General features: G+C 38.5%; 6 protein-coding genes and 1 non-coding gene across 10 annotated transcripts; 3 read left to right on the top strand and 4 right to left on the bottom strand.

The window, feature by feature from the left end:
• Positions 1-6,860: 6,860 nt before the first annotated feature.
• LOC122031698 (60S ribosome subunit biogenesis protein NIP7 homolog) lies at positions 6,861-9,376 on the top strand. Its single transcript, XM_042590794.1, has 2 exons — positions 6,861-7,476; positions 9,151-9,376. Exon 1 carries the CDS (start codon positions 6,898-6,900, stop codon positions 7,462-7,464), a length of 567 nt encoding a protein of 188 aa, XP_042446728.1. The 5' UTR covers positions 6,861-6,897; the 3' UTR covers positions 7,465-7,476; positions 9,151-9,376.
• A 2,400-nt stretch (positions 9,377-11,776) lies between these two features.
• LOC122031678 (heptahelical transmembrane protein ADIPOR2-like) lies at positions 11,777-13,937 on the top strand. Its single transcript, XM_042590781.1, has 4 exons — positions 11,777-12,136; positions 12,214-12,312; positions 12,394-12,451; positions 13,038-13,937. The coding sequence occupies exons 1-4, from the start codon at positions 11,877-11,879 to the stop codon at positions 13,707-13,709; spliced, it is 1,089 nt and encodes a 362-aa protein (XP_042446715.1). The 5' UTR covers positions 11,777-11,876; the 3' UTR covers positions 13,710-13,937.
• A 167-nt stretch (positions 13,938-14,104) lies between these two features.
• Positions 14,105-16,423, bottom strand: LOC122031689 (dynein light chain 1, cytoplasmic-like). The gene is made up of 3 exons (XM_042590790.1): positions 16,199-16,423; positions 15,975-16,080; positions 14,105-14,429 (listed from the first exon to the last, which is right to left on the bottom strand). Exons 1-3 carry the CDS (start codon positions 16,352-16,354, stop codon positions 14,347-14,349), a joined length of 345 nt encoding a protein of 114 aa, XP_042446724.1. The 5' UTR covers positions 16,355-16,423; the 3' UTR covers positions 14,105-14,346.
• A 20,914-nt stretch (positions 16,424-37,337) lies between these two features.
• Positions 37,338-37,499, bottom strand: LOC122039411. The gene has a single exon (XR_006128224.1). It is a non-coding gene; the product is annotated as a U1 spliceosomal RNA (small nuclear RNA).
• A 4,386-nt stretch (positions 37,500-41,885) lies between these two features.
• On the bottom strand, positions 41,886-42,659 carry LOC122009739. Its single transcript, XM_042566023.1, has 4 exons — positions 42,570-42,659; positions 42,456-42,511; positions 42,151-42,376; positions 41,886-42,072 (listed from the first exon to the last, which is right to left on the bottom strand). Exons 1-4 carry the CDS (start codon positions 42,646-42,648, stop codon positions 41,933-41,935), a joined length of 501 nt encoding a protein of 166 aa, XP_042421957.1. The 5' UTR covers positions 42,649-42,659; the 3' UTR covers positions 41,886-41,932.
• Positions 42,660-43,471: 812 nt separating this feature from the next.
• On the top strand, positions 43,472-49,088 carry LOC122031670 (RNA polymerase II-associated protein 3-like). Its single transcript, XM_042590768.1, has 11 exons — positions 43,472-43,921; positions 44,066-44,164; positions 45,161-45,301; positions 45,432-45,556; positions 46,170-46,291; positions 46,399-46,481; positions 47,272-47,430; positions 48,128-48,328; positions 48,422-48,516; positions 48,600-48,697; positions 48,816-49,088. The coding sequence occupies exons 1-11, from the start codon at positions 43,880-43,882 to the stop codon at positions 48,950-48,952; spliced, it is 1,302 nt and encodes a 433-aa protein (XP_042446702.1). The 5' UTR covers positions 43,472-43,879; the 3' UTR covers positions 48,953-49,088.
• Positions 49,089-53,492: 4,404 nt separating this feature from the next.
• On the bottom strand, positions 53,493-68,075 carry LOC122031657 (FIP1[V]-like protein). Of its 4 annotated transcripts, none has more exons than XR_006125813.1 (10): positions 67,416-68,075; positions 66,408-66,571; positions 65,977-66,103; positions 65,825-65,890; positions 65,616-65,732; positions 65,397-65,498; positions 65,161-65,261; positions 62,188-63,964; positions 56,513-57,232; positions 53,493-53,987 (listed from the first exon to the last, which is right to left on the bottom strand). XR_006125813.1 is itself a non-coding variant. In XM_042590753.1 (9 exons), exons 1-9 carry the CDS (start codon positions 67,890-67,892, stop codon positions 56,651-56,653), a joined length of 3,519 nt encoding a protein of 1,172 aa, XP_042446687.1. In that variant the 5' UTR covers positions 67,893-68,075; the 3' UTR covers positions 56,385-56,650. The 4 variants fall into 4 exon arrangements, 1 of the variants encoding a protein (XP_042446687.1); XR_006125807.1 differs by having other exon boundaries at positions 53,494-53,987; positions 65,825-65,896; XR_006125808.1 differs by having other exon boundaries at positions 53,494-53,987; positions 65,397-65,492; positions 65,825-65,896.
• Positions 68,076-70,481: the final 2,406 nt, after the last annotated feature.

Here is a 70,481-nt window from a genome sequence, read left to right as displayed (position 1 = left end):
GGCTCGACCATATCGGTGGTAGCTTGGTAGATGAGCTCCCGGGCATGTTATGGGCGATTCGCACTACCCCTAAGAAGGGAACGGGGGTCACGCCTTTCCACTTGGTATACGGGGGGAGGTTGTCGTTCCGTGGAGGTCGGAGTAGATCTGATCGGGTACAACAGTACGACGCGAGTAATGCCGAGCGGAGACAGCTAGAGCTGGACATGGTAGACGAGGCGCGAGCCAAAGCAGCCGTCCGACTAATGGCGTACCGGCAAAGAATGAATCAGAATTACAACAAGCGAGTGATTCCCAGGGCATTCCAAGTCGGCGACTTTGTATGGAAGAAGGTGAAGCTGGTCGGAGATGTGAGCAAGCTGGAGGCACCTTGGGTTGGGCCCTTCAAGGTCATCGTGAAGCTCCAATCGGGCGTCTATTACCTCGAAGATAAAGATGGACGGCGGCTAGAACGACCATGGAGCGCTAAACATCTCCAGCCATACCGATTCGGATGAAAGGTGTGCCCATGTAATTCGTTATATGTACTTTCCTTTCCTTGACTCCCTTTGAATGCAGGAATGATATCAAAAAGAAAAAAAATATGCCGAACGGCTAAGCTCCATGAAGGCCGTCAAGCGGCGACATAAACTCTAGAGTCGAACCGGCGACTATAAACCCCCGGCCTGAAGACCGTCGAGCGGCGACGTTAAACACTAGAGTCGAACCGGCGACTATAAACCCCCCGGCCTGAAGACCATCGAGCGACGACGTTAAACTCTAGAGTCGAACCGGTGACTATAAACCCCCCGGCCTAAAGACCGTCGAGCGGCGACGTTAAACTCTAGAGTCGAACCGGTGACTATAAACCCCTATGCTTGAAAACCGTCGAGCGGCGACGTTAAACTCCAGAGTCGAACCGACGACTGTAAACCCCCAGCTCGTAGACCACCGAGCGACAACCATACGGTTCAGCCTTGGCATCGCGTAATCCTAATGGAACTTACAGAAGAGTGATGGTCTTGTACTCGACTACCGAGCGGTTGCTCGAAGATCGGGAGGCAAAGATTCGCACCAGTCAGATAGCTCGCTCACACACGACAATTGGATGAGCAGCCAAGGAAAGGCCAAAGAAGGTTCATTGATCAAAATTAGCCGAACGGCTGGTACACAAAGTGAAATAGGCCGAACGACCAATACATATCTACGACTTCACTCTAAATAATTAAAAATCTCGTCCGGAATCGTGGTCAGAAGATCAGCATGATTGCGAACGGGAATAGTGAAATCTTCAGGAAGCCGGCCTTTTTTCTTCAGATAGTCAGCCGTGGCGAAGATGACCAACTCGAACGCATGGACGAGCCGAGCGCAAGCTTTTTCAACAAATTTCTCCGAGCGGATGTAATTCTGCTGCATGACCGTGACTCGACTAGGTTCGGCCTCCTGATATTCTTTGAAGGTGGCTCGGGAGGCCTCCAGTGCGTCTTGAAAGGTCTTCAGATCACTCTGAAGAGCGGCCACCTCCGTCGAACGACCATTTTTCTCCGCAGTGAGCAGGTCGGTCAACTCGTTGACTTTCAGCTCAAGCGCCCGGGCCTCAGCATTCTTCGTCTCCAGGTCGGTGATGGCCTGATTCTTCCTGTTGGTGGCCAAAGTGATCTTCTTGTCGTATGTTTTGACCTAGATCTCGAGCCGGTCCACCATAGTTTACAAGCCCGAGGATTTGTGCCGCTCGACCTCTAGCAGTTTATTAGTCTTATCCAGGTCGACCTTCAGCTCGGCGTATGAAGGGCCTTGAAGGGGAGCCCCACTAGAAACCTTGAGCTTTTTGAACTCCTCTTCAAGGAAAGCCAAGCGGTGGCATACCGCTATAGTTTCCCCCCAATGCTGCAACCCGGTCAAAAGAAAAATAGTTAGTACCGAACGGAGGAGAAGAAACGAAGGATTGTAATAAAAGTTACCCCGGTGGTTTGTTGCAAATAGCTGTTGCCGAGCAGCCCAAGGGGCATCACACCCACGCGCGCTCGGGCGTCCTCCCAGACTTTCGCAAGGGGTCCTCGGACGGTTATTAAGTGTTCGGGGCTCGTCGGTTGTTCAGCCGCCTGCATATATTCCTCTGTCGGTAGGTGGAGCAGGGCTTTGATAGTCCTGCGTCGGCCCGGAGTAGACTGTGCGGGCGCAGAAGGGGCAGAAGATTGTTCGACCGGCTCAGAGCGAATAAGAGATCGCTTGATTACCCTTGGATCCGGAGGGAGCGAGCTGAGAGGCCGAGCAGCGATGGGGTCGGAAGGTCAATCTCCTTGAGATAGGGTCCGGTTAGAAGACAGCGCTTCCACAGTTGCTGGAGCCAATAGAGGAGGATCGTCCATCTGCTCGGACACATGAACAGCTGAGGTGGCCGAGCGGGTGGGTGTGACCGTTTGGCAGTGTTTACGCCCAACCAACGGGAGTTCGTCATCAGTAGACTCGGCTTCCTCGGGCCGAGTGGTCGGTTGCGTTGTCGATGGAGCGGTCTCCTCGGCTGCATCAGTAGCGACCGTCCGAGCGGCAGACGCATCGCCCGCCGTCTGCACCTCTTCACTCTCGCCTTCATGCGAGCCGATCGGAGTGATGCCTAGTGTCTCCGCCTCCTGCGCTGCAGCCGCGTCTATCTCAACAGCCTTGCGTTTTAGCATGCCGAACACCACCGATTTCATCATAGTCTCGGCTGCAAAAAAGAGAAAAGAAATCAGTTAGACTCAAGGAAAAGGAGAGAAAGTTATTTCTTACCAGGACCGTTCGGAAGCCGCGTTCGGATCGGGCTTAAACCGAATAGATACATCATCCCTTCGAGCAGCAGCTTATGGATGTCCAGCTTCAGCCCGGCCAGCAGGTTACCCGCGTGTAGAAAATGTTGGTGCGGTTAGCACTAACGATTTAACCCAGGTTTTGATGAATGACAAATCAGGTTAAGTTAGTTTGTTTTTGTCTGACACTTTGATCGAGTATGCAGGAGAAGTCTAGACAGGTCGACGGGCTGACCGGATGTCTGGCACGAAGTCCAGCTAGGTCGACGGGCTGACCGGATAGCTGGCGAGAAGTCCAAGTGGGTCGACGGGCTGACCGGACGCCTGGCACGAAATCCAGCTAGGTCGACGGGCTGACCGGATAGCTGGCGAGAAGTCCAAGCGGGTCGACGGGCTGACCGGACGCTTGGCGAGAAGTCCAAGCGGGTCGACGGACTGACCGGACGCTTGGCGAGAAGTCCAGACGGGTCGACGGGCTGACCGGACGTCTGGCAGGTAAGTGAGGTAAGTCACTGGAGGGGAGTGATCATGAGGACGCTGCTCCTGGAAGGGAACATTAGGCGTCGATCCGGCTTAGATCCATTTCGAAGTCTAAGTCGAGATCGTGACTAGATTCCGGCCTCGGAAAGACGGAATCTAAGTCATACTATTTTGCTAATTCATACTCACTTTGCTTTTGCTAACACGTGTTGCAGATAAATTTACCTCCGGACTAACGCTTGTCTTGGCAGACTGATTCTCGGAAAACAGGTCCGCGCCCGAGGAAATTTCATCCCGATCGCCGCCACGTGGAGCTCTGGTTAGACTTGCCACATCTCACGGGCGCCTGAAGACATCCAGGGCGCCCGAGCCTCATATAAAAGAAGGGTCGAGGAGAGCTTGAAAACAACAAATAAGAAATCTCTCACTTCTGCGACGCGAACAAAGCTCCGACACTACGCTCCTTTCTTGTCTTTATTGTCGGTTTTTGCTTTTCATTTTCATTAGCATTCATTGTACTATTTTTTGTAATCATTATTTCGAACTGCTAGTGAATTGCCCAACGAAAGTACTCACGGAGTACGGGCCTTCGAGTAGGAGTCGTCACAGGCTCCGAACGAAGTAAAAAACACTGTGTCTATTTTACTTTTCCGTTGCGCTTATACTCGATATTTTCGAATCGATATTCACCCCCCCTCTATCGAATCTAACGGTCCTACAGAAAAGCGGGCTCGGTCCTGTACCTTTTCAGGTCGGGGGGAGTCGACAGCGAAGTTTGCCATTGGGTTCGGAAGGGTGGCGGCTCGGGAAAACTCAAAAAGAAGAAATGATCCTTCCAATGTTTGTTGGAGGTAGACATTTTATCAAAGAAAACTAAGCTGATCCGAGCTTGAAACAAGAAGGTGTTCAGCTTAGACTGCTTGGGATAATAAAAATAATAAAAAAATTTGAAGCTTAAGGGGAATGTTGTGCACTCGGAAGAGCACAACTACGCGCGCACAGCAGCCTAAAGGAGTTGGGCACGAGCTGGCCGAGCGGAATACGAAAGTAGTTGCAAACTTCTACGATGAATGGGTGGATTGGAAACCTAAGGCCACCTACAAATTGGTCGCGGAAGAAGGTAACAATGCCGGCCGGCGGGTCATGAGGCCGGTCGGATGACTCGGCCAGAGTGAGTTTGTGGTCAGCAGGGATGTCATATGCATTGATCAGTTTAAAGGCATCCCCCGAATCAAACCAACTCTCCATGGTTTGATACCAAAGGTCGGGTGAGGGGGCAGACGAACTGGCCATAATCTGAGAATGAAAACACAAAAGTTTTATCGAAAAGGTTGACAGAAAGAGCAACGATAGAGGAGATGCCGAGGAAAACAAAGGGAAGTAAACACGAACATAAGAGAGGGTCAGAAAACTTACAAAAGAACCTAGAGGGAGATAAAAGATCGTCGGAGCACTGAGGCCAGGGAAGTTGAAGAAGCACGCGGAGGCAAGGAAGATGGAATAGGAGTCGGCGCCGGTGCTTTATAAACCTGGGGCTCGGTCAACCTTAGCCGTCCGATCCAGGTCATTTGAATCAAAGTTGGCATCTGACCATCGAATTTAAACCGCCGCCTATCCCATCGGAGCTGACGCCCTCGTCGTACGATGACGGCGGCGGCGCCACATGGAGGCAAGTTAGGGGGCGACATTTAATGAACGCCATTACTCGGGCGTGGGCGCGTGCTCAATCTTAATGGCAAGGATTGGCACGAATTCCGAGGAGATCCGGTAGACGTCAGCATTAATCGTCCTCGGATCGGCAATGCAATCAACGACAAGCAAAACTGTCGAAGGCCTAGCAGGTAGGCCGCGGGGCGACTGCATGGAGCCCCCACAGTGCCCGAACGGAGAAGCACTCACTTCAGTAGCCGAACGACCGGTACAGCACCAAACTAGCAGTCCAGTCAGTCGGACTTTCAGCCTCCTTCGACTAGACTTGAGGGGAAGGCACGTGATCTGGTAGTAAGAGTGGAGTCCCATGCGGGATAGCGGTCAATGACACGTAGAGGTCAAAGCCAAGATAGTCAACCTAAAGGTGTGGCCGATCGGAAGGATACCTTGCTGATCGACCACGACCGCGCCCAATGCGGCGCAGAAACAGTTCGGTCGCGGGCCGGATTTCCGACGCTCATGAGTCCGCCTAGGAAAGTTGAGGCGTCGGGTGGCCTGTTCGCTCGGACGAGTTGCGAATCAACGAAGATACTCCCGTTCGAGTATGTGGTCGAGCGGCCTTCCCGCTCGGACCAATACACGTCCCCTCCCGGACGACAGTGGGTCCCTGCATATCTCTCGGTCAAGCTAGTAACAGACAAAAGGAGCAGAAGAGGACGAAGGGGACAGCCGGTGATATCCTTCTCGGGACAGCCGGGGATAGCGGTCAATGACACGTGGAGGTCAAAGCCAAGATAATCAACCTAAAGGCGTGTCCGATCGGAAGGCTACCTGGCTGATCAGCCACGACCGCGCCCGATGCGGCGCAGAAACAGCTCGGTCGCGGACCGGGTTTCCGACGCTCATGAGTCCGCCTAGGAAAGTTGAGGCGCTGGGCGGCCTATTCGCTCGGACGAGTTGCGAATCAACGCAGACACTCCCGTCCGAGTATGTGGCCGAGCGGCCTTCCCGCTCGGACCAATACATGTCCCCTCCCGGTCGGTAGTGGGTCCCTGCATATCTCCCGGTCAGGCTAGTAACAGACAAAAGGAGCAGAAGAGAACGAAGGGGACAACCGGTGATATCCTTCTCAAGACATGTGTCACTGACGAACAACATGGTTGGCGGTCGGACCGGACAGAGAATCGTACAATAGATGTTTCCACTGTCATGTCAGAGATATGCTCGGACGGTTGAGGTATGGCGTCAGACGCACTTTTCTGACACGATCATTTCTAGGTATGCTTTTAAGAGCGTGCACGCCTCGAAGAGCGTGCACGCGCCTCCTAAGGGCCCCCAACCTTCGACGAAGGTATGGATTCTCATCTACTGTAGCTTTTGGCCTCGTTACTCTGTCTCGATTTCTTCTCGTCTGACTTGAGCGTCGGAGGGTCGTTGTCGGAATTCCCCTCCCGGCTCGATTTTGCTGCAGGTTCACCGGAGTCCACGTCAGCTCAGAGTCTACGCAGAGTCAGCAGAGAGCACCACGCTCTCAACATCCATCGACTCAACTCTCGGACAAAATCATATATCATTCAGAACTTCCTATATTATATAAGTTTGTTTGACTAAAATTAAATTAAAATTAATTAATGAATCTATAGGGTTCTGAATAATATGAAACTATACTCGTACTCTCAAATATTATTTTTATACCCAATCACATTGAGACCAATAATCTTTTAACATGAATCAAAATTTTTAATTCATTGCTTACCAGTATAATAATATCTTGAATTGATTACTATCTGTAGCAATTGATTGGGAGGGGAAAAATGAAATTGGATATAATTTTAAAATATACCTGATTTTGATAGTAAAGAACTTCGCCTAATTTGTCCTTTAAAAAGATATGTAACTTATTAGGCTTGAAAATACCCTTCAAACCAAACCCAACCCGGTTCACGCCTACCTTATAAAAGCCTTTGTTCTTAATCCCTAATCGCCAAAACGACACAAAAAAATGCGAACTTTGGACGAGAAGGAGACGGCGGCCGTCTTCGAGAAGCTTTTCAAGTTCACCGGTCCAAACCTCAAGCTCATCGTCGAGCGCCCTGCCGTCGAGGGTCCTGCGGGCGACGATCCTGGCCGCTACTGCTTCCGCCTCCACAAAAACCGCGTCTTCTACGCCTCCGAATCGCTCGTCCGCCGTGCAGTCAGCGTCTCCCGCGAGCGCCTCGTATCCCTCGGCACCTGCATCGGCAAGTTCACCAAGACCGGCTCCTTCCGTCTCACCGTCCAATCCCTTGACCTCCTAGCCTCCCACGCCCGCCGCAAGATCTGGCTTAAGCCCACCTCCGAGATGTCTTTCCTCTACGGGAACCCCGTCCTTAAGTCCGGTCTTGCCCGCATCACCGAGGGCGTAAACCCCGGCGACGGCGTTGTTGTTTTCTCCATGTCAGACCTGCCCCTTGGCTTCGGCGTCGCGGCTCGTTCCACCCAGGATTGCCGCAAGGCTCATGCCGATGCTATTATAGTCAACCGCCAGGCAGACGCCGGGGAGTACCTCCGGAATGAGGATGACCTCTGATCAACGATAAAGGTGACTTATTTTCCTTTCCAACATCTTCCTTTGGATTGACTACATGATTTCTATGTGAATTAATTCTTCATTTCATATCCTATTGGTTATTATCATTCAATGTTTTTTTTGTTGATTGGCTAAGATTTTGGAAATATCCTAGCTTAATTGAATGCTTTACAATAACTTGCTCATCTATAGTTCTATACTATCCTTGGTCTAATTTGGCACTTAGAATAGACAAATCCTATTACCCTGCAAACCGACCTTTTAGATGAAGTGACAATTTCAAAGTTAAAATCAATAAGTCTCAACTATAGGATGTACCTGAATAATTTGTGCTTTATTCCTCTTCTTAGAAGAGAGAATTTTCAACTCCTAGGCATACAATGCCCCTTTAGTTGGTTTTTAATATGCAAAAGGTTGTTTTTGAGGCAAGCTCTCTGTGTTGAAGACATAAGAATCTCTGTCTTCGGGTCGGAGGTAATGCCTTTAATTATCCCTTTATGTTTGATATGTGGACTTCAGTTCTCAGTTCTATGGCATATTAACCACTTTAACTTCACTTAAAATGACTCCTGTTGGTTGTCTACTTGTCTTTCAACATGTTCATACAAATCTTAATTGATGTTAATTTATTATAACCTCTCTCACACCCATATAAGTTACAAGTAATAGCTTTGCTCTCCTAGTAACTCTAGTAATCAGCTAGAAGTATCTTCATACCTTCTCTCTGAATTTCTCTTCATGTATACAGTAGGGCATGTTTGGTGGGTAATCGAAAGAACAAGCGCCTATTCTGACTGTTGTATTCTCTTTTCAATCCATCTTTTTCGGAGGAAATTTTTTTTGGGTGTTTTTCTTCTTAAGAGAACTATTTTATGTTATTGAATACTAGGACTGACATCCTAATATCCTAAGAAGCTATGTGCTTTTGAGAAAATAAAAACGGGAGATTGTTAACGAGAATGATTATTCACACTATGATACCATATTTTTCGTGAGCTTTTCTGATAGATCCACCTGAAAGTAACAAAATGTTTCTAGTTTCTACTAATATACACACTATAATATCTATTCTTTGGAAGTTTGTTTTTTCTTCTAATTTTCACCACACAATTTGTTGACGCAATTTATTTAGTATGCAATCTTTTGTGAAATTGGAGGCTCTTTGGTTTTCTTTTGGCTATTGAACATGTGAAATATCTGCAAATAGTTATACTAGTGGTTGTCATCTGGAACTGCTGCACAATTGATTGTCTCCATTGAATGGTTATACAGTTCATTGCTAGCACTCATACATAATTGAGCAGTTACGGTAGTGTTTTAAACCTCAACATCGCCGTGAGGCTTGCACTTTACGATTGCCAGATAACTTATCTGGTTATGAACAGATGGGTATAATCTCTCTAAATCCACACCATATCGAACAGCCGCATCTCTGTTCTCCGTATACTGTTTCTTTTTTTTTTAGGATTTTGTTTAACTCTTGTTCCTTTATCTTGAAACTAAGTTGTCAGCTTGGATCTTGAGAATGCATTGTAGTTGTTTAAAGTATTCTTTTCGAGGTAACATCTGATTTGTTGTCCTGTGCTCTACTCTTGTTTTTTTTGTTTGCTATCTTTGGCAATCTTTTTCGCATAGACCGTAAAGGTAACAGTGTAACACAATGGTACTTGATTTGAACTCTTGCAGGTAGTGAAGCGGTATGCCGATGAACTATATTCTGTCTCTTGTGCCGACCAACTTAGTTTACTTAGCTATGGTCAACAAATCAAGAACTTTTTTTCCTTCAAACTTTTACAAATTGTTCTTGTATTTTGCCAGGGAACTTTGATTGCCAAACAGTTAGCCATTGTATTAATAGGTTGAGGTATTAAGTTTTGTTAATGCTCATTATGTTCATGTTTTGCCAGCTTAATTGCATTTGCTCACGATTTAATTTTCTAAATTATTATTATTATTATTATTATTATTATTGCATCGGAAGTGGATAAATTGGATTAATATAAACGCTTTTTTTTTCTCTTTTAAAAAAGATATAAAGAAAACGTTCGTACACGAACAAAACTAAACTGCCCAACACTTTTGTGTTCCAAATCATGGGATATATAGCTTTAATAGAATCCATTTGCCTTTAATTTATATATATAAATATATATCTTATTATTTTATTAAAAATCTCTTCCTTTATCTTACTATTTTATTAAAAAATCTCCCTCCTTTACTAACTAATTTTGGTGAAGCCTAAAATGAATTTACGTTCCTGTCCTTTTTTCTATTCACACTAAAAATAATTTCAAGGTTTATTAGTAATTTTCTTTGATTGTTTTATATAAAAAATATAGTTCTCTTTAGTCCACATCTTAGAATTGACAACACTATGATCAAAGAAGCTTCTATAAATATTTTAGGCAGACGATATTAAAAAATATACTTTTCTTAGTTTCTTTTATTAAGATAAGTATAATATTAAATTAAAATAATTTTTTGCATAGGGAAACCCATTACAATAGTTTATTGTTGGGATTCTCTAACGTGACACTAGAAAATCCAAATAATTCGGATTTTCAAAGACCCAAATAATTTATATATTATTATATTACACACGCAACACGTGTACGATCACACTAGTCAATATTAAAAATCTCTTCCTTTACTAAATAATTTTGATGAAGTCTAAAATGAATTTATGTTAATATCTTTTTTATTATTCACACTAAAAGTAATTTCAAGATTTAGTAATAATATCACAAGTAAAATAATCAGTGATCTAAATAATTTCATGACATATTATTATGAATTTTTCTGTTTTATATAAAAAATATAGATATCTTAGAATTGACAATAGATCAAAGAAACTTCTATAAATGTTTTAGACCAATAATGGTAAAAAATATACTTTTCTTGGTTTCTTTTACTAAGATAAGTATAATATTAAATTAAATTAATTTTTTTTCATCGAGAAACTGTAATGGTGACACTAGAAAATCTAAACAATTCGAATTTTCAAAGACCCAAATAATTCAAATTTTCAAAAGTTAGATATTTTACGCTAATGACTCTATTTTAGTATTTTAATACTAAAATACTTTAATTAATATAATTTCATTATAAAGGATCAATGTAATTTCAATGTATTATATTACACACGCGTCGCGTGTGCATGATCACTAGTGTATATATATATATATATATATAGAGAGAGAGAGAGAGAGAAATTAAAAGATGCTTATTATTCTTTTAGGGTATTTTTTTTAAAAGAGTTAAAATAACACTATTTTTTTTTGTAAATAATTTTATTTCTTGTAATAATTATACTTTTTATATTAAAAAAATTACTATTTAACTTTACTTAAAATTGTTTTAATTTTATCCAAATTTAGTAGTTATACATTGGGTAAAACTTAGGAAGACAATTCTGTTTTCTAAACCATTCCACTTTGTAGTCTCACTCTTATTTATAATTATGGAATTGCCCTTTAATCTTGTTTAATTATATTATTTTTCATCTAATTTTTAAACACAAATATATTACCGTAGTTATGAAATTATAGTTGTTACATTATAACAGCAATTTGCTACAGTATTAATATTAGATGAATAAATTAATTTTGTGTTATAACAGTTATACTATAATTTTATAATTGTTACAACATAAATTTCTATCAACATTAAATATAGTAAGTATGTATTATAACAATTACAAAATCATAACTACTACAATACATTCAATCAGCTTAAGATTTAGGCTAAATAATAGTATCAAAGGATAGTTAGATAATTATACACGATTGAAAAATACTATGGGACATTGTTTTCATTAAAAATTAAAGTGAGATGATTTGAAAAAAAAAAAAATCTTCTTCTTTTATGTTTGCTCTATAAGGACAGATTGCGAGAGACACATTATGTTTACTCTATAAGGATAAATTATGAAGGACGCTTAAGGTAAGTATTAACAAATGTGATTATATTCACATCAAACGTCTCTCGTAATTTATCTTTAAGTTATGTAGTATTAGCTATATACTCTAATAATTTTTAAAATGATTTGAATAAAATTAAATTGATTTTAATTAAAGCAACTATTTTAATTGTTATAAAAAAAATCAGTGTCCTTTAGTGGAAATGATAATTGAAAGCTTCTTTTTATTTATATATTTATTTATTTATTTGAAAGATCAAAAACTTTACTTTTAAGAATGGACCTTGGTGTAATATTTTCAAATTTGAGTGGATAAGACTGAATAGTTAGAGCCCTCGTGTATCAGCGAGCAACTTCTTCTTCAATTATTAATCAAGGAAGGGCTTCTTTGTCACTGCTCCAATTAAAGTTGTACCATTTTGTCTTTTTCTCCTTTGCCTTTTGGCCCCAACCCATCACGATTTCATCGCCTTCGCCTGGTCCCAGCGGAGTCATGGAGGCGCCGGCGCCGGAACGTGGGCGGCGGAGGAGCACGCGGTGGATCCCCATCCCCACTACGCCGGCTGTTGCTGGGGGAAAGCCCATCGTCGGGCGAGACGCCGGTCGTGACCTCCGGCTCCTGCGCTACGACGAGCTGCCGGATTTTCTCAAGGACAACGAGTTCATCCTCGACCACTACCGGTCGGAGTGGCCGATCCGGGACGCTCTACTCAGCGCCTTCGCCTGGCACAACGAGACGCTCAACGTTTGGACGTACCCCCTCGATTCATAGCTTTGATCCACTCCGGTTATGGATCGGATGATTCGTTTTTCTTCTCGCTCTTCTACAGGCATTTGGGAGGGTTCTTCCTCTTCTTGCTACTGGCGTTGACGGAGTTGGTGGTGATGGTCGACAAGGTCACTCATGCGGTCCTTCCGGAGCTCTCAGGGTTGGCATTTCCTTGTCTCCTTCATACCCCTTACTGTTTTCTGGTACCTTTCCCCCCCTAAAGATCTCTCTTTCATTGCAGTTTGATGATTAGATTCTTCGGCTCCTCCAAGAACAATGTACCAGAAAACATCTTTTCGGTAGGTAATATACAATATATCAGTGAAATTGTTACTTGTTCGTGTAATTTCATATGCTTCATGCTTGCTATCTTGCTCCATCATTCACAACTGTTCTATAGTGCTTCAATTACCTCACAGAAAGGGGGGAAAAGAAACAATTTGCCATCAGTTTTCCATGATCTAATTCTAGTACGTTTAGTTGTAGCTGTAAACTAACTCCACATTATTGTTCCTTTGCTCAGATAGGATTAAACATATTGAAATTCTCAAGCAAGAAAGTTTTTCTGTTGTCTTCTTCAGTGGGGTTTGTACTTATACCATGTGGTTGAAAAATCTAGGAAGAATATCTTGGTGGCTTCGATTCTAAATGACCTTAACCCTATCTAGTTACATTGTGTAAAAGCTAAATTTAGTTTTCTATCTTGGTCCTCAATGTTAAATCTCTAGCCTCGAAGTCAATAGTAATATGAATCTGGATTCTTTTACGATTTTCATTAATTCATGCGAAACTGAAATCCAACACCCTGATTGTATTAGTATAGTCTAAAGTCTTAGAAGGCTTCTTCTTGTTGCAATACTAAAATGATCACTGTCTTCTTCTCAGAATTCTTCAGCATTACAATTGTCATGGTCGAGAACTAGCTTCCCCAGTGAGCGTTCAATACCAAGATGGCCAATGCTCGTTTTCTTGGTTGGATGTATGGGCTGCCTCATCATCAGTGCCATCTCCCATCTCCTTGCGTGTCATTCTCGTCACTTCAGTCTCTTCTTTTGGAGGCTTGATTACGCCGGCATCTCCCTCATGATCGTCTCTTCCTTTGTTCCACCTATCTACTATATCTTTCTCTGCCAACCAATAGCCCAGCTTACCTACCTTTCAACCATTTCCACAGTAGGCCTTCTTGCAATTTTCACTCTCCTATATCCTGCCTTCTCTACCCCACACTTTCGCCCCTTTCGAGCCACCCTTTTCCTTGCCATGGGCTTCTTCGGAGTTGTGCCGGCTGTCCATGCTATATGGTTGAACTGGGAGCATCACGAAGCCCATATGGTGTTGGGGCTAGAGGTGTTCATGGGCGTAGCTTATGCTGCCGGTGCATTGGTGTATGCAAGCAGAATTCCTGAGAAGTGGCGTCCAGGAGAATTTGATCTTGTTGGACATAGCCATCAGATATTCCATGTCCTTGTGCTCCTTGGAGCACTCATACACTATGTTGCTACCATTGTGCTTCTCAAGTGGTTGGAGAGATCGACGACATTTTGCGGTGCGTCTTGAAGATATCATCTCATGAACTTACTATTTATTGAGAGTTTATGAAAGAACTCAGCAAGATCCAATCTCAAGATCTATCTGTGGCTCTGTGTTTAGGATATCGCAATTTCACTTCTATTGTATGTTGTTGGAACTCTAGGTGATGCGGGATATAAATAGTATATCTTGAGGTAGCAACCAAATTCCTTGTAGTCTAAACTTTCGAAATGCTCTACAGAGTCTTTTATCTCCTATGGTTGATTCTCTAATGATCATGACTAGTGGTTCAGTTACATTGCAGACTAATATAGAGTATACTTAGTGTACAATGAGCATGGAAGGAGAACACATGATGCTGCACTCGACTGAAGTTCATCAAGATAATAGTATTATCAAAATTCAGCGAATATGTTAGGCGATACTTGGAATGGAGCAAGCACTCCCCGCATTATTTTGCATAGCACGGTGCTAAAAGGATACATACTCCAGTTAATATTTTGGCAATACTTCGATAATACACATGACCAATATACATATTCGCACTGGTTTATTAGTTACAGCAGCTGAAAGTACACGACCAGGCGGCCAAAGGGAGAGAAATGCTGAGGACATGCTTCGTCGAATTAGATGTATCGATTAACAGCAAGCATCCATGCTCCACTCAACCAGATTTGAATAGCAGTACCGCCTTTGAGTCAACATAAAAATAAAGGAAATGATTGGTCTCGTGAGTTACATAAGATCCTGCAATGCAAATGCCACATTAGAAAGAACACTCGCGTTCATGATTTCAAGGATATAATTAGTTTAGGGGCCAGGAAACAAACTTTGACAAGTAAATAATCTTATAACAAAAAAAACATCTTATGTATATATATCTTTAGACCAGCTATTGCAGTCCATTCAAGGTAGCTGAATTGGCCTTTATTTAGTGATTTGGCATTTAACATGTTGGTAGCATGATACCCCTGAGTTGCGCATTTTGAGCAGGGAAACCTTATCAACATTGATAAAAGCAGCATAAACATAATGTTTGTGAACAAAATTGATACTATTGTAGCAAATAATATAAATTTTGTTCACAAAATTTATGTTTATGCTGCTTTTATCCTAGACTGGATAAGAGCTGGGTTATATTTGTTCGATATAAACAAAATATGCACTTGAACATTAGTAAACTCAACTCAATTACATTCACAAAGAAAGTTCACGAAGAGCTCATGAACAAAGAAATTCACAAACTTACTTTAGGTTCGATTACGTTTAGACTTCTGTGATCTTTAATTCAAATCTATAAACAATATATACTATTTGTATCTCCTATTTTTGTTATTCTATACATTTTGGACTTTCAACATATCTAAGGGCAACCATGTTGCTAATTCAGCTAGGCAAAAGTATAAGCTCTGCTTGTGCTATAGATAAGCTTGAACAAGGTCATAAAAAAAATAAACAAGCTCAAACAATATCACTCTTGGCTTGGCTCGTTTATAACTTTAGATACCATCACTCATATGTCTAAATAAACGCAACAAATTCTATGATCTACAGTAGACACCATTTCCAGCTGTTCAAACCTCGAAATTGGCTATCAACCCTAGATCTTGCTCAGTGCCTTAATACTTATTTGGAACCATCATTTACATCTATTGTCCCTCTAAAAACTAAAAATTAAGCCATGCCTCTCGATCTCGTGCTGTTAAAATCATTTATTCCAACTATTTGATATTGGTTCACTATATGGATATTGTTCCTCCATCCAACTCTATGCCAAGTTATGTTAATCAGAGTTCTCTTGAGTTTGCTCTTTATATTTTTGAACTTTAACAGATTCAATCTTACCACAAATCAATTGATTGTCTTCAATATGTCCAATTTAGCATCACAATAATGGTTCCAAATTGTTTAGTCAATACAGTCTAACTGAACACCCACTGTAACCTAATCAGTAACTTCGAGCTGTCAGAACATAGCAACAGGCCATGATTGAGTAGAATCAGAAACAAAATTCAACAAAACCCCCACTTATGAGCATGAACAATGAGTTTGTTTCGTTTCCTGTCTACATGAGGAAGGAGAAAAAAAGAGTACGTAGTTGAGCTATTTAGGCCGGAAACCTAGCAATCTACGGATGTATAAACCAAATCCCCAAACGAAATCACTGTTGGACCACAAAAACAGGATAACTCCTCAAGAACTTCAATTTTGTTGTTTTTTTAATCAAGCACGAAATCGATTGTTGAAATCGAATCGGAGAAGTGCAGAGATGAAAACAAAAAAGTGGGTTACCGAAGTTGCGACCCACAATGCAGTGCCAAGTCTGTCCGTACTTGCTATCGAACTCCTTCTTGATATACTCCGCGATGTCCTTCTCCAGCCTGTGCTTCTCGAACGCCTGATTTCACACACCACCACAAAACCGACGACGAGATCAGCGCCGGAGGCGAAGTCCGGCCCGAATCAAGGAAATAGAACCGAAGTTACAGATGTTGCAGGGAGAGGAGGGGGCGTACGGTGCGGGCACAGTCGATCGCGTCGTTGCGCATCTTCTCGCTCATGTCGATGCTCTTCAAGACGATCTTGGGCGAAGCCTGCGTTTCCGCAGCGGCCGACGCCGGCGGAGGCGGCGATTTCGCTCCGCCGCCGGACTTGCCTCCTTCATCCGCCATGGTTGTGCAAATGGAGACAGGAGGAGACAGGAAAAGGGCTGAGGAATTGCGGTCTCGCAGCCACGTGATGGCCAGATGTGCCGGTAGGTGATAACAAGAATTAGGAGGGTGAATTAGTAAATTTGTCTTTTTTTTTATTGTATGATTTTGAATTTAACATACGATTAAATCAATTAATCATGATTAATCAAAATTTTCTATCGGCCATGCAAATAAATTTGATACTCACAAATTGGACAAATATCCTATGCATAGGCTTAAGCATCTCCAATATAAGATTTATAAAATTTAAATAAAAATTTTTTAATCATTATAGAAGTGAAGTATGAGGTTTATAGTTTAAGAATAGTAATGAAAGTACAAATCTATTCTTTTATCTTGAATTTGATGCAATGTGTATAAAGTCTATGAATTGAATCATAAGAAAATTTATTTAAAATTTTAATCATTGAAAATATTTTAATAAATTTTCATATTATTGATGTGACATATTAAGATCATTTAGAACTCTAATCATTAAAGATACCTTTATATTCTAATGTTGAACTTGACATCTCGATTTAACTTAACGATAGCAATTCATGATTATCATTAATTACTTACATTTTAAATCTATTCATAATGGTAAAAAAAAACATTATTTTCTATATAAAAAAAAAGTTTGCTCAAGGACGACATGGACAATTGATAAAGATGAAAGTTGAGTTTCAAGTGGGTTTAGCTGGAAGAACCTGGTCCCCGCCTTCTCTTCAAGTTCATTTTAGCAAGCCATTTAGATGAATTCACAAGTTAAACTTTAGGGGCTAAATAAATATCGAATGCTATATGAGATTTAAATGAATAAATATTTATTTTAATAACTTAAAATCCTACTCATGTGCTTATAACTTTTCCTCTGCAAAACATTAAAATTTAATGAAATGGTAGGGGATCCCCTCACTCACAAATTATGTCTATCTCATTTAAATTAAAAATTATTTGAATTAATTAAATAAATTTTAAATTAAAAACCTAACAACCTAACGCGGCCCCTCATCGCTCCCAGTCTCCCCTCACCTACATGAATGCATTGTCCATCCTCCCCTCACCTACGCGAATGCATTGTCACCGCCGTTGCTAGCCACCGGCCGATGCAAGCCATCCGTAAACTGTCGACGACGCCTCCTCACGCGTCCCTCCGCTGTCGCTGTCGGCCGCCGCCATCGCCGAGGTCATTGGTCGTTACTGCTCCCTTCCCTGTGCTGTCGTCGTAGCTACCAGTTGTCGCCTGAAGCAAGTCTTTCGCAAGCCACCTGCATTGCCTCGCACACTCTGGCCTGTCCCCTCTAGTATTGTTGCCCACCCACCGCCGACTACAACGCTGTCCGTGAAATTCTAAATTGTATGTAAAATCGTTTCTAATGTATAATCATATCGATTTCATCTATTCTGACCGAATCTCAATAATCATTGATCATGTCCGGAATTTAAGTCAAATAAAGACCGAGTGAGCTGTTGCTGGCGTTGACGGAGGGGCGATTGGGACACCTTTTTCGAATGCGCTTCCGAAATTGGACTCCCACATGGTACTGACGGGTTATGATGCTTGATGATCCTGTCCGGAATTTGAGTCAGATGAAGGTCGGGTGAGCTGTTGTTAGTGTTAACGGAGGGGCGACTGGGACACCTTTTTCGAATGCGCTACTGAAAATGGACTCCCACGTGGTACTGAAGGGCGATGATGCTTGAGCCGGTGGTACTCGGGCTCTGCGCACACTCAGACAAGCACACGAGCGTTAGAGGCTCGAAACTAGGGAAAAAGTCCCCGGAGCAGACCCTCCGACGCTCAAGTCAGGTACTTTTTTCCCAGAAGAGCAGTGTATGAAGGAAGCAGAAAGAAAATAGAAGACAAGTGGGAATGTGCGAGAGAGCATACCTGCGAAAGGGAGAGGACCTCGCCTTTTATATGACAATGCGTACCTTTTGGAGCCTGACTGATATCAGAGAATGTCGGGTGTCAGGACTTGTCAGGTGCTGGAGGACACAAGACATCCTCCTATTGGTTGAAGGAATGTTCCATTTGCAGGTGATTGCGGACCATTGGAATATTCCCTGACACGCAGCAGTTATTCTTCTGACAGGCGGTTAGGATTCCCTTACCTTGTTGTCCTATAACGCCTCCTGTCTTGACCGGGTATGAATAGAGCAACTCAGGATGATCAGTCGGGTATACCATCTGGCCAAAACTATGGAGGTCGGGAGATGTGGAGAGATTATCCAAGAGCCGACCAAGAGTTGACTGCTCAGGAGTTAGCTCGCTGAGTGCACTTGGCTCTGGTACAATCATGTCGTGAAAGCTCGACCAATCAGATCCTGGCCAGGTATTCCCCGGACTACCTACCCCGATGTCCCCAACCTAGGGTTTCGATCTGTGAGAACCCGAACGAGAATCAGGTAGTTGATGTCGTCACCAGGTCTTACTTCCTCTTTCCATACCTGTTGACTGTCACGCCCCCTTGACTTCTGACTGCCACATCCTCTTGACTTCTGACTGTCACATCCCCTTGACTTCAAACTGACACGCCATCTTGACTTCTGACTGTCACGTCCCCTTGACTCCAGACTGCCAAGTCTTATCGGACCCCACCATCACGCACCGTATCACTTAAGCTGACAATACCTAGGCTCTGCGCACACTCAGACAGGCACACGGGCATTAGAGGCTAGAAATCAGGGAAAAAGTCTCTGAAGCAGGCCATTCGACGCTCAAGTCAAGTACTTTTTTTCCCAAAAGAACAGTGTATGAAGCAAAAAAGAAAGTAGAAGACAAGTGTGAATGTGCGAGAGAGCGTACTTGCGAAAGGGAGAGGACCTCCCCTTTTATATGATAGTGCATACCTTTAGGAGCCTGACTGATGTCAGAGAATGTCAAGTTTCAAGACTTGTCGGGTGCTGGAGGACACATGACATCCTCCTATAGGCTGAAGGAAGGTTCCATTTGTAGGTGATTGCGGGCCGTTGGAATATTTCCTAACATGCAACAATTATTCTTCTGACAGGCGATTACAATTCCCTGACCTTGTTGTCCTGTAGAGCCTGTTGTCTTGACCGAGTATGAATAGAGTAGCTTGGGATAATCAGTCGGGTATACCATCTGGCTAAAATTATGGGGGTTGGGAGCTATGGAGAGATCATCCAAGAGCCGACCGAGAATTGACTACCCAGGAATTAGCTCACTGAGTGCACCTGGCTCCGGTATAATCATGTCGCGAAAGCCCGACCAATCAGATCCCGGTCAGGTATTCCCCTGACTACCTACCCCGGTGTCCCCGACCTGAGGTTTCGATCTGTGAGGACTCGACCGGGAATCAGGTAGCTGACGTCGTCACTGGGTCTTACTTCCTCTTTCCATACCTGTTGACTGTCACGCCCCCTTGACTTCCGACTGTCACGTCCCCTTGACTCCGGACTGTCACACCCCCCTTGACTTCTGATTGTCACACCCCCTTGACTTCTGACTACCACGTCCCTTTGACTCTGGATTGCCACGCCTTACCAGATCCCACCATCACGCGCCGTATCACAAGCCTCCCCCCAAATCTAGTCGAAGGAGACTCAAGTCCGACTGACTAGACTCAGGTTTCAGTTTACTTGTTCCACCATTCCGTTATTAAATACTACATCTTTTCACAGTTCCTCGAATATACAACTTGATTAATTACCCCATCAATCTTGAGAGAAGAGCCCCATAAATGCCTTAAAGCCGCCTCTTCCCACCTCCCTCTTTAAAAGGGCTGAGTCCCCCCCTCCCCCATATCATTGTAGTTTTCTTGCTGATTTCTTCTGACCATGGAATCCACCTCTAATTCTGATGAGGCATCATCTTTACGCCAACAACTAGCCCATATGACTCAGCTACTTGCCTACAATGATACATCTTTAGTCGAGATGACGCAAAATAGAGATCTTCAGTCTTCTCTCCGCCAAGATATTGAGGAACTCTGGTTAGCCACCAAGTCTCGAACCCGAGCTGAAGTAGCGTTGAAGCAGAAAGCTTATGCGGATCTGGAGAGCCAGGCTCAATTCCTAATCTACCTAAAAGAGAAACATGCTGCCTCCATATCCCTTCTTCAAGAAGAGAACCGGCTCAAAGATGAAACTATTGCTCAACAACGTCATATTGTTCAATTCACCAAGGGCGAGTTGGTTCAGGCGCGATCTAATTTGGGGCAAGCAGATCATGCAGAATACCTTTGCTCGAGGTGTCGACCGGCTACTAACGTTGGCGTGAACTTTTGATTACTTAGATATCTCAGTTGTGAAATGAGATTTTGAGAGGTGTTCCCTGCACTTCATTAAATAAATGCAAATCTGGTTGGGTTTCAGTCTCTATTTCTTTCCCCTTTTTTCCTAGTATTTCTTTGTTGGCTGATAGCTCGCCCAAGACTTAAGAGTGTAAAAGGCTGACCCACGAGTTATTAAGCACGGTAGTGTGATGCGAGGGCGAGAGTTCGAAGACTTACCCGAGGGATCATTGGTCGTGAAAGCAAGCTCACTTTATTACTCGCACCGGGGCAAGAGTCTGGAGGCGTGAGACCATGCTCACTTATAACTCGTGCTGAGACGAGAGTCTGGAGGCATGAGAGCATGCTCACTTATAACTCACACTAGGGCGAGAGTTTGGAATCCCGACCGAGAGGTTGTTGGTCGTGAGAGCAAGCTCACTTATAACTCGCACTAGGGCGAGAGTTTGGAAGCGTGAGAGTAAGCTCACTTATAACTCGCGTTAGGGTGAGAGTCTGGAGGCGTGAGAGCAAGCTCACTTATAACTCGCACTGGGGCGAGAGTCTAGAATCCCGACCGAGAAGTCGTTGGTCATGAGAGCAAGCTTACTTATAACTCGCACTGGGGTGAGAGTCTGGAATCCCGACCGAGAGATCATTGGTCGTGAGAGCAAGCTTACTTATAACTCACACTAGGGCGAGAGTCTAGAGGTGTGAGAGCAAGGTCACTTATAACTCGCGCTAGGGCGAGAGTCTGGAGGCGTGAGAGCAAGCTCACTTATAACTCGCACTGGGGTGAAAGTCTGGAATCCCGATCGAGAGATCGTTGGTCGTGAGAGAAAGCTCACTTATAACTCACACTAGGGCGAGAGTCTGGAGATGTGAGAGCATGCTCACTTATAACTCGCACTGGAGCGAGAGTCTGGAATCCTGACCGAGAGGTCGTTGAGAAGTGATCAGGAGGTCTGCCCAGGACTTGATCTAGAGTTCTGATCAGGAATGGATCGAGAGGTCTATCTAGGACTTGATCTGGAAACTTGATCAGGAATGGATCAGGAGGTCTATCCAGGACTCGATCTGGGGATCTGATCAGGAATGAATCGGGAGGTTTGTCCAGGACTCGATCTGGGGATCTGATCAGGAATGAATCGGGAGGTTTGTCCAGGACTCGATCTGGGGATCTGATCAGGAATGGGTCGGGAGGTCTGTCTAGGACTTGAATCTGGAGACTTGACCAGACGTGGATCTAGAGGTTTGACGACAATGACTGGATCGGGAGACCTGACCAGACGTGGATCTGGAGGTCTATCCAGGCAGTGATTCAGATGAGCAACCTCTGTGACTTGCAGGGATCACGCTCGAGAACTTAGCTTAATACTCCTGCAATCACAAGGTGCAATTCATAAGGCATTAGTCAAATTCAAACCTTACTCTGATTTCGAGGAGGTGTAAAGGAGCCGAATTTGTAGCGACACTTCCCGCTGCCTTCTTCTTCATTTCCCGAGGCAACCACATGGAATTTTTAGTCTCCGAGTGATGGTCTTCACAAGGTAAGGCATTCCTATTCGCATATCCCTCTCCATGAGTTTCCTGTCACTTCCATCATAAATACCCTTTCCTCGGAAGATGACATGTGCCCCACTAACTTACCTCGCCATAATATATGGCACACGCTTTTTGCACGTGACCCCAAATAGCTTTCGCTTCTCGATTTGATGGCTAACGTGTGATATGACGTCAATGCATGCTTAAATAGGAAATCAACTACTTATGAAAATAAAATAAACAATCTAAGTAAAGAAAATAAATCTCTTAATGAACAACTAAACTCAACAACTGAACTAATTCAAATTGAAATCCCAACTCAAGTTGCAAAATTTGAGGAGGATAATTTCAGACTGAAAAATGAAATAGTTAAACTAAAAGAATTATTTGAAAAATTCACAACTAGATTCAAGTACCTTGACATGATACTTGGATCACAAAGAGCTATGTACAACAAGTCCGGACTCAGATTCAAGTCTAGCTCAACCAACAAATTCTTTATATCTTTAGTTAACCAAAATCAAATTAAAGCTTGGGTTCCAAAAGTATGTCTAACCACGCAAATAGGAATCAACCAATACTATGTACCAAAAAATAAAATCCACTATCTTAAACCAAATTCAAACCAAAATTGATCCTCAAATCTAAATCCCAAAATTAAAAACAAAACAAATCAAATAACCCAAACCAAAATATAAAATCTAAAATAAAATCAACTAAATCAAAAGGTTGCAGAACCAACTCAAATTCAAATTATCATCAAGTAAACTATAACTATAAAAATACTCGACATAAATCCAAAAATTAAAATATTCAATAATTTAGGGGGAGACTCCAAATTAGTTGGTACTTCCAAAATCAATGACTTACCCAAATGGGTAATTAGGAATATTTAAAATAGAGACAATAGTTTAACTTGACAAAAGTACGAGTGAAATTTTGGATGATAGTAGATTAGGGAAACTTTGTCTATGCATGTCTAGAAAGATATGACTTCAACCTGGTGTATTTGGCTTAGTGGAACTAACTGAAGCTACCCCTTACGGATCCTAACTAGTTAGACCAAGGTTTTGTACTAAGTTCAGTGAATAGGACTATTTGGAAAATCTCGACGGTATGATTACTCTAATGATGTCCAGGTGACTCACCATAGCTGAGAAGTTTATCTAAAGAATGTCTGTTTGTTGAACCCAAAGCTAAACCTGAATCTAACACAAAGTTAAACCAAACTCTGAAATTAAACTTAGCTCATCTCATAAAATTATAGGATTCCTGATTAAAAATGTATATAAGGTGAGATGACTAAGGAATTAAAACTAAAATTTAAAATTAAACATTAAACCTAAAACTTAAACTTAAAATTAAGTTTAAAAAATTATTACTTAAATTAAAATCAAACTTAAATTCAACTTAGATTAAGCTTAATCTAAATTGATTTTAACTCCTACATGTTATAGGAAACCAAGTGGATATTGGATAGTGGTTGTTCCAAACACATGACTGGGGATCACACCAAGTTCACTTAATTAACATACAAAATCTTAGGAACAGTTGTCTTTGGAAACAACGACAAACTTAAGGTAATTAAGATAGACAATATTGAACTCAAAACTGATTTTATTGTTAAAAAAGTATTACTTATTGAAAATCTCAAATACAACCTTCTTAGCATTAGTCAATTGTGTAATTCTGGATATAAGGTTAGGTTCCTATTCTCTGAATGCTTAATTAAGCACTTAGATAATCCTACGATAAGTCTAAAAGTGTTTAGAAATGACAATATCTATGCAATTAACCTAACCACTTCATCACTTAAGTGTTACTTAACACAAAAAGAAGAAACCTGACTATGGCATAGAAGAATGTCCTACACAAACTTTAGAAATCTAAGTAAATTAAATGACTTAGTTAGAGGCTTACCAAAATTACCTTAGACTCAACAATTTGTAATGCTTATCAACAAGGAAAACAAACAAAGTCTAATCACAAATCAACTTCAAACAAAATAAATACTAGAATTATTGCACTTAGACATATTTGGCTCCCATGGGATCAAATCAATAAATGGAAGCATATATTACCTAGTAATAATAGATGATGACTCTAGATTCACTTGGGTAAAATTTTTAAAATGTAAAAAATGAAACATTTGAAGTATTCAGTAATTTTTGCAAACAAATTGAAAATGAAAAAGATAACAAAAATAAAAGAATCAGAAGTGATAACGGAAGTAAATTTAAAAATTACAACTTTAATCAATTCTGCCTTGAAAATTGATATCACCACGAATTTTCTTGCCCTAGGACACCCCAACAAAATGGAATAGTAGAAAGAAAGAATAGAACTCTACTTGAAACCTCTAGGACAATGTTAAATAAATATAAATTACCAAAATATTTGTGGGTAGAAGCTGTTAGCACAACATGCTATGTACAAAACAGAACCACAATAAATAGAACTTATAATAAAATCTCCTTTGAACTCTATTATAATAAACAACCTAATATTAAATACTTTAAAGTATTTGGATGCCTCTAAACTCACTTGGGTAAAATTCTTAAAAAGTAAAAAATGAAACATTTTAAGTATTCAGTAATTTTTGTAAATAAATTGAAAATGAAAAAGACAAAAAAAAAATTAAAAGAATCAGAAGTGCTAACGAAAGTGAATTTAAAATTACAACTTTAATCAATTCTTCCTTGAAAATGGATATCACCACGAATTTTCTTACCCTAGGACACCCCAATAAAATGGAATAGTAGAAAGAAAAAATAGAACTCTACTTGAAGCCTTTAGGACAATGTTAAATAAATATAAATTATCAAAATATTTGTGGGCAGAAGTTGTTACCACAACATGCTATGTACAAAACAGAACCACAATAAATAGAACTTATAATAAAACCTCATTTGAACTATATTATAATAAACAACCTAATATTAAATACTTTAAAGTATTTGGATGCCTAACCTACATACTAAGTGTAGGACCGTTGGGCCGGCTAGAAGGGAGGGTTGAATAGCCCTGAATTAAACACAACCCTTTCTCCAACAATTAAGCTAACACTTGAAAAATAGATTAAGCAGAAAATAAAGCATAAAAACAAGGCACCGGATTTGACTTGGTTACAACCGGGAAGGTTGTTAATCCAAGGACGATGATTGCACTAAGAACTCCTTCAGGCGGAGAAGCCTCGTTTACAGCAGTGTAGGCACAAAAAGAAGGAAGCTAATCAAAGCAGTGGAAGCACACAAGTGTTGTTTACAATTTCTGAACTGATTGAAAGCTTCTGGACCAAGGCTATATTTATAGCCTTGGTCGGGGCGCCTGGAAGGGTTCCAGGCGCCCTGGGGGGGATAAAATTTATCCCCCAACGTTCAGATCGAGATAATTCTCGATCTGGTCAAAATTACTGTTCCGGGCGCCCCGGTCAGTTCCGGGCGCCCCGGACCCCGAAAGTCAACACAGTTGACTTTTTTTTCCGGGACCGCTTCTCTGGTTCAGTCCCGTCTCAGTCCGGTTCTTCCGCTCCGGATCCGCTCGTTTGGGTGATCTCTGCCTTCCGGAATAGGGCTCACTCGAACTCATCTTCCGGTCTTCTCGAGCGTGCTTCCCTCCGGCTTCTCGTCCCTCGGAATTACCGCGTGTCCCTTCTCGTCCACCAGCGTACTCATCCGCAGACTTCATCCCTCGGTCGCACCCCGTGCCGACCTTCACGCTAGCTGCGTCTCTTGCTCCCCGAGCAATCTTCCGCTCCGGCTTTCGTACCTCGGAACCACCGCGCGCACTTCCTTCTCGTCCACCTCTTCCGCAGCACCTCGTCCCTCGGACGCATAGCAAGTCCTTCTCGCTAGCTGCGTCTTCCGCTCGAGTATCTGTGCTCCTAAGCTCCTGCACACTTAGACACAAGGTTAGAAACAAACAGGACCTAACTTAACTTGTTGATCACACCAAAACAACCTTGGGGTTCCAACAATCTCCCCCTTTTTGGTGTGATCAACCCAAGTTAAGCTAGGGCTAAAAATAGACATTAAATAACATTAAGTAAATTAACTTAATTTTTAATTTAAGTGCAAAAAGATAGAGAAAAGATAAAAATCAAATTAAATCTATCTACCTCCCCCTAGACTTATACTTTCCCTTCTCCCCCTTTGATCACAAAAAATGGGGTTCCAAAAAAAACAATCTAAGGGTTAAATACTTAGAAAAAGTAAAAAAAAAATTCTAAGTTTTTAAGAAATTTAGAAAATTTTTCTAAGTCATTTAAGCTGAGATTTCTTGTTTAGAAAGATTCTTAACTTACAAAAATGATTTTTGAGAATATAAAAAATTCTAAGTAAATTTCTAATTTGAAATAAAATGTTTTGAATAACCTTTTTCAAGCATTAATTAATTCTTGTATTAATGCTTCATTAGTAAGTTAATTAAACATTTATTTCAATATTTTGGCTTCCAGGTCGTGGCGAGGTACTAGGCCTTCTTGGTTATTGGAGCAACAACCACTTCCTTAGACAAAGCCTCATAAAGAACTTTTTTGTTTAATTCTCTCACTTAAAGCGCTAATTTTAATTTTAAAATTAATTTAAGCATGATTTAGGAACCCAATACAGGTTCCAACCTACTGGATTAACTAAAAGGTTTTTAGGGACATGTTTTCTTGAGATGTTCCTGATTTGTCCCGGGTGATATTTAAAGTACCAATTTAAATTATTAAATCTTCTAAAATTGGTTTTAGATGAACATGCATAGTTCTTTAAGTTATCTATTTGAATTTTCAAATTTTGATTTTCTAATTCCAATTTTTCATTTTTCAATTTTAATTTATCTAATTCTTCTAAGAGACAAGACTTAGCTAGAATTACTTTTAAATTTTTATTTTCATTTTCTAATTTGCAGCAGTCTTTTGTTAAAAGTTTAACGAACTTAAACATTTTATCGGGAGGAAGAGATCGTACCTGACTTATCTTGTCGATCTCGTTGTCCGTTTCTCCCCCTGAGCTACTGCTTTCTTCCGACGTGTCTCCCCCTTCATCGATGCTCTCGATGCTCATTTCAGAAGAGCTTGAATCGCAGTCGTCGTCTTGATGGCTCGCCATCAGTGCGAGTCCGGAGAATGCTTCGACTTCCGATTCGGACGACGTATCGTCCCACGTCGCTTTCAGGGCCTTTCGTTTCTGGATAGGCTTCTTTCCCTTCTCCTTGTCTTTGTTCTTGGGGCAGTTGTCCTTGACGTGCCCTTCTTCGTCGCAGTGGTAGCAGCGGATCATCCTTTTCTTCTTCCCCTGCGGATGGTTAGCAGATCTAGATTTACAAAGTTTCTTGAATCTTCTTACCATCATTACCATTTCCTCGTCGTCGAGAGAGGATTCCGACTCAGGTTCGTCTCTCGAAGCTTTGAGGGCGACGTTGTTCTTGGGCTCCTTCATCCCTGCACATCTTGACTCATGGACTTCAAATGTTGAAAAAAATTCTTCTAATGAAATTTTTTCTAAGTCCTTAGAAATGTAAAAAGCATCTACTAGTGATGTCCATTTTGAATTTCTCGGAAATGAATTTAACGCGTACCTGAGCGAATCTCGGTTACTTACCTCTTCTCCGAGATTCGTGAGTCCGGTGATTATTTCTTTAATTCTGGAGTGCAGATGTGCGACTGTCTCATCTTCCCCAAGTCGCAGGTTTGTGAGTTGATTCCGAAGCAGATCTCTTCTGGCGAGCTTGGCTTCGGACGTCCCTTCGTGCAGCTCGAGGAACTTTTCCCAAAGTTCCTTTGCCGAGTTGTATTTACCGATCCTGTTGACTTCTTGAGGCGGAAGTACGCTTAGCAGATGGTACTCTGCTTTGCCGTTCGCCACGAAGTCAGCCTGCTCCTTTTTTGTCCATTTATCTATTTCCTTGTCCTCTGGAGCTTCAAAGCCAAATTTCATCGTTAAAAATAGTTCAATATCGGTTTTAAGAAATACCTGCATCAGTTTTTTCCATGTGGTGAAATCCCCTTCGTATTTCGGCGGGTGGATGCTTGGTCCGGCCATTTCGTTGCTTCGTTCGGCGGTTAGTCCTCCTGAAGCGCCTCGGCTCTGATACCAATTATAGGATCGAAAGAATTTAGATATCTCCACAATGACATGATATTGTCCACTTTAGGCCTTAAGCCCTCATGGTTTTGCTCTTGGGCTCTACCCAAAAGGCCTCATACCAATGGAGATATCTTTTCTCTTATAAACCCATGATCTTTCCCATGTGTTTCCAATATGGGACTATGTTTGCAACCTTGCACGGTCCCGGAAAAAAAAAGTCAACTGTGTTGACTTTCGGGGTCCGGGGCGCCCGGAACTGACCGGGGCGCCCGGGCGCCCGGAACAGTAATTTTGACCAGATCGAGAATTATCTCGATCTGAACGTTGGGGGATAAATTTTATCCCCCCCAGGGCACCCGGAACCCTTCCAGGCGCCCCGACCAAGGCTATAAATATAGCCTTGGTCCAGAAGCTTTCAATCAGTTCAGAAATTGTAAACAACACTTGTGTGCTTCCACTGCTTTGATTAGCTTCCTTCTTTTTGTGCCTACACTGCTGTAAACGAGGCTTCTCCGCCTGAAGGAGTTCTTAGTGCAATCATCGTCCTTGGATTAACAACCTTCCCGGTTGTAACCAAGTCAAATCCGGTGCCTTGTTTTTATGCTTTATTTTCTGCTTAATCTATTTTTCAAGTGTTAGCTTAATTGTTGGAGAAAGGGTTGTGTTTAATTCAGGGCTATTCAACCCCCCCTTCTAGCCGACCCAACGGTCCTACAAGTGGTATCAGAGCCCGGACTGCCAGAAGGTTTAACCGCCGACTGTGCACAAGACCTATGGTCTGATTGAGCCATGTGGGTACAATATTGATCTCAAACAAAGAAAGTGAGGGCTCCTATGTTCGGATCAAGAGGACCAGACACCAGGCAGGAAGTCCTAGTTGCGACTAGACAAGGAAGTCCTAGTAGGTCGGGTGGACCGAGGGGCAGGAAGATCTAGTGGGTCGAGGATCGGACGTGGGAAGCCTATGGTCCTTTGTTTGAGGGGGGGATTGTTGGGGTTGCAAGGTTGCAAATATAGTCCCATATTGGAAACACATGGGAAAGATCATGGGTTTATAATATGGGACTATGTTTGCAACCTTGCAACCCCAACACTAAGCACAAGAGAACATTTAGAAAATTTTACCTCAAAAGTAGAAAATGGAATCTTTGTAGACTACTCATTAAATAGTAGAGATTATAGAGTATATAGCAAAGTTACACTAAGAATTGAAGAAACCTCAAAATGTAAAATTTGAAGAGACCAACCACTTAGAACAAACCCAAATTCAAACAATTGATTTTGTTCAAGGTAGCAGTAGTCAAGGGGGAGCTAGTGAAAATCTAAGTCACGAAGAAGAAGATCGCCCTTAAGTAAATGAACCCACTAGAACTGTAAGAGTTAACCCAAACCATCCAATTGACCAAATAATTGGTGACCCAAACCTAAGAATTCAGACTAGATCGTCCTTTAAAAATTTAAGTCAAATATCTTTTATCTAAAAAATTAAACCTAAAATGATAGAAGAATCCTTACTTGACCCAGACTGGATCGTAGTCATGCAGGAAGAACTAGTCCAATTTGAAAGAAATGAAGTCTTGGACTTTATACCACCACCTAACAATAAAAAGGTAATAGAAATAAAATGGGTATTTAGAAATAAACTAAGTGAAAGTGGAGAAATTAATAGAAACAAGGCTAGACTAGTGGCTAAGGGGTTTAGTCAAGTAGAAGGACTTGACTATGATGAAACATATGCTCCAATAGCTAGACTTGAGTCTATTAGAATGCTACTTAGCTATGCAGCCCATAAAGCATTTAAGCTTTATCAAATAGATGTAAAATCCGCCTTTTTAAATGGGCTAATAAAAGAAGTTTATGTAGGTCAACCACCTAGGTTTGAGAATCTAGACCATCCTGACCATGTCTTTAAACTTAAGAAAGCATTGTATAGTCTTAAACAAGCACCTAGTGTCACGCCCCGGAGGAGTCTCTGTCCGAAGAAATTTCGGCAGCATCTCCCCTGTACGGCGGACAATATGAAACTTTTCTGCAAGCACTATACACCTCAGCCACATGTGGCTGGAATAATAACACAAATTAAAACAAACACCACGCAGTTTATAAAGATATTCAGCCTCTGGCTGTCACAACCACGCAGTTAATAATAGTAATCAATAACGATAGGACTCTGACTCGAAATCCACCCTATTCCACTACACTCGTAAAGCTCAAATCCAACGAACTCACCTCTTCTGCCGTCCAGGCAGGCACGTAGTAAAATGAAATCCAATATCATATCAAAAATCCATCAAAAGGTATCCCTCCATACAATATCCATAGGAAAAATCCAAAGACAATACTAAAACAAAGTCTGATATAGAAAAAGGCCAAATAAAAACAAATAACGAACTAGTAGAGAACTGGCTCTACGTGCAGATGGGGGGCCAGCGACTGGAACTGCTCCGGACAGCTTCAACCTGAAAATATCAACAATGGAGGCGGGGTGAGTCCAACACTCAGCAGGTACAACTGATATGCATAATAAAACAAATAACAGACAACACTAATCATGCATATAGTCTCCTGAATACGAGAAGGATAAATGCAACTGAAACGAAATCAGGAGATAACTGTACTAACCGGAATCAAAGTACAAGGTAACAGGGTCGTCAGACCAGGGAAGTCATAATCCTGTATGCATGTCAATCATATGCATCCACATAAATGCAGCAATCACAAACAATAAATGCAATAAATGCATATTGTGACCGTGCACTCTGACATCACTGCTCCTGCAGAGCGACCGAGTGGACGGGATGCTGTCGGAGTACTCCTGTCCTCTGTCCCCAAATCATAAATGGGGGAGCTCAATGCTCTCATCTCCCGGTACACAATGACGGGGAGGATATCTCTGCCGGCTACCACGCTGAGTCTCCTGACCAACGGAGCCAAACAGAGTCCACCATCTGCCGGCTACCACGCTGCTACACTAAATGCCAACGGAGCCAAACAGAGCGGAACTGACTGCCGGCTACCACGCTGAGTCCTCAGACCAACGGAGCCAAACAGCAGAACCGCCACACACCTGCCTGATATACCACTAATCCATGGGTGGTGGTGGTGTGTGTAGTACATGTAACTGGCGATGAGCTCAACCATAGTGGAGCCGACAATCGCACAGCATGCAAATATGATGCATGATACTAAGCATGGCAATCTCATGAATAGCATAGCAAGATCCATACATAAATAAAAGGTGTACCACAAGTCAATGTATTGGATGGAAGGTACACAAACAGATAGGGTATCATATAAACCCTAGGTCCTGAACATGATGTATCATATGGTTGGGTCACTACCGAAAGCATGTATGGTCAGGTCAATAATAACATGCAGTGCATAATAAATAAACAAACAACATGTAACAGATCATGTAGTGACCAACCGAATCAAAAGGATAACACAATCATTGCTATATGTTAAACACTTTATTATGCATATCAAAAGACATAAGTCAAAGTACCCGCCTCCGATAAAATGGTCCAGTCCTGACTCCGAGATACTCGTCTCGCGTCAAAGTCCTGTGTTATCAAACAGATAATGTATTTAGCTATATAGCTAAATAAAAATCTCCAAATCTATTTAATAACCTTATCCTTCCTTAGAAATGGAATTGATCCCATGTAACAAAACAAGAAATGGATTAAATTCAATACCAACCCAATTCTATACATAAACCTAATTCATCATGTATCAAAATTTACACGATACCTCAATTCACAGCCCCTCTTGATGCTGAAACAAAGGAAACTGCTCACTGGAGTGCTGCTAGAACCAAACGAAGTCCCCACGGAACCAAATCCCCCTGCTGAAATCCTTCCCACTGAGATCATGTTGAGTTCAATAAATGGAACCACAAATCAAACCACAACCCACCTGACCACCTAATCTTTTACCTTATTGTAAACAATCGGACCAAGCAGGAAGAACTAAGACTTGACCCGTCTTGCTCCTGGCCGGAAACCACCCGAGCAGAGGTGTGCCGGTGAAAGACCTAGGGCACGACTGAACCTGGTGGCCAGTGAAGGTGGGTCGGCGTCGGCACTGTGCAGTGGAGAGGGCAAGGATCACGACGTTAGGGCAGAGAGGGACAGCAGCCGATGCTAGGCTGAGGAGGAAGATGAAGAGAGGCTTTGATCGACGACAGTGTTGCTCAACTAGGGCAGAGGCGATCGGCTAGTGCTCGGATGTCGCTGAAGAGGGGGGTGTCGCGGCTGAGGCTAGGGCACCGGCAGTAGGGAGAAGAAGACCAGCGGCAGTACCGTGCGGCGTCGGCGCTATGCAGTGGCGCTTGGCGTCACTGCGGCAGTGAGGAGGTGGCGTCGCCGGCAGGGAGAGGAGAAGAAGAAGGCCGGGCTGGCTAGGGCACAGATGAGAAGAAACCGGCGCCGAGTGAGAAGAGAAGAAGAAAGGGGAACCGCTCGAGGTCGGGAAAATAGGCACGCACGGCTCGCGGGGAAAGAATAAGAGAAGAAGGAAAGAAAAAGGAAAAGAAAATAAATCTTTTCCTCATTAAAACAGGGTAGCCTAAACAGGCTTTTCCGAGCCCCATCTTGATCCCCGTTAACTCGTCCATACGAGCTCCGAAAAATTCCCGAAAAATTTCCAAAAATTACTAAAAATTCCCTTATTAAGATTCGCCTATTTTTTGGTATTTTACACCTAGGGTCTGGTATGAAAGGTTGACCTTTTACCTAATTTCTCAAGGATTCAACTAAGGATAAATTGATCCAACTTTGTTTATAAAATCAATCAACCAAGATATCTTTATAGCTTAAATATATGTAGACAACATAATCTTTGGTTCAACTAATTTAGAATTTTAACAAGATTCACAACCTTAATGGAACAAGAATTTAAAATGAGCTTGTAGGTAAACTAAGTTACTTTTTAGCTCTACAAAATAAATAAACTAATGAAGAAAATTATGTCTGCCAACAAAAATATATTAAGGAATTACTTAAAAAAAATTAGAATGGAAAACATCAAAGAAATAAAAACTCCAATGGCAACTTACACAACCTTAGATAATGACCCAAATGGAAAATCAGTTGACGTAAAATACTATAGAAGTGTCATAGGTAGCCTTCTATACTTGACTGCAAGTCAACCTGATATTTTATTTGCAGTTAATATGTGTGCTACATACCAAACATGTACTAAAAAATCCCACTTAACTAACGTAAAAAGAATCTTCAGATATCTAAAAGGAACTTCAAATGTAGGAATTTGCTATCCTAGAACACCCAATTATGAACTCATAGCTTACTCTAACTCAGACTATGTTGGCTGTAAATTAGACCGTAAAAGTACAAGTGGTGAATGTCAATTACTTGGTCTATCACTTGTCAGCTGGTTTAGTAGAAAGCAACACTGTATTACCTTATCTACTACTGAGACAGAATATATAGCAATAGGAGAATGTGTTACACAATTGTTATGAATGATGCACATTCTACAAGATTCTAACTTAAATTTAATAAATACAAAAGTAATGATTGACAATATTAGTTCAATTAATCTAACAAAAAATATAGTGCATCATTCAAGAACCAAATATATCGAGATTAGACACCACTTTATCAGAGATCATGTAGCTAAGGGCAACATTGAACTCACTTACATTGAGTCCAAGTCAAACTTAGCTGATATATTTACCAAGCCTCTCCCTGAAAGTGAATTTAGTAATTTACATTGACAACTAGGAATGTGTTTCATAGACTAGGACTATCATTTTCAAAAATTATCTTCAAAATTTATAAATTCTAGGGTAAAATTCTTTACTTACATATTTCTCAAAATTTTCTTATTTTTAGAATCTTCAAATCAATTTTAGCCTTAGTCTAGATCAAATCTATAGAAAGCATATTCCTATAGATCTAGGACTTGAGCATCTCACCAACACATTAGGGTTACCTTGTTTGTGTATTGCCAAACTTAGAAATGGGTGAGATGCATAGGATGCTTATATCAGTGCATCAACATAAGTCTGGACATTAAATACCAAACGCAGAGTGATTAGGCTAAGTAATCCAGTTTAGTCAATAACTAACTGGATACAATGACTTAACCTGACTAACCAAGTGAACACTGCTATCCTCTGATAGCTACTTAGTAACTAACAGTTAAACAGTTAAGGATAATTTATAGTTAACTAGATTATTTTGAAATAATCTCAGGTTCAGGGGGAGGATAACTAAGTCAACAAAATTTTGAAAACATTCCTTTAATTTTTTCAAAAATTCATTGTTGAAAAAGATTATCACATATTTTGAAAAATCATTTTGAAAACTGTTTCAATTTTTCCAAACTACTTTAAAATAATTTTAAATACTGTAGCACTTAGTATTTTGACTGTTGGTTTGACAAACTTTAACTTTAAATCTTGTAAAGGCTTTTTTTGGAGAATTTAATATTTTCAAATTTTTTTTGAAAAACTTTAAAGTTTCTAAAGTGAGTAGATTTTTCAACTTTATTAGCCTTATGAAAATGCTAATATACAGTGTTTTAAAATTTGTTTTGAAAGATGTCTTTAAAATTTTTTGAAATATGTTTTGAAAATACTTTGAAAAAGTTTTTGAAAGGGTTCTTTTGAAATTTTTTTTTTTTTTTTTTTACCTTTGAGACTTTTAATAAGTTGTTTTCTTTATCATTTTGAAATGCTAAGTGGTTTCAAACCTATCTTTGAACATATTTTAACATATGTTATAAAAAAAAAATTTTTTACATTTTGAAAAGCTTTTATGGTTATAATATTTTTTTTCCTCCCTCAAGTAATCCTGAGAATTATTGTAAAACAAATCTGTTTACTTTCCCTAACACATTTTTGCTTGAATATTTATTCATGTTTTTTTATGAATGCCAAAGGGGGAGGGTTAAGGGGTTAAGTTGAAACCAATCGAAATCCGAATAACTTAAACCATATCATTTGTTTATTTATGCTTGTATTTTTTTCCCTAACTTAACACAGGTTGTCATTGCATCAAAAAGGAGGAGATTGTTGGTACGATTTGCACTAACGGTCTAACTCGAGTTTTGATGAATGACAAGTTAGGTTCGATCTAACCATATGATTAAGTGTGCAGTATGAAGTCTAGATAGGTCGACGGGCCGATCGGATATCTGGCAGGAAACTCAGCTAGGTCAACAGGCCGACTGGATAGCTGGTACGAAGTTCAGATAGGTCGACAGGCTCACCGGATATCTGGCAAGAAATATAGCTAAGTTGACGGGCCGACCAGATAGCTGATACGAAGTCCAGATAGGTCAACGGGCTGACAAGATATTTGGCGAGTAGTCCAGATAGGTCAACGGACCAACCGGATAGCCGACACAAAATCTAGGTAGGTCGACGGCTGATCGGATGTCTGGCAAGATGGTAAGTTAAGATAAGTCACTAGATGAGAGTAAGCAAGTAAGGACGTGTCCTGATTGAAGTGGCAGTAGGCGTTGGTCCAGTTTAGATCTATTTGAGATCCCTAAACTGAGACCTTAACTAGTTCCTGGTTCTGGGGGAACAGGAACTAATTACTACACCTTTTATTCGTTATTATTATCTTAATACTTGTTTTGCAGGGTATTTTGGACTAATATTGTTTTGCAAGGCAAAAAGGGAAAAATTACCTTCGGATGAATAGTAGCTGAAGGCACCTTCAATGAAGGCGCCTTCAAATTGAAGGTGCCTTCAACATAGATGAAAGGTGCCTTCCATGCCTTATATAAGGCAGGCTCGAGAAGCCTTCAGAACAACACTAATATACGAGCTATTGCGTGTTCATTTGAGCTTTCAACTGCTCCAGGCTTCTGCTACGACTCTGCTACAAAGCTACTGTGCCCGACGATTGTGCCGAGTACTTTCGATCGTGGTCGGTGGACCGACATCGACACACGAACGCTTTCACATTTAAAATCTAATTGTCGGTAATAAATTTTACTGTTGTACTTATATTTTGTAAAGAGAAAGTGTAGTCTGTTTCACTTATCCGAATTATTTTCTGTTTTTGATTCCCTCTTCCGGAGGTATCGGAAGAGGTTTTTAATGAATTATTCATCGATAGGTCCACGGGACTTGAGTTTTGGAGTAGAAGTCACCGAAGGCTCCGAACTAAGTAAACCATTTGTATTTTCTGGTGTTAACTTTTGTTTTTAACTTTTCGCTACATATTTTACTCTGTTTTTAAAAATTGAAAAATAAAATTTTGAAAACACCATAATTTATCATTCTCTCACGTGTGATCGATCCAACAATTTATTTGCATGTATCCAATAACGGGGCCAAAAAATGTATAGCCCCTGAGCTTTTATTCTACTTTTTCTCAACGTTTTCCCCCTGCAAGTTCTAAATTGTCGGTGCCCCGTCTATAACCCGGGTAGGTCATAAGTGGCTCCATTCTTGTCTCCTATAATCTCCCTACAAAATTCCATAAAAGCCCTCCTATAAAAAAATATTAGAACAAAATAAAAGAATTGATATCATATAAAAAAAATAGCAGATCAAATAATGGTAGAAAGAATATATTTATTTTATTTTTTAATTGACGTCTAGTATATAATGAAAGAATATATTTATTTTATTTTTTACTTGCGTTCAACTATTTGTCATGCAATTAAGAATTTGGAAATAAAAAATAGATTTATTTCCAATCTTTATATTTAATTAATTAAAATAAAATTAAAACTTTAAAATAAAACTCACTTCTTCTTAAGTTTTCATAAAAAATAAAAATAAAAATAGAATTTTTTTAAAATATATTTATTATTTTTTTTATATCACTTTTTCCATTTTTATTCTCTCTAATCATACTATTTGTTTTCTCCTCATTTTCTATCACAATTTAACGTCACCTAAGTTTAAAGATCATAATTCTATAAGAATTTGATTTTCATTAATAAACAAAAAATGGACAAAATCTGTAAACAAGAGTTAATACGCAAAGAATTGGAAAAAATAAATGAACACATACTATAGCCAATCAAATTTAAATAGATTTGCGAAAGCAAGTGCAAAAGCGTAGTTTCACTTATATTGACGTAGTTAGAAATATTTAATTCTTAAAAATTGCAGGGGCCGCGCAGGCGCGAATCCCCCTCTATCACAAATTATGACGTCCACTCTCCCACTTAGGGAGATGGTAAACCAACGCTCCTCCAACGTGCAATGGAAGCCGTTGACTTAGGCCACGAACCTTATTGATCGTCCGTCAACCCCGTCCAGGTAAGTATGGTTTAACGTCGGACCAGGGTGCTCTCTTAAGCACCTCGGCTCTCTTTCGCCATCGATAGCTTCCCGATGTGGGACTAAAATACAATGCTGCAACTAACCCATCGTTATCGTCCACCGTCCAACCGACGATCTCCATCCGAAGCTCTACGCCCGCCGTGATCTCCTCCTTTCTCCGTCTCCCTCTCCTCAGTCCTCCCTCCGTTCTCGCTTCTTTCCCTCGATCGGAGAAATTCTGGCCCAGGAACATAGATCGTTCGTCTTCCTCTAGGGTTGCCTCCTCGATCTTGCGGAAGAAAGCGGCTCTGGGTTCTAGCTTCGCTTTCGATTTTTGAAGCTCGGCTTCGAGGTCGATCCGAGACTTGTTTTTTTGTTGTTGTTGTTGTTGTTGTTCGATTCCTTTCCGCGTGAAAATGGCGGCGCTGCCGGATCAGGTCGCAGACTTGCGGGTGTTCGATGCCTACTCTAACGAGAGCGGATGTGGATCGGGATGCGAGGATCAGCGGCAAGGAGGTGGTAACTTTCTTTCAGAAATCCAATTTCCCGAGACCAGTTCTCGCTCAGGTGGTGCTAGACTATACATTATTTCGTTCCAGCTCTGTTCGGCTAGTTTGCTTTGCACTCTGAAGCCTTCTGCTTTAAGTAGTCATTTATTCAATTCCTTCGTTTGCAAATGGAAATGACTTGTTCTCATTAAGGCAGCTCTGTTTGTAGCTGTTTTTTATTTGGAAAAATTAGATTTTAAATCCATTTCATCATTGGATATTGTCGACCCTATAAACTATGTTCATAATAATTAAATTTTCTCTAGATATCAACCATTTATGCAACATCAACATGAGAAATCATTTTGATGTCATATCAGCTTAACTGGGTGATCAATGGAAAAAAAAAATGAGGTTTGTTGTCATTTAAGTGTCTTATATCCACATGAGAGTTCCAGAGTCCTAACATGTATGATGTCTTGGAGGGAGTATCTGATTATCTGGATCAATGACCTCAGTTGAATTGAGTTTCTTGAGGTTTGTTTCTTGCTGTGTTAACTTAGTTGGTTCCAAGCATCTATTTTATCCTTTTCTTATGAATACCCGTTTTTATCTTTGGTTGTATATGTTAGGTGTTGCTGTTTGATTGGAGTTGAACCTATTGTAGTTATTAAAAACTGCCAACTCAACTCACTATTTTGTGCTTCTATGGGATAGTTAGATTTATTAAGGAATCTCTTAGGCCAGTGGATTGAATAACGGGATAAATGAAAGCAGATATCTGCTGATATTCGATATTTAATGTCACTATCCAACTCATTTTTCTTTCTCCTATATGAGTTAGCCCTTGCTGATCTTTGATTTGGCAATCTATGTGCTCCATTTTAAACTTCTAATCCCCTTTGTTGGTGTTGCAACCATCAATATGTGTTAATTTGGTAAAAAGCTTTTGAGATAGGATGGCGTGCCTGCATTTCAAAGTTCTTTTCCCATTCACCAAGATGTGTAGTATATTCAAAGGTAAGACTTGCCAAGATGATTGAAGATTCACAATTGAAAAGCAAGGATATCTTTTTTTCCCTCTCGTTGATAAAATAGTTGTTAATCCTAGGTTAGTCTCTGAGTTATCACACAATTTCAAAGCAAAAGGGTTGATTGAAATGGAAAAGAAAAAAATATATATGTAGGCTTGGCCAATGATGAGATCTGTAGCTTCCACGAAGAGTGAGACACATAAACATAGATATTTGACAATTTCTGTTATTAATTAAGTATATATTCAGTAAAATTCCAAAAATGGTTTCTCCAATGATTCAAATACTGGATAGAATGAGTTGTACCAAGAATTAGTTACCAATGTGACTTTGGAGTAGGAATTTAGACCGAGCTCAAGTCCTATTGAATGTGTTGCTTGCTGACAGCTATTTGTGATAAGTCTTGTAGCCTGCTATAGTGGTGTTAGGAGATAAGCTTGGTAGATGTTCACAACATATGATCTTTTAGTTATTTATGTCTGGTTCTTGTAATATGCTTAATTTCTTTTCTCACACATACCTTGTTCTCTATCTCAAACTATCGAAGAAGTTTTCTATCTAATTTCTTTGTTCCTTTTCTTCAGACCTGAAATAAAGGAATTACCTTCCAAGCTTATGCCTGAGTTTTATACTTTTATTTCCTGATTTCACTGTTGACCTTCTTTTGCAAAACATGCTTTGTTCTTGATTTGTGTTGAGGCTATAGTTTTGCTTGCACTGCATTAATACATATATCATCTTTCATCTTTAAATTGCTTCCCTTACTCCTTATGCCAATGACCATAAGGGCATTTCTCAGTTTCAGAGCTCCTTGTCCCATAGCTAGTGCTAGAGCAGCCATCATTCTTCATCCTTGAGTTCAGAGGTGAGTTTGACCGAACAAAATCATGTATACCGGCCCTTCTTGCATTTTGAGCTGTTAGAGGTGGGTTAATTGGTAAATAATTGGCTGCAATAAGGATGTTGCGATCTTTGGTTGGAGAGAATGTTATGAGGTGACATATTACATGGCAATTGCACAAGGTTCTCTCTTTGGTATCCATCACAGGTATAGTACAGTAGATTTTATTATATAAGTGGATATGAATATGGATCGTAAAACATTCACAACTATTCTACCTATTTCTAGCCCTAAGTAAAAGTCTTATGAGATATTTTACACGGCAAATTCATGTGAAACTACAAACACTTGCAATAATCGATGTTGAACCTCATCTCAATGAAGTTCTTGCGAGTGGTTAAATGTTGAAGCAACTAAAACTGGGTCGATCACTTCAAACAATCAATTAGTCGAAACCTAAATGGTTAGGGTTGATTAATGAAGTTCTTAGTGTTTTGAGTTGCTCAGGCATGTATGGGTGTGGTTCCTCAAAGGAAAGAATGAGAAGAGAAGAAAAAAATAGGTGTTCTCATCCTCTTATATGCACTTCTACACCAGGATATATATAAACAAAGAAGGTGAAATGGTAAGAACTAATAATAACTTGACGAGCATGTCATCCATAACCAGATTGATAAATATATGGGAAAACTTAGATTTTCGATATCGAAACATTTTTTCATTAACTTTATTATATATACGGTACATATCCATGATTTACTTACCATTGGCACACTAGTAGAACACCAACATGGCAATAACTACTATATCTCTCTGATCTCAGCTAATCATTAAACAAAGATGCTGAGTAGGAGCTGCCATAAAATTGGGCCCTGTGAAACCTGGATCGGCTCACATATAGAACTCCTCCAAATTCCCCTGCAACTTGGGTGCTATCAAGCGTCATCTCTTTCTTTGGAGGAGTGTTGTAGCCATAATGCACATTAGTAGAAGGGGGTCTCGCTGTTGGCCTTCTACTCCTCCCAAAGTAATCTAACAGCTCAAAAGCATCCTTTCCCACCTTCCCAAGGTCACTATGTGATGATGCCATAAAATGATGGGATTTTAGAGAAGGAGGAGCTGCTTAATTTTACTACTAATTTGCTCTTGCTGAACAACTGTATGAAGTTCTCTTTTTATAAGCAAGGTTTGGATCAATGTTTTGAAACCCGAATCCAAACTCGCCTACTCAACCAACTAGACTAGACTAAATTGGTCTTATTCTGCCAGTGAAGGTAGGCCGAACTTGGAACTGATTCACTTGAAAAGACTCGGAACCTGCTTTTGTTGACTCGAAGTCAAGGTCTAGGTTTTGCTTTTCAGTGATCTTGGTATATATCTTTGATCACTTGTTGGCATTGATCTCTTCCCAAATTGGTTAAACAATTGTGTGAATGGAATATTTAAGATGATTTCTTGAATTGATCATGCTATGCATCATTTGATGATGGAAAAGGGTATTATGTGGATAAGTATTGTGGTAGAAAGCACTAATCACTTCTGTTTCATAATTGTGATGGTATTAAAGCTTTTTTGAGTTGGGAATTATGTGGATAAGTATTGTGGTAGAAGCATTAATCTCACTTTTTGTTTTTCATAACTGTGATGGTATAAAAGTTCATACAAGTTTGGAATAGATTCTCTAATGCATTATTATGTAACTTTAGATGTCTAAGTGTGACTTTATTGAATATTTTCATGCTCATATTTATCCCTGTATAGTCGTGTTTCTATCCTTATGTTTGATTATTTCTTTTTTTTTAATTAAAAGTTTATTTGAGTTTGGAATTGATTCTCTAATACATTATTAAGTTACTTTAGAGCTACAGCCTCCCTAAGACCTCGTATTTACGGGAGATTCGTGCACCAAATTGATATTTTTAGACATACACATGCTCATATTTATCCGTGCATAGGCATATGTTTTATCCTTACGTTTAATTGTTTATCCCCGCATAGCTATACATACATAGTAGTAGTATAATGTGGTGGTCGTTGGGAGGGGATAGAATTTACTCGTCATAATATCGGTAACTTCACATAAGAAGCAAAACACTGAAGAGTATCAACAAGTAGATCGGAACTGCAATCTTGTTAGCATGGCCATAGCCATAGCCATTGCCATAGCCATATGAGAAAGGATTCTCACCCAAATGTTCAGCAACATTAAAATCTCCTGCACCAACAATGAACCAAAAAATCATAAATTAACCTTTGAAGACACACTACGCAATGCGATTTGAATTCCTCCTACCTCTCTTACTCGTATGGCCACAACCTTCATCGAGGGTGTACTTGACAACTCCCACGGATGCACCGTTGTAGAATCTGAAATTATATAGTATGTGATCAACACACGAAAGCAATAGCTTTGTCTCGTAGAGGCATGGACCACCACAGAAGTCATCGGTCGCCTCTAGAGGCACATTGAATGTCCCCGCCGCACTCAGTCTATATGATTCTTGGCAATTGCTATACACCTTTTAATACAAACAGACAATTAGGCCAATGAACAAACACACAACTAACATTTGAACTATTGATCATTAAACAACTCACCACATTATTGTCGAAACATGCCATTGCTTTCGCGACAATGCCTACGGTACTGTCATCTACAAACCAACAGAAAAATGTCATCTTGACTTGGAGATTCAATATGTTTATATATACCTGACTTGACGAAGGTCGTGGAGAAGAGAAGGAGAGCGAATGAGAAACACCGAGTCTTGAGAGTAGAAGTGGAAGCCATGTTAGTGCCTTTGAAGCATTCGATTAGATGGGAGATAAGTTCAATTTATAGATAGAGAGATCAATAGATAGATATAGTTTGGTGGGAAAAAACATAGGAGATAGTTTTGACTTAGAGAATGAAACAATTGAGGTGGAGTAGGAGAACATGTTCAAAGTTACTTCAACCACCATGCATTAATTTCCTAGCTAGTCGATAGAAAAAAAAAGGATAGATTAATTTTCTTTACAAAAATGTTAAATATGTTTTCATTATTTTTAAAATGTTGTGAAAAATTGGTGAAAAGTTTTGATATTTCCTCCAATGTTTAAATTTAAAATGTTATTTTCCTCAAATCTAAGAGAGTCCCAACTTCTATAGATAAACTAAGGAATACATTTTTTTTAAATAGATAGTTAACTTAAGAACGTTAAATTAATGGGACATTCGTTATTATTTATCCTGATAAAATATGTAAAATTTTCGTAAAACCGTATCCCAGAATTAATAGGCAAAAAAAAAAATTAAATGCTCTTATTATACTGCAAGTGAATGATTGGATAGTAACTTATAAGGGTAAAATTAACATTTTAATCTTAAATGGGATAATTTTGATAATAAAATACGGTAGACATTTAAAAAAAAACGAAATCTCAAGGTAGTTTGGTAATTTCAAAAGGCGCATTACATTTTGGATCGGATCCAGCACGGCATGCGGGCCAGCAGAACTCGCCAAATTCGAACCCGAATCCAATTGGATTTCAGGCCCATTTGTAGCTGGGCAGCCCAATTACCCATTGCCATTAAATATAAAACCCTTCTGGCCTCTTTCCATTTCGTTTCTTTCCTTGGCTGCGTCCCCAGGCGAAAAGCCCAGAAACTTCTACGGCCACCGATACGCCTCCGCCTCGGCCTCGACCCGCGCGTCTCGCCGCCTGCCGGCGCCACCAATCCGGCCTCCCTAACACCGCTAGTGTCACATCTTCCTCTCTTGCTCGGTCTCGCTTAATTTCTCTCTCTGGTATTTCTCTTTTTCCCTTTTATTTCCCCTTGCGGCACTCGCTACTGAGCCGACCGCAAAAGACGCGTTCGCTTCTCTGGTGACTTCCGATAAGCCGTGCGTCGGGAAGGACCTCCTTAGATCCTCTCATCCCGGAAAGGACCAACCCATTTGGGTCAGAATAGGGAAAAGGGTAGCTTCCCAGTGAGACCAAGCCCTTCCCTACACTGTGAACATAACAAATTGCGTCTCATGTCTGAGACATCGAAGAAAAAAGTCCGCGATCGCTCCGTGGTAAGTTTCTACCTACTCGATGGATACAAAAAAAGTTTTTCTAACGAACAATAAATGGTGGAGTAGGTTTTGATGATGCAAACTATGATAGTAAGAAAAAAAATTCTAGAATTCTTTATATGTGGTGAATGCTTTGTCTATTAGGAGTTCAAAGGATTTTTGAATGACCTGCAAGATTGGGATTACTTGCGTGATGGTAAGGATATTAATCAGAAAGGACGTGACCGTCAGAACAATAAGCTGGTAAATTCTCGTTTCCCTTCTCATTTCTTCAATAGTACAATATGACAGTGCTCATTTCGAGCTGATTTTCTTCAGTCTTGAGGATAAGTTACCGGCTAGTTTAAGAATAGCTACTACTGCTATTTAAGGTTCTCCCATTTTTTATGTTTGTTTTTAAATTTGATTTGGCGATTAAGATAATTGCAAAGTAGCCAATTGTATTCACTTTTATATTGGTTCAATTACTGTGGCCGTATCAATTCGAGGAAGTTTTTTGCAGGATCATATAAATTTCCTGATAATATAATAAGCAACGCATATATGAATGCATAAGAGGGTATAGTTTCTTTACATGAGAAAGTAGCAGTGTTTTTTTCTTGGGCTTATAGGGGCATCTCTGTCATATATAAGTCTCATAAAAACTGTGATTTGGTGCTGAAGGTGAAGGGTTGTGATCAAGATACAAAACCTCAGTGAGTTGCTAATTTTGGTGCCGACCACTTGTATACAACATTGGTGCATGGTTGTCCTTGTAGGTATATAAGAGGAGATGGAGGCAAAGGAAGAAGGGGAAGGAGAGGCTAAGAATGAAAAGAGGAGAAGAGGAGGTGATGGAAGGAGTTACTTGTTTCTGAACTGCTTATGTCCAATTAGTTTCAAATGCTTGGTTCTTCACAGACTCTTCATTCAATTGGCTTGTTCACCATTCTATATCTAGATATCGGACTATTTGCGAAGAGCATTGCAGCCTTAATCACCATCATAATTCATAATCACATGTTGAAGAGGAGTCAAGTATCTCGTGCTGTGGACTTTTTCTATGCCTGTATTATAGAAAATAGTGTAAATTTTTTTTTTTGCTTAAATAGCAGTGAGGTAATATGGATGCCAGATGTTTAACTGTTTACCATCTCTTTGATCTCTTGTGGAGCGGAAGGCACATTAGAATTTCTTATGTTTGTAGTATAGGAGATAGTATACATGTTATTTGTTTAAGGAAGACCATACTGATTGCAGATTGTTGATGGAAATAAAGCATCTAGTAGTGATCGGTCTGCGCAGTTTGATTACTTGAAGTACGCTGATCCCATAGGCCAAATATCTGGCATTAACTATAATGATCAAGTTCCACCAGATGCCTCTTCAGAAAAGGAGTTGGTAAGAAATTTTTAACTATTTTCATTATGTGCAGTTTCTCTTTACCCACCAGATGCCTCTTTTTTTTTTTCTCTTTGTTTGTAAAGCTAGACTTTCTCATAGAGTTCTCATCTTTCTGTCCTGCTTGTAGGGTAATGAGTGTTTTAAGCAGAAAAAGTTTTCAGAAGCAATTGACTGCTACTCTAGGAGTATTGCACTATCACCCACTTCTGTTGCTTTTGCTAATAGAGCCATGGCATATCTTAAACTTAAAAGGTAAGTTTAATGAGATTAGGCTAGATAAATCTGTTTGGTGCAAATTATTAAGTTATTATAGTTGTCTCACTATCATGCATATTATGATTTTTCTTGAGGTTATATTTTATATTGTGAATCAATATAATGTTATCATCACAATGCTATTTGTTAAATTTCTCCTATTGTTTTCCTCATTTATGTTTCAAGATCTTCATTTCTTTGCAACTCGACATTTTTAGTTTACCCTTTCAATGCATGATTTGATCAATTTTCAGTTGCTGGTGTTTCAATTTGTGGGCTCTCTGCAAAATTAGTAACTAGATCAGTCATCAGTTTTTCTTGCAATCATCAATATAACATGGAAGTTTTTCTATCTCTTCATGTTCATTTTAAAGCCCTCGCACATGCTGCTCACTTAGGGTTGCTTGAAATATTGTGGTTAGTAGTTTTATGCTTAGATTTCGGTCACTATTAGTTTATGTTATTTATTAATATTGTATCTGAAGCCTTTACGGCATTCTCTTGATTTTCTGAGTCCAGATAGATTCTTAAAGAAGTATAAACAAGATGATCGGCCCCTTTTTAAATTTCTCTTTCTTTTATATTTGATTTTGTATCTAATCTTCATTAGATATGAAGAGGCTGAGAGTGACTGTACTGAGGCCTTAAATTTGGATGATCGTTATGTCAAAGCGTACTCTCGACGTGCTACTGCCAGGAAAGAACTTGGGAAGCTTAAAGCAGCTCTGGAAGGTATCGAAAACTGTTGTATCTCAGTGTATCCCTTTATTACAGTTCATGCATATCCGAGTCAGTTTATCTTGTTTCTGAATTTACTGATGATTAAGTTCTCACTGCAGATGCTGATTTTGCTGTGAGACTTGAGCCCAATAATAATGAAGTCAGAAAACAATATTCTGAGACAAAAGCTTTGTATGAGAAGGTTCCATTTTTTTTTCCCTTTCCACAGTGTACTCTTAACAAAATAGCAGGATTTCTGATATTTTCTTCTGTCATAAACCAATCGCTAAAGTACAATCTTTAATACCTTTTTAGATGTATAATGCTGCTTGGATGCTACTGAATCAAATAGTTAAATAGTGCAAGTTAATATAAGCAATACATATCTATCAATGTTCAGAAATTACACTTCTAGATCACTTAACTTTGAAGTACGAATTTCAAAACATAGTAAATGCAAGTAAAAAAGCATAAACTGGAAGTTCGAATTATTACCCGTATTTTAAGAATAATCAACATCATTTTGTTAAGATATTCATTCCTTAATCCCTTTCAATAGATTCATTATATATAATGACAGCAGTAATCCTATATGTCATGCAAGATCTCATCATGGTTTGAAATTTACAAGTGTTTTAGAATTATCATCCCTCAATCCTTTGTGGGATAAGGCTTGGTCGTTGTTTTATTCCTTAATCTATAGAGATGAAATGGAATTACTTCAGTAGCACTAGCAGTAGAATTGACGTATAGTATCTCTATTCTGGATTGATTTGACATATTAAAACTGAAATACAGCAATTTTTACCATTTCTAAACTTCTAAAAATAATAATAATAAATTAAAAAAATAAAAAACACTTGTCTTTTGAAACAGTGAAATGTATCTTTGTAAGCTCTGTTTTTTTCCTCTTGTTATTAGCTATTAATCTTTACATTTCATGCCCAACAGTCTTTTGACAACTTACAAAGACTTATTGCCTGGTGTTGTAGGAAATTACTAAAAGGAATTCTGAATCCTTAAAATCCATCAGTAAAGGCAGTGAACCACCAGATAGCTTCCAAACAAAATCCAAAATTGTCAAGGATGATTATCTGGTATCAAGCAAAACCCAAAAGGTGGCAACAAATGAGCAAAATTCTGGCTCAGTGGTATGTCCTTGTGGTGATTTATTTGTGATAATTGTTTGGATGGGCAATAATCACATGCAAATGTGATGGGAAAGAAAACAACAGATTCAAATATTGAGCTACTTGAGTTAACATGTGAAAACTGAGGCGTCTTTGCTCATTCATATTCACTATTCATCAAGCTTTCATGACTTTGTTGCCTGAATTCCAGTGGTTCACATTTTTAAGCTATTAAATTTGATGCTACAAAGACAATGCTAGAAATTTAAATGAGCTAGGAGTCCAAATTGAACAGCATTATAAATTGTTTGGAATCAACTACAATTAGTTGTAGTTCTTAAGAAAAAGTGCTTGTAGGGCATCTGGACATATACATTATTGCAACTCTGGCAATTTAAGTTTCTTAGCAGACAAGTGACTCTTGATAGTGTTACCTCTCAAATGGTTATCATCACTTGACCATACTATATATGCTTAAAACCTACAGTCGATGCTAGTATAGTAATATGAAGGTTGAGGCTACCACCAGCTTCAAACTTGCAAGATATTATTACTGATGAAAGACAAAAAAACCTCCTATAAAGTTGTCTGTTCTGTATTTTTAATTGTTGATAACTTACTCTGATCCCTACTAGTTTTGAACCTGTTCATCATTTTGCTAGAATTAGATTTATACGGTTTAAGTGAGTTTGTTGTTTTGCTTATATTCTTGCAACAGCAAATGATCCAAAAGAGAAGTGAAGGTGCTCAAACAAAGTATGAGCTAAAAGAACCACTGCAAGATGTTGCAAGTCGTGCTGCTTCTCGAGCTTTGGAGTCTGCAGCTGTTAATCTTACTGCACCAAAATCGGCTTATGAATTTGAGGTTTCATGGAGGGCTCTTTCTGATGATAGTGCTCGCCAAATGCAATTGCTGAAGGTTTGCCCCGACATACACATGCATATTTACTTTGCTTTCAAGGGACTTGTAATACAATACTCATCTTTCTAATGTTTCTTCTTGTGAAACCAGATGATCCCACCAGCGACACTCCCTCATATATTTAAAAATGCCTTGTCCGCTCCTATTTTGGTCGACATCATCAAATGCGTCACCACATTTTTCAAGTAATCTTTTGATTTTAAGAATCTCCAACGATTATAATACTTTGACTACATATTTGTATTGAGATCATGTGTTCCATTTTCAGAGAGGACAGTGAGTTAGCTATTGGCATTCTGGATAATATGACCAGAGTACCACGTTTCGACATGCTAATGATGTGCATTTCAGCTAGGGACCGATCCGGTGAGCTCAAATTTTTGAACTTACAATCTATTTTAGCTAATGGAAAAGTATGTTAAACTTTTGGTGATTCTTACTAAAATTACTAACCACAAATAATTAAACTTTTGGCGGTCTACAGAAATTAATCGCATGTGGGGCAATATCTCCTCGTGCACGACTATTCCGGCATCTCATCGAGAAGCAGTAGCTCAGCTTCGAACCAAGTACTGTAATGGCGAGGACCATATGTATGTGTCAAATGGTTGGTCAAAGTGAGGCGATGTATGAGTTCATCTTCCCAGAAATTAACGTATGACATGAAGATCAGTTGAAATCACCTGTTTGTGTTTGTTAGTGTAACAAAAACTGGATCGTGTTTTCGTCAATAATATGATCATTGTTCTACAGGTAAGGCACTTCAACAATGAGAGTCTATGTCAATGATCATAGTGGTAGAACTGGTAGAGTAGTCAAACAAACAAACAAACAAAAATAATGATACTTGCCTCTACTCTTCTCCATGACTTGTGTCCGTGACCCAGCTGGAGATCCATGTGGATGAGATCAAGTCAGCGGCAAGTAAATGAATTGGTTTGAGTGGATACAAAAATTCTTCCCTCGCAATTTACAAGCTCTCCTTCTCCACATCTCTCCTCCGCCTCTCTCTTCTTCACAAAATTAAGATTGAGACCCAGAACAATTGACGACCTCATCAGTCATTTGTTGTCGTGGCTTCTTCTTGAAATTTCTCCTCTTCCTTAGACTTTCGATTCCCTTGCTGTTGCGACTTCTTCTTGGAATTTCTCCTCTTCCTCATACCTATGATTTCCAACCTCCATTCTCCGTTTCCGACTGACGTTTGAGTCTCCTTCTCCACCTCTCTCTTCTTCACAAAATTAGGATTGAGACCTAGCTGGAGGGCTATAAATTTCTGAGTCCAAGAGCAACCGACGACCTCATCCTTCCTCCTCTACTGATTACCTCTGCCACCGACGTACCTCCCTCTGCGACCCTTAGTCATAATTTCTCTTTCTCGTTCAGAGCCAAGCAGCAACAAGGTGAGAGCAGTTTGTTCTCTATTGATTTTACAAAATCGTGCCTTTACATTTTTTACAAAATTGTCCCTATTGTGGAGACATTAATAGTTACATATATTGGCTTATGTTTAGAAAGAATCTTTGTAGTTAGACTATACATACATGTATCTGTAAGTGTTTAGATAGAATCTTGATAAGAAATCTTGTAAAAAAGTATCCGGCATAACTCTTTCTGAAATGTGTGGAGGTTGTGCATACAGATACAAATAATTTCATGCAGACATATTGTTCACTTTTCAGGGTCATGGAAGAGGGTGTAGGTGAAGACAAACTCTTTCTAGTTTATATTATTAACTTTTCTCTTAATAAATGTAAGTGAAGAAAATGTCATGGAAGAAGGAAAAATTGATTCAAATGAGATGAAGGATAACACCGACTATGCGGATCAAGTCTCATCTCCATCTATCGTCAAAGAAGTCAAGCTGCCTAAGATTGGAATAATATTTTCCTCTAAAGAAGAAGTTCATACTTTTTATAATTCCTATGCTACCAATGTTGGTTTTGGTATTTCAAAATTAGGTGGTAGGAATGGAGATGATGGAAAATAAAAATATTTTTCTATTGGATGTGCCAAAAATTGTAAGAAACTATCTCAAGCTAAAAATGTTTTATACCCTCGACCTTCTAGTAAGACAAATTGCAAAGCTAAGATTAATGTAGCGGTTCGAAATAATGGGAACTTTGTGATAACTAGTATAGACGTTGAACATAATCATATCTTGAGCCCTGAAAAGTCACAACATTTTAGATGTAATAAAGTATTGGATTCAGCTACGAAGAGAAAATTGGAATTAAATGATCAAGCTGGAATAACTTTAAGCAAAAGTTTGCACTCTTATATAGTTGAGGCCGGAGGTTATGAGAATTTATCATTTGATGAGAGAAAATGTAGAAATTATATTTCAGAAGCTAGAAGGTTGAGGTTAGGGGAAGGAAATGCTGGAACTTTGAGTAATTATTTTTGCCGCATACAAAGTAGGAACCCAAACCTTTTTTATGTGCTGGATTTGGATGGTGAATCTCAAATAAAAATATTTTTTGGGAAGACGCAAGATGTAGGGTTGTGTATGATTACTTTTGTCATGTCGTGACTTTTGATACAACTTATTTAACTAATAGTTATGACATGCCTTTTGCTCCATTTGTTGGGGTGAATCATCATGGGCAATCTAACTCAACAACATTCACATGGTTGTTCAACTCGTGGTTGACATGTATGCACGGATGTGCTCCAAAGGCCATAATCACGGACCAATGTCGTGCCATGGCAATCACAATTAAAGAAGTATTTTCGAATTCTCATCATCGTCTATGTCTTTGGCATATTATGAAAAAACTGCCAGTGAAATTAGGTGGTCATGTTCAATACAAAATGATAAAGAAATAATTGAAGACCATTGTTTATAACTCGCTTACAGTAGATGAGTGTGATGAGAACTAGTTAAAAATGATTGAGAAATTTAAGTTGGAGAACAATGATTGGTTGAAATCTTTGTATGAGGAACAAAATAGATGGATATCTGTGTATGTTAAAGATCACTTTTGGGCTGGTATATCCACAACTCAAAGAAGTGAAAGTATGAATGCATTTTTTTTCATTCTAAAACATCCTTGAAGCAATTTGTTAAGCAGTATAATAGTGCATTGAAGAAGAATAATGAGAATGAAAAAAAATAGATTTTGTTTCTTTTAATTCTATCATGTCAGTTATTCTTGGTCATTTTATTGAAAGACAATTCCAAAATGTCTACACTAATAATATATTTAAGTTGTTCTAAGATGAAATAAGAGGGTTGATGTTTTGCGATGCCTCTTTGTTGAGGGAAGAAGGGACAATTTTAATATTTGAAACAGTAGAAAATATGTTGAGAAAGAATGGGCAACCTGGAAGAGAAGTTTCCTTTAGGGTACATTATGCCGAGTTAGATTATCAATTGAAGTGTGTGTCGTCCATTTGAGTTCCAGGGAATTTTATGTAGGCATGTGATCAAAGTGTTGATGAGAATGAAGGTTATTGAGGTTCCTATGAATTATATTATGGACCGATGGCGCAAAGATATTAAGCGTGGGTATCAAAGCATCAGTAACATATATGATAATTGTGGTTGTGGTGGAAAAAAAAACTTTGGTATAATACTCTCACCCCATTAATGCAAGAGGTTCAACAACTTGGAACCGAAATTGACAAGATTTGTTCTGTTTTGGTGGAAATCATGAAAGACACTAAGGAAAAACTTATTATTGCTATGGAGAATGGGAAATCAATGGCTGAACAACTTGAAGAAGCATCTACATTTGGGGCAAAAGTGATACACTCTCCATTGAAAGTAAGAACCAAAGGTCGTCCACCCACAAAGAGGAAACAATCTAAGGTTGAACAAATTGTGAATAAATCAATTGCAAAGGCCCGAAAGAAGGTATGTGATGCATATAATAACTACCTAAAGTAATTGTGTGTTATTGTTTTGTACAAGTATATTCATGTAGTTTTAGCTAGTTTAAAGTTTGTTTATAATCTGTCTTGCAGCTATGAGTACTATTTTTGGTTGAAGATGAAATGAAAATTCAGGTTAGTTAATGAAAATGTTTGATATCATTGGCTTTGTTTTCCATTTCCACGCCATCGGGCAAAGATTGCAAGTAGAATTTTATAAGGCTTTGTTTTCCATTTTCAGGCAATTGGTGGTTTATTCTAGTACAACTTTATAGTATATATATTGAAGCTGTGTAAGTATGATGCGATCCAAGTTTCCTTTGTCTAAATCGTTCCTTTCATCGACATCTCTGTAAACTTTTCAAGCCCACGTTGGGCCTAATATGGAAATTATCAGGCCCTGTGTGGGCCTGATATGGAAATTATCAAGCCTAGCGTGGGCTTGATATGAAAATTATTAGGCCCTTTTGGTAAAAAGCCGTTTAGAATTGGTAGAAAGCCGCTAAAAATGTCAGTATGATAAAGTAATCATCTCTCATGCTGGCAACATAGACTTTATTAGTGTCTTAAAAATTTATGTTGAGGTTGGTATAACTGGTTTCAAATGTATTTGGTGTTGATATTGCTCTCTGTGAATAGCACTATAATTGAATTTTTAGTACAATTACTGCCATCAGCTTTGTGAGAAAAGCTATACTGATCTATTGGCCATTGTGAATTGCATTCTAAATCTTTCTTGTGTTTGTGTTTGTGAGCAGGAGCCATTCAAAAGGAGAGTCGCAAAACTACTGACTGCACACCCTTGTGGTTTCAAGCCTAAGCACACCATCAAACTCGACAATGAGTTCCAGCTCTTCACAATATATTGGAGTTGGAGTTGATCTTGTTTTGCAGTTTCATACTTTCTATGCCTTTGAATACAGATTTGTTTGATGGAGGCATATTGGTTGTCAAAAATGTTGAGCAAACATTACTTGTCAGTTAGAGCTGAGGAGATTTACACCAATGTGATTGTAATTCTTTTGTACTTGTGATATTTATCTTGTAAAGAAATTGTTAGTCCATTATGTTAATAAATTCCTAGCATTTTACTTTTGTACCCACAATACACTCTGATGTACTCCTGGCAGAAAATCAATTGAAAGTCGCCTGTGCATCTCTTTTTTCATGCTAAGTTTGGCTCACATTTGTATTGTGGGTTTATTTAATCAATAATAAAATGCTCCACATCTTCCAATAATACTCAACACTAATTAACAAAATGACATAGGGGCAAAAATAATACTTGACACTAATTCCTTATCCTACCACAATTTCAACACCAACATTATTCAACCGTATCAAACGTAATTAACTAGATGAACTAAAATGAAGGGTGCATCCAAATCCAAACTTACAACACTTACATTACAACACCAACACTATTTAAAACAACTTATTCAGATAAACTAATACCAAAATCAGAATTATGACTAAGAGAATCAAGTTCAAGCCCACCAATATCCAGATGAATTTCAGTACATTAATTATCCTCAGATTTTGTCCATGAGCAGCAATATATTCAATTTCACTTTTGTCAGCTGAACTATTATCGATCGGCACCCACTGTTACCATCCATGTTGCACACATCTGTAATACTGTCTCCTAGAATTCTTGGTTGATCTAGAAATATACATCAATGCATTTCGTCCGCAGTTCCTACATGTTACAGGTTGAAATCTCGTATTGTTGATGTTGCTAAAACTTGATGATGCCATGAAAAAAATCAGAAAATAGATCCTGAAAAAAAAAGATAACAGAGTCTTTGAAATAAACAGAAAAGGAAACAAGACCTGAAACAAATATGAGCAAAAACAAAACAGAAAATAAAAGCAAAAAAATAGAAAACAGTGATAGAATCAAAACAGATAACAAGGCCGAAAAATAGACATAATAAGAAAACATGAAAGAGACAAAATAGTAATCACTTAAACAAACAAGTAGCAACAAATCCAAAAGCAATTTGAATTATAGAAATCAACACTCTTACAGGGAGCTGGGAGTTAAATTAACACTCTTATAACTAGACAATTTGAATTATAAAGAAAAAGTAGGTACTAAGAAAGGGAAACACAAACTCCTCAATGTAATCACTTAAAGAGATCCTTCCACCAAGAAACAACAGATCCAAAAATAGAGACAAGATAGTAATTGTAAACAAGCATCGACCAAACGCTAATATGTTGTTTCAGAACACAAACAAACAAGTAGGTCAAAGAAAAAAAATTCCTCCACAACGTAATGTAGGCAGCAAGAGCAATTCATAGTATGAGTGAATCTAGAATTCAGCTCCCAAAATGATAGCTTTGTAAATTCCAAAGAAAAAATAACATAATCTGACATTTTTGTTATGAAACCATCATCTTGCAAAAAGTTTCCAATGCTAACTAGCAAATTAAAATTAAAGCTTCAATATCCAGTATGTAATGAATTTCCCATGCCCATTCTTATATAATTTCACTCAACACAAAGATCCTACATTCCTGCTTGCTCCAATATGCATCGTATTCAGCCCAAAAAAAATTATCTTAAGAGACAACTCAAAAACAGGACACATTAAATACAAACACAGAAAATTCACTTAATGGGCTATAATGAGCAGAAAATTCAATTCAATACTATGGCACGAACTGCTCTCACCTGGTCCGAAATGTCTTCGTTGCTTCCTATGCTTTATCACGACCATGGAGAAATTAGGGTTGATTGTGCGGAGGCATTCTTCGATGCTCGACTTGGCCGAGATTAGGGTTGAGGGTCGCAACGAGTCCTTGTGCTTGGGTTCAGAAATTAGCAGCCCTGAAGAACTGTGTCCGATGCAATTAGGTTAGGGCAAAAACTCACTCATCTTTCGCGAAGGGAGGTCGGTCACGGAGGAAGAAGGAGGTCATCGTCGCAGAGAAATAAGAAAGAGACTCAGAGGTCGGTCAAAAATGGAGAATGGAGGTCGGAAATAGAAGGTATGAGGAAAAGGAGAAATTCCAAGAAAAAGCTGCGACAGCGAGAGAATGATGAGGTCGTCGGTTGCTCTGGGTCTCAGCCCTAATTTTGTGAAGAAGAGAGAGGCAAAGAAGGAGAGATGTAGATAAGGAGAGCTTGTAAATCGCGAGAGAAGAATTTTTGTATCCACTCAAACCAATTCATTTACCTGCTGCTGACTTGGTCTCATCCACGTGGGTCTCCAGCTGGGTCGCGGACGCAAGTCGCGAAGAAGAGTAGAGGCTAGTATCATTCCTCATAAGAATACTAGTCTAAATTTCAATAGGGATGAATATTTTAGAAGTTCATCTTGAACATGAATAAGTTGTATTGCAAATTTAGAACTAGAAAAAAGTCTATCTCTAAGATTAAAGTACTTCTAGGATTAATCAAGCAAAATTCTCAGCCATCTAAACTATTTTTTTTTTAAATACACAGAACAGCTAGTTCTTTTGTTTTTTGAGTAAATTTGGTTTGATTTTTCATCCAAAACAATACAATTGAAAGCCCACCAATGTACGCTTATAACTTCACATACAATTAGAAAGTTTGTTAACACAATTTCAAAAGTAGTTATTGAACAGTGTAAAAAGGAAACAATTTAAAATGACTAAAATCACGAAGACAAGCATTTTATTAGCTTCATTGGGTATTCCTTTCATTCAAATTAAGTTTCATGGCCTAGCAAAACATCTTAATAGGATTGAATCTCAACTTTAAAAATTAATAAATAAATTTCTCAATTACCACTTTCCAGTTTGTCTAACTGAATAACAAATACCAACTAAAAATATAATAAATAATAAATAATAAAAAATTAAGCTTTATGGATTATTTATTCTGATATTCTAATACTAAAATTAAGACATAAATCTTTGTGTCCTTTGGAATGTTTTAAGCTTAAAAAGATCTAAATTTTGAATGGGATATTTTTATTTAATATTATGAAATGAAAATATTTTATTTATGAAATTTATGTCAAAAATACAAAACATTAGTTAGGATTTTACTAGTTTTACTATATTAATGTCATTCAAAATCAATCGACTAAGACCAGAAAAAGCATCACTAGGGAACTCAACCAAAAACAAGACGCAATATAAACCAGGAAAACATTTATTTTTTTTGCTTCAACATATTTTTTCTTAAAAAAAATGAGTGTTTTATAGGTTACCATAAACTCATTGCTCAAGTTATTGAGAGTGCAAGTGGCATTCAAAGCAACAAAATCTTTAATACATTATAGATAAGAAAAAAAAACAGAATTTAACTATATCAGAACTTGGTACCTTCAATGAAGTTTGATGCAGACCATTTTGTTTCCGAATCCTCTGGTCATTCTTTTGTTGTAATAATAATATGCATTGAATTCTATATAACTTCGCAAAATAGGGTCCAAACTCTTTACCCGCTGAATGAAAGCACAGCTAGCTAGAAGTTCCCCATCGACGTTTTCTAGCAGGTCTTTGTTCCTTAACCTCTGTTGAAGCTGGAGTAGTATCAATCGGAAGATTTTTCTCCTCTACTTGTTTAGGAGCAATTGGTTCTTTGAACCTCTCCCTACGTTTTTCCATCTTTGTTAGTGCCTCCAGTATGCGATTGTTGCAGCATCCCCCAAAGTTGTTGGCATTCGTAGCCGTCTCTTTGGTTTGTACTTTTTTCACTTCTAACTGAGCCTGCAAGTAAGGCTTAACCACAGGGAAGTCCATGCGTTTCATTGGAATTAGATCACTCGGTAACAGGCCAGCTACATGATCATCATCACTTTCTTCAATCAGCTGGCCCTCTTCAATTTCATCATCTTCATGATCTTGGCCAGCTAGTGTTCCATTGCCTATGCTGATAACCGACTTGAATCCATCTAACCGTTGATGCTTTCTTTCAAGTTTTGACTGAGCAATCTCTTGATGACGGATGCCTATGGAGTTCTTCAACTTTCTTCTTCTTTGACGTTTTGCACCACTACGCCTCTTGGTTACCATTTTATCTGGATTGTCATTTCCATGGAACTGCAACCAGAAGAGATTAGTATCTCCATCAGAAGAAACATCCTATGAGCATATCTATTGTAAGATTTCTAATTTGAAAAAACCCAAATACCATAGAATGCAAAGATATAAACAATCGTTGAGGACTTGTAGAATGGAGAAAAAGAGATGGATAATGCACTTTCAGACGACAATCAGTGTTAAAAAAAAAAATCTTTGTTGGTTCACAAGAATCAAAAATAGGGTGAACTCATTTAACATAGGATATCTCAATTAAAAAAAAATCCCAAACTGGAACTTTTAAAAATAAGAAAATCAATTAGCAAACAACTTGAGTTAAGAATTTACTACATCTTTGTCTAAATAATTCATCAAGTTTTTATTCAGCATAGAAATTATGAAGTAAAATTAATGCTAGAAAGAAATATAATAAGTAATTGTTTCATTGCATTCCCCAGTAAGCAAAATTTTCTCTCAATCCAACTTATTAGTCCATCCTCCACATTTAAATGCCAAATCTTTCTTCTAAGAAGATGCCATAATTAGACCATTGTCATAACAAAGAAGCTTGAAAACAACTAAACCTCGAAGTAGAAAGAAGCCACAGTTCAGGCTGGATATGGTAGGCTATGCTAGATTCACTATAGTAAGATGAACTATACTACAATAGATAGACCATGTATCCTGGGAATGAGTAGTCATGAAAACTAAAATAATGGAACCTTCCTTGTTTGCACAAACTACTGGGAGGATAAGGTCATGTAGTGGATGATAGTAAGCACACATTGAAAGGAATTAATCTGGTGAGGTGAAAGCTTAGTACCAGAATCTATACAACAGTCATATTGACATTGTCAGGTTATGGTTCCCAAAGGCAGTTTACATTCCTTTTACATGACTGCTCAATGGTGGATAAATGTACATTTGAGCCCCCAAATAGTCAAGCCTCAAAGGTTTGAGTTTCCCTAGACTACAAAAGAAAGGATAATGCCAAGCAACACAGACAAATTACCTCCTTGCTAATGATGAATGATATAAATCTCTACTTAAAGGTTATTTGGCAGAGGAAAACTGACTAAAACTCGTATAATATATCTACAAGGCACATTCACGTATTGTGAAACTGGAAGGTCACAGATCTTGCAGCAATTAGTTCTAATTGAATCAGATGGGTAGGTTTAGAGTAGTGATTGGCCACCTTTGTTTAACAAAGTAAATTCCCACATCTATAACTCCATGAAAGTGAAGAATTAAATACTGAATAGGCTGGAGAACAGACACGATTTGTCAAGGATTTAGTATTATAATTTATTCAACTGAATTTTACAAGAGGAAATGAAATTTAGGCTAAGAAGTTTGGCAGTCTGACTAGTGATTGGGCACCTTTGTTTAACAAAGTAAATTCCCACATCTATAACTCCATGAAAGTGAAGAATTAAATACTGAATAGGCTAGAGAACAGACGCGATTTGTCAAGGATTTAGTATTATGATTTATTCAACTGAATTTTACAAGAGGAAATGAAATTTAGGCTAAGAAGTTTGGCAGTCTGAGGAATTTTATTCAAAGATTTAGCTATACGGCCCATATCAACTATGTTCAAGCAAGCATTCATAATCAAGTGAATCTCTCTCCTTCTATACCACAATCCCTATTAAATTGAGAGTACATATACACTTAAGCAAGACAAATCTCCAACATAAATATAAAAAAGTTATGGCCCATCAAACCCCAAAAGGATAAATCCTATTATGCATGAATAATCCTACATCAATAACCTAGCGTGATGCAAGACAACACAATGAACTAGCATAAGTAAGATAAAGGAAGACACTTCTCACCACATCATTTACTGCAGAAGTGCATATGAAAACATAATATGCACTATTAAGCAGAAATTGTAATAACCCATCGATTTCATGGAAAGGTATATGAAAGGTGATAGTTTGTTCAAGCATTGATGACAGATCATTGGATCAGCCATGAGAAAGAACTAATAATGTCGTTTTAAGCATATCAAAGGGAACTTAGGGAACATTTAAAAAGTGTTAAAACAGCAAAAAAAAAATTGTAAATTAGTAAAGAATATTTGTTTAGTAACACCTGTACTATCATACAGAAGACCCATATTCTTGCACAAGATGAAGCATCGACAACCACTCCCAACTATCCACGAGATGAACTAAAGACAGACAAGGTGATTAATTGAAGAGTCCATGATATTTAGCATTGATTGAAATCTCATAACATGTAGCTTTTATATGATGCATGGGATTTCAAAAGATCAATTATCATCTTCAACTTCTGCTAATATTATATTCTCCAAGTTGTACTTAATTAATGATAGACTGCAACATTTGTGGGAAGGGACAAAAGTGATGGTTTACAAAATAATACCAGCGTCCATTATTGTTCAGACTTCAGATAACATGAAAAAAAACACATTCTAGTATCAAGCAACGATGGAGGATCAGACTGGTAGGTTCCCTTAGCAAAATTTGAATGTAGGGTATCATGAGGACAAATTGTAAGAAGGATGTGTTTCTGTCAAAACCACAAATAGGTGTGTTGTACATCTGAAAAATAATGGTGCATTTTGGTATAATCTCCAACAAAATATGCATTTTCTTGTCAGAAATGAGTAAGCATGGATTTCAGCACCTATCAGTCTTTCTTATGGCAATATTGTTAGACCTGAAATGCATTCATATCAGCAAAGAAAAAAAAAAGGTGAAGCTCCTGCCAATGCGGAGTCCTTGGGGAAGAGTCAGCCCACATCGTGCCTATATTCATATAAATGAAAAAATACGAGATAAAATAAAACATATTTTTGTAAACAGTTAGATAAGTACTGATAGATCATAAATAATAATAAAAATAAGTTAAGATGATATGGATAGATCAAATCCCAGATTACCCAGCTTGAGTGACATACTTAAAAATGTAAATGGCATGCGTACTACCAACAATATGACCTTCATGAAGGCTCCTGATAGATAAAATTTATCCAATCACTCTCAAATAAATAGCGGAGACAAGTTCCTGTTTTCCCAGATGCATCCATTTAAATCACTTTTCAACAACTCAGATGGAATCCAAAATGCAAAAATCATCCTAACAAGTTGACAGGCAAAAACCAGCATGATTATCTATGAACATGAGCACTCTCAGGCTTAAATATTGTTGAATATAGGAGTAAAGTGAGAATGAGAGTATGCAACTCCACCTCTTAGTCCTACATTGTTAAGGGTTATCAAGCTTGCTTGGATACAAAAGGAACCTCATCTAAGTTTATTGGCATTTTGAGTTAGATTAGACTCCATCTTGAGTACATGATATCATAGTCAATCTCTTACCTCCATTGTTGTTGAAAAGTAGACATGTCAAAGGGACTAGGAAGCAAGGAGATGATTCCCACATTATTGAAGATTATTAAACATGATTAGATGTCCCTCATTTAATTGCATCAACATTTTAGTAGGCATTGGACTCCCTCTTGGGCTTTAAGTATCATTAAAGATTATAATTCTGAAGAGTGATGCAAGTCACTTAATACACCTTTCTTAAACTTCTCAGATAGATGAGATTGCGGATTCTTAATGGTCAAGAAAATATTGATGGAGAAAATCTACTAAAGAAAAGATTCATCAACAAGCTTCTAAAGATTATTATCTTGGGAGTAAGGACTAATTGATATGCACAGCATGTTAGAAGAGTTAAAAACCAAAATGGTTTCTAACAGATCAAGTGATTTACTGAAAACTGTTGCATAAAACTCTCATGAAAGATGCTTTGTGCACGTCCCTATGGGGAAAAAATGACAAGACTAGAGAAAGAACCTAAAGTTCTTATTCTTAAGAAATTAATGAGCTGTCACACTGGTGCATTTTAAGTTAGCAATTGTTGTTTCAATTCAAAGCATAAACTGCAATTTCTTAGAGTGAATCTACTTATTGGTTCAAAGAGAGTAACAGAATGTCAGTAAAAGGTGTTTCTATGAACTAACTAGCAACAGACCAACTCTAATAATTCACACACTATTGAGAATGAGAAGGAACCAAGTTGGGTTTACCTTTTACTTCTGCTATTTGCAAGCAGATCAATGTCACATATGACTCACTTAGCACAATATCTGATAATAGCACTACTTGAGCAATAAAAAGACAGCAATGTAACTGAACCAGAGCAACTAAAAGAAATTGTTATTGTTTTGTTAGTCATCCATCCAACATATTTACTATCAACAAGCATGTCAAGCTGACAGGAAAAAGATGAGCAGTTCTAGGAATTGCGCAAACTAATATGCATTATGCAAAAACAATCGTAAATAATAAGTGATCATGTAGTTACAAAAATGTTCACAGACAATGAACAGACTTCGTGAAAAAAAATAATGTGATAATTCTGGAGTTCTAACCAAAATGCATAATGTTGAAATTGAAGTACCAGGTAGCAAGTCATAATACATAAATAAGAGGAAAAAATTGACAATTTGATTTTAGGAGTATTGGCAATTCTACCACAAGCATGCTGGCACTCGGTGGTTCCTGCCTATGCTAGTATTAGAAAGACATAATTTAGAACTTTGATATAACAAAATTGACCATAATAAAATTGACATTTTGAACTTTTAATTGATATACTTGTGGCACACAATAAGAGAAGATTCCTGTAGTGGTACTGATATTGGTCCTTGAACCTTGATCCTGATATTACATGAAAAAAAAGAAAAGAATTGCTACTTAAGAAACAATGAGAAAGAAGTGTTCACTACCTACTTAAGAATAAATTGCCTTATCCTCTAAATTTAAATGTGGAGTGATCAATTGTTCATCCAAGGAGAAGCTCATGAATTCATTACGAGGTAATATAATTTGAGTAAAAATGAAGCCACCAAATACTGTAATGGCAGATATATTTAAACTGATACAAATACAGTGATACAAAATATTAGACTTGGTCAACCCAAGTTTTACCTTTCTTTTCACACCATTCACACGCAAATTAATAGGCTCCCTATGCTCTAAAGTGCCCAAGTCATGCCTCTCCTTATCAAAATTCTCCAACAAAGATCTACCACCTCTCGTAGACTCAGGTTTGGTGTATTCTTCAGTGATTACTTTCTTCCTACCACTAAAATGTACATGATCTTCAGAGTGATTGTAACCAACAACATGATGGTTTACTTGAATTTTATCCATCCTTGAATTCTTTACAAAGTTGGGGGATTCTTTCTCCATGGTCAAGCGGGCCTGCTTTTGATGCCTAAGATAAATTTCACCATCAACAAGGTGTTGTAGCCCTGACATTGCACTTGTACCAGAGAATTTTATATTCTCATTAGAAAATGAATCCCCATCATCTCTTCTAAGCATAGGGCAAAGAGCAACATTTCCTTCAACATATGAATAACCTTGACAGTTGATACTTCTCGAACTGCTGTCATATTTATTTTTCCTAGATTTTTTGTTCCTGATGGGAAGAGATTGCTTATCATCAACACACTGTCCACTTGATTTTAAGGTTACAGAAAACTTATTTCTTTTGGTATTGGCACCATAAAGACCTCTTTTTTCTCTTGTCACATAATGCTCAGTATACCAATTCATTTCCATAGCATGACTTTCATTAATCCTACTGCGCCTTTTTAAGTTGCTTAATCCTCCAGAATTTTGCAGTGCATGCCTAGAAGATTTGCCACTGAACAATTCTTCATCCTCACTTGATGAAGCTATATGTTTTCTATATCTTGCATTTGCCTTGCATCCATCTTTGAACATAATTTGTCGATCTGATTTTCTCTTCTGATGCCCCAGATATGGCAATTTTTCCAAGATGAATGAATCAGATTCTGAAATTAATTCATCAGAATCCTCACAAGGATCATTTATTAACACTCTTCCATCATATCCCTCAGAAAAAAGGAAGTTTGTAGAATATGTTCTATTATCCTTTGGTGGAACTCTTTTTGGATGAGAACAATCCCTTTCTGACAAGTTTCTCTTGTTAGTTTCATCATAATTAGCCTTCCTGAGGGATACTTCAGTGGAAGCTTTTCTACTCTTGGTAGTTTCATCATAATTAGCCTTCCTGAGGGATACTTCACTGGAAGCTTTTCTACTCGAATTGTCAACAGAATGTTCTGGGTTTTTGTAATTTCTGGATCTTCTATGCCGAGGTTCAATATCTAAATGTTTGCCAGCATCAGTATTGTAACCTTGTTTCCCTTCACTTCTAAAACCCACTTCAAATTTGTCAATACTATTCTTGCTTGAGTTGTAGAACACGGTAGAAGCTTCTTCATGAACTGCAGGAGTAACCAACTCAACCGTGCTGTGAATTGTCTTTTGATTATGATCTCTGTAAATCTCAGGGGAGAGGCCAAGGTCAACTCTGTCAAGCTTCAAATCTTTGTTCCTTGACTTTGTGTGGTCGGTTTCATAACTATTGGAGTAATAACTGTCAGACATATTTGATTCTTGGAGTCTAGCAACTGAGTTCGTTGATTCCTGTTTCACAATATTAAGAATCTTCTTTGAACAGCCTGGATATTTAGAAGATTCAGAAAGACAGTCTGAAGAACTTATGTTACTATCTTGAGAACGAGATATTGCTCTCTGTATACACACATCTGAATTTGAAGGAATTCCGGCATCAACTGCCCCAGAGATGCCTTTAGAATTTGTTTTTGAAGTTTTCAAAGAGGGCATGACGGTGCTAGATGCTTGCACACCCATATTTTCACAATTCGCACTGCACAAAAAGGAAATTTTTCTCTGAAAAGATAATCAGAAAATTCTTTTAAAGATGAAAGAGTTTTCAATACATTCCTTTATTAACACCATATGAATCAAGAATCACTAGAATCAACTAAATAAGAAACATATCCAGATTTGCCAGTTAGCCTTTAAAATGAATGCATAAAAATGATAATTTCAATTTCTGCAAATTTGTAGACCTAGTGCACAGTCGAGTAAAACTTATGTCAAATAAATCATGATAATCAAAGGGTGTAAACGAGGCAAGCTGCTGAACTGAGCTTAGCCATATTCAATCTTGTTTATTTACTGCTTGTTGCTTGTTTATTAAAAATTTTATTGCATCGAGCTTAAAAACATTATTGTCCAAATTGAGTTAAACATTTATTTAATTAATGAAACTTATATTATTTTGTATTTTTAACATATTATAAATAATTTAAGATTATAAAATTTATAAATTAATACATTTTTATGTATGTGAATAAAAAAATAACAAAATAAATCTTAGCTGAGTTAATAAATAAATTTATTCATAAATTATTCATGAACGTTAACCAACCAAGCTTACTAGTGTTCAAACTTATTTATTTTATATATTCATTAATATTGAATGAATATAAACAATATTTATCGAACTAAATACCAAACTTTTCCACAGACACCTGGTTCATTTACAACCCTACTGAAAGTACAATGTTAGGAACTTCTTGCACACCAATTTGGTTATTCTGTTCCATTTCATCAAATCAAGCTCACTTCAGTTCTCATTCCTTTACTAGTATGCTATCATTGATTTCAAACATAAAATCCAGCAAATTTCATTTGTGTGCATCCCTATTCTTATTCCAGGTAATTGTACAAGCCTGAAAACCTAAATTGCTTGACCAATAATGCCGGAATTCCTCCCAAACCTAATAAAAAAAAATGCCAAAAAGATACATAGCAGATAAATTATTCTTACCAAAATATGACAAAGTCACTAAATCAAAAACCCTAGATGGATATCATAAATAATTTTATGTAATCAGAGATCAATTAGAAATTTGTATGTTATTGCTTGCCTCAAATTATTTTCATACATAAAAACCACTGCTTATATATCCTACGATAACTATATAAATTATATGAACACTAATATATGATGATATATCATTGACCAAACACAAAACAAGAAAGTTGAGTGATCACCTTTCATGTAGCCCATGCACATATCCTAAGAAACGTCTATCTCCCTTTTCAACATGTCCTGATTCTTCTGCTGGACAATCCTCAAAATCCTTCATAGCCACCTAAATCACCAAAAGAAAACCACAAAGTTGATACCAATATATTCAAATGTTCAAAAAAAATATCCTATTATGCAATCATAAAAAAAGCCACAAAGTTTGAATATAACATCTTCAACAACATATTTAGATACATACTTGTATAACTACATCGGAGTCCCTATGTCTTGGTTGCTTTATATCTATCGAAGGTACACGCTCGCCAATACCATGTTCCACCTGTATTGCTCTACCCTTTTTCTGGGTTACATAAACATAATTAGAATATGCAACAGAACAAAAGTGTAACAACTACATACCAAATGAGACATTGAATGAAAGTGGATCAAAAGGAAGCAAAAGTTCACTTTTACATACCATGTCAAGCCATCTTAGTTTGTGATCAAGATTGCCATTGGAAACAGAAGCCTTTACTCTGTTTATGTGATGAACATATTCACACTCGTAACTATCATTAGTTGGCATCTGCACAAACTGAAGTACCAGATTTGAGAACCATTGAATAGAACATCTGGACGATGACAAAACTAAAGAATGATTTCCCTGAACTGGAGTGGATATTATACCTGATTTGACCTAGATGATTCATTAACAGTAAATGGTTCAGACATTTCAGCTTGCTGCTGCCTAAACTGATCCTGAAAAAAAAAATCTCAGATTCATTCAAATGGTCAGGCAGCTTCAGAAAGAATATGAGCAGGGTATCAGCCAAAATTACCAATTCCCTGCAGTAGCTTCTCCAGCTTTCTTCATTTAGGTCAAAATTGAAGTAATCAGTTATATCTACCCTCGGCTGCCTCCAAGGCTTTTGCTCAAGTGCTTCAATATTGATGTCAAAAATTGTCCTAGAAATTGTCAACCAAGGACGATCACGTTTAAACTAGAAAATATATCCAAACAAAAATATCAAAATAAAACAACTGAGAGGCCTCTTAAAAAATTCAATCACGAGAAAAGCAACTGTAGCCATTATAGATACTACATTGATAGCAGACAACAATTCATAGTGGATAACGAAACAGGTGGTAGCAATACAAAGAATAAAAGTAAACACCTGACTGATATTCAAATATACACAAAAGTTTCAGCTTCCATGTAACTAAAGAAGATGCCTTAAATTTTCTCAATTATGGAGCTACACAAACAGACCTTTTTCTAGGCCAGAAAAGATGTCTATTATGAGATGTTGACAAGATACATGAATTGCAGGATGCAGAAACACCAAGGGGTATGGTAAGCTGATCACAGGCACCATTCTGTGAGACTGAAGTTATTGATTTGGTTGGAAATCCTCCTATTTGTGATCTTACACACTATGAAATGCAAACAAGATATATGTTAGAAGTCAAATATTGCTGCAAAATAGACAAACTTAGCAAAAACAGCATATAACAGAAAGTAACCAAGTTTAGTACTAGAAAGAATTCATAAAAAATAATAAAGCTTATAAGAGTGAAAAAATAAATAAATAAATAACAAAAAATAGGCACACTAAAGGAATTTGTAGCTTGTACCTAAAATGTCCTACACCCTTAGAAACAGTTTCTAACTATCAAAATAAGGTTTACTTATCTAATTCATATAAAGCATTGAAATACAAATGTTATGCAGCTCCAAACCTTAAACTGCATATTCTTCATGTTCACATTTCCAGTGCCTTTGTGGTTTACATGACTCTATATCCCTATTTATAGCGTAGCGATAAAGTATACTAACACACGACAAAATTATGCTAAATCCCCATTTATGATCAACATTACTACATCTATAATATATTATACACAAGCCTGTGCAAAAGTGATGTCCTTCACAAGTAAAGGAGCAGTTTCCTCTTGAACATGCAAGTTTCTAAATACTGATCTTTAACCCCTTTTTTTCAGCCCAACCTTTAAAATAAGTATTTCAGTCATAAACAAGTTTGATTGCAGAAATCACACAAGTAAGTCTCACTAGTAATAAAAAATGACCCAACTTAACTTAGAAAGCATACAGCACTGCCCTTACTGAAAAATGGAACTCAATTAAGCCACCAATAAAGAAAAATACCCAATGTATAAGAGAAACATAAAGAGGAAAACACTGAGTCAAGACATCACTTCACCAAAACTATCGAGACAAAAATAATCGTGCAAGCATTTAAAATTGTACCCAACCGACCTGACTCGCACTTCTAGTAGCACTTCCATGCGCCAGCCCATCCGTGATGGGCAACTTTTCAACTCGCGTAAGGTTATTTTTCCGATGTTGGCTGAACTCAGTAAGGATCACCAAATCCCCGTCCTCGTCCTCGTCCTCGTCCTCTTCTTCTCGGCACCACCCCGCTCCCAATCCACTGTTTCGTCTCTCCAAAGCCATCATACGTGAGCAGTTTTCTTCGTTAAGGACTATATGTAGGTCATCTTCGCTCTCGCTCTCGACTGCCACAACTAAATCCCCGGCATCATCACAACTCGCTGGCCTCTCACCCGACCCCTCACTGATAGAATCAAACTCCTTTCCCGAGCACGATCCCTGGGCTATGGCGATGCCGGCGTTCACTTGGTCATCAAGGTCAGCGTAAAGCTCTTCGAAATCATCCTCCACCGATCCCATAGCCTGAGGAAGCGAAAGAAGTGATACCCCTGGACTAAACATGGGACCGCATAACGATTAACGGGATTATCGAAGACTGCGAGCGTGGCTTCAGGAGGAAGAAGAGAAACCAAGTGATCGCCATGATTCTGAAGCCCTAATTCGCTACGGAGATACGATCGGCGAAAATCGTCAGAGACTGCCGCACAGGAGAGAGAGAGAGAGAGGAAAGAGACCAGTTATCAGGCTTTCACTGAGGATTTATTTTTTATTTTATATCGTGCCATTTTTACATTTTCATCCTCCCCAAGCTCGGAAATATCTGAAACTGCTCCCTCGCAAAATAAAGAAAACTTTTGCCGTGTAATATAAATTTCAAGCCGCTCGTTTTAATTCTCGTGATTTAAAAAATACGTTTATAGCACAGCATTTTTTTATTTTTTTAATGATTTTGTGTGTGTGTTGCAGTAGTCTTTTAATGAAATTTGATGAATTTGATGGATAAAATTTAGGGATTGAATTATAATATTAAATCTAAATAAATTATAATGAATTGTATATTATTTTTTTCTTAATTATATTAATATATAGTTTTTTTTAATAAATTAAATTAGGAAGTCCAAATCTAACTCATTATGTCTTAATTAAAAATTAGTTCATTAACCTCTTAGTTTAGTTCACAACTAAATCAAATTGGTTCATGACTAAACCAAATACGGTCCAACTTTTTCATAATAGATGTGGTTCATCCGCGCTTTCATTCCGATAAATATTTCTATATTTGTCTTATGTCTGGTGCAACTAAATATTTATCTCTTGATTTAAGAATCTTATTTTCTAACTTGTTTTATATCTTTTAGAGACTCATAGTATGCGTGACTCAATAGGTTTTCGATTTATTTTGGTCGTTCATAATTAACTACTTAATTATGGAACGATCATGAGTGACACATAGTAATACATCATGATCCCCAATTAATCGAAAAATCACAGTTGATCTAAGAAGTAATTCTGAACATATATTGAGTCATATCTCATTCCTTTTACTCGTCTTATATCCAATTGATTAAGGACATGGTCTATGTGTCTACCCCCACTAGACTGACTATATCACACCTAGCCCAAGTAATGCTTCCACATTCTACGGATTCAAATTACTCATACATGTGTACAAGAGTCTCATACTTCTAACATGTGATACTTTAACCAAAGACTTTGAGTAATAATCCTAACGAGTTATCATAACGTATATGTCTCCTCGTAAGGAGCGATGAATCCTCTGTAGACTATCCAAACACCTTCGGACACTTTGACTTATACTCAATCATCTTAGGTCCACACCTTCAAGAGATGTTTCCTTAAGATGTCAAAGTATAAGTCTTCATAACCAAGATGATTTGTATACCTCAAGTTGAAGGAAACTTACACTCGAGCTGTAGTAAGAACTTCATAGACACATAAATCACAAATTCTCTCATGCTATAAATTGTATTGCGGACATTTAGTAAATGAGTTTAAGACTATTCAAATATATAATATACACTCAAATAGTGAATCTATATTTATCAAATAAATAGTAAAACCATAAGGCAATTTCCTTAGGATATTCCTCAAAATCGAACAGAAACTTACCCGGGCGCCTGGAACAATTCCGGACACCCGGAGGAGTCTGGGTGCTCAGATCCCTTCCAGCGCCCCAACCACTTTTTTCTACCTTTATCTTTCCTACAAAAAAGAGTTAGTCCATGCAACAGTATATATAAAGAATTACGTTTTGACAACCTCTAAATTGGTCGGTCCTGACTTTGAGTTTCATCGAAACTCTAAGTCGGACCAACGCCTATTATTACCTTTTTAAGGAATGCGTCCTCGCCTATTTCCCTCAAGAAAGATTACCCTTTGCCAGACCAATCCTCTAGACCGTCTAGACTTTTGCTCAACATTCGAGGCCTCAGGACTTTCTGCTGGACGTCCGAACCCCGACTCGTTCAATCTTCCGCCTAGTGTCCGCGACTCCCAGGACTTACACCTAGTGTCCCTGACCCTAGGATTTCGCCCGACATCCTCAACCTGCCAAGACTTTGCCCAGTCCCCCAGACTAGGATTTTATTGCATAACCGTAGCTAGGACTTTCCACCTGCCTAGTATCCACTAGGACTTTCTTTGCCTAGCCTCAACTAGAACTTTTACTTTGCCTAAGATCACTTAGGACTTTCCTTCACACTGAGACAAACATGTTAGAACAACAAAAAACCTTAATTTTGAACCCTTTACCATAATTAAAACTTAGGTTCGATCATCTAGTGCTTCCTGCACCAACAATCTCTCCCTTTTTTATTATAAAATACAATTTAAAGTTAAGTAAAGCATAACAAAAAATAATGTAGTATGATCCTGTCCAAAAGTCGATGAGATGGAAAGCTGTAGATGTGGATGTCCCGCTGATCGCTTATAGACTCCACTCCATCCTGCAAGACAGATGACGTCAGTGCCGAGCCAAGGAAGGGGTCTCCAGCGTTGGTCCTCCGACGCTCAAGTCAGTCACCGACGATGATGTAGAAGGTGGAGCAACAAGAATAAAAACTATAGCACAAATAGTGTATATTGTGTACCTTCGCCGATATTTGGACCCCCATTTATATAGAGTTCCTG

The sequence above is a fragment of the Zingiber officinale genome, chromosome 1A (assembly GCF_018446385.1).
Source record: "Zingiber officinale cultivar Zhangliang chromosome 1A, Zo_v1.1, whole genome shotgun sequence".
NCBI lineage: Eukaryota > Viridiplantae > Streptophyta > Magnoliopsida > Zingiberales > Zingiberaceae > Zingiber > Zingiber officinale.
The sequence above is the reverse complement of the archived record's forward strand: the minus strand, read 5'-3'. Positions and strand labels throughout refer to the sequence as shown.

What these genes read in the sequence shown, in the direction of transcription:
- LOC122031698 (XM_042590794.1), top strand. Translation starts at nt 6,898, where the DNA reads ATGCGAACTTTGGACGAGAAGGAGACGGCGGCCGTCTTCGAGAAGCTT.
- LOC122031678 (XM_042590781.1), top strand. Translation starts at nt 11,877, where the DNA reads ATGGAGGCGCCGGCGCCGGAACGTGGGCGGCGGAGGAGCACGCGGTGG. An exon ending in GAGACGCTCAACGTTTGGAC is followed by an intron (nt 12,137 to 12,213) that starts GTACCCCCTCGA and finishes GCTCTTCTACAG; the next exon opens with GCATTTGGGAGGGTTCTTCC. An exon ending in GTCCTTCCGGAGCTCTCAGG is followed by an intron (nt 12,313 to 12,393) that starts GTTGGCATTTCC and finishes CTTTCATTGCAG; the next exon opens with TTTGATGATTAGATTCTTCG.
- LOC122031689 (XM_042590790.1), bottom strand. Translation starts at nt 16,354, where the DNA reads ATGGCGGATGAAGGAGGCAAGTCCGGCGGCGGAGCGAAATCGCCGCCT. An exon ending in CGATCGACTGTGCCCGCACC is followed by an intron (nt 16,081 to 16,198) that starts GTACGCCCCCTC and finishes GTGTGAAATCAG; the next exon opens with GCGTTCGAGAAGCACAGGCT. An exon ending in CATTGTGGGTCGCAACTTCG is followed by an intron (nt 14,430 to 15,974) that starts GTAACCCACTTT and finishes TTTGCATTGCAG; the next exon opens with GATCTTATGTAACTCACGAG.
- LOC122009739 (XM_042566023.1), bottom strand. Translation starts at nt 42,648, where the DNA reads ATGGCTTCCACTTCTACTCTCAAGACTCGGTGTTTCTCATTCGCTCTC. An exon ending in CACGACCTTCGTCAAGTCAG is followed by an intron (nt 42,512 to 42,569) that starts GTATATATAAAC and finishes GTTGGTTTGTAG; the next exon opens with ATGACAGTACCGTAGGCATT. An exon ending in TGGCCATACGAGTAAGAGAG is followed by an intron (nt 42,073 to 42,150) that starts GTAGGAGGAATT and finishes TTGTTGGTGCAG; the next exon opens with GAGATTTTAATGTTGCTGAA.
- LOC122031670 (XM_042590768.1), top strand. Translation starts at nt 43,880, where the DNA reads ATGTCTGAGACATCGAAGAAAAAAGTCCGCGATCGCTCCGTG. An exon ending in CCTCTTCAGAAAAGGAGTTG is followed by an intron (nt 45,302 to 45,431) that starts GTAAGAAATTTT and finishes TCCTGCTTGTAG; the next exon opens with GGTAATGAGTGTTTTAAGCA. An exon ending in GCATATCTTAAACTTAAAAG is followed by an intron (nt 45,557 to 46,169) that starts GTAAGTTTAATG and finishes AATCTTCATTAG; the next exon opens with ATATGAAGAGGCTGAGAGTG.
- LOC122031657 (XM_042590753.1), bottom strand. Translation starts at nt 67,892, where the DNA reads ATGTTTAGTCCAGGGGTATCACTTCTTTCGCTTCCTCAGGCTATGGGA. An exon ending in AACTAAGATGGCTTGACATG is followed by an intron (nt 65,499 to 65,615) that starts GTATGTAAAAGT and finishes TATGTAACCCAG; the next exon opens with AAAAAGGGTAGAGCAATACA. An exon ending in ACTCCGATGTAGTTATACAA is followed by an intron (nt 65,262 to 65,396) that starts GTATGTATCTAA and finishes TTGGTGATTTAG; the next exon opens with GTGGCTATGAAGGATTTTGA.